At 36.0% G+C, this 61322-nt stretch overlaps 6 protein-coding genes across 8 annotated transcripts; 2 read left to right on the forward strand and 4 right to left on the reverse strand.

The window, feature by feature from the left end:
* Positions 1–9114: 9114 nt before the first annotated feature.
* Positions 9115–9990, forward strand: LOC113781693 (AT-hook motif nuclear-localized protein 24). Its single transcript, XM_027327663.1, has one exon. The coding sequence runs from the start codon at positions 9115–9117 to the stop codon at positions 9988–9990; it is 876 nt and encodes a 291-aa protein (XP_027183464.1).
* A 4216-nt stretch (positions 9991–14206) lies between these two features.
* Positions 14207–25011, reverse strand: LOC113781755 (kinesin-like protein KIN-UB). 2 transcript variants are annotated; one of them, XM_027327748.1, is made up of 18 exons: positions 24703–25011; positions 24092–24192; positions 23826–23948; positions 23195–23380; positions 22791–23012; positions 22510–22666; positions 21451–21600; positions 20020–20108; positions 19632–19835; positions 18902–19018; positions 18685–18816; positions 17377–17509; positions 17208–17300; positions 16441–16566; positions 16191–16316; positions 15523–15666; positions 14709–14837; positions 14207–14632 (listed from the first exon to the last, which is right to left on the reverse strand). In XM_027327748.1, the coding sequence occupies exons 1-18, from the start codon at positions 24935–24937 to the stop codon at positions 14469–14471; spliced, it is 2631 nt and encodes an 876-aa protein (XP_027183549.1). In that variant the 5' UTR covers positions 24938–25011; the 3' UTR covers positions 14207–14468. The 2 variants fall into 2 exon arrangements, with proteins under 2 accessions (XP_027183549.1, XP_027183550.1); XM_027327749.1 differs by lacking the exon at positions 22791–23012.
* Positions 25012–33053: 8042 nt separating this feature from the next.
* On the reverse strand, positions 33054–34109 carry LOC113779621 (zinc finger A20 and AN1 domain-containing stress-associated protein 1-like). The gene has a single exon (XM_027325271.1). The coding sequence runs from the start codon at positions 33975–33977 to the stop codon at positions 33477–33479; it is 501 nt and encodes a 166-aa protein (XP_027181072.1). The 5' UTR covers positions 33978–34109; the 3' UTR covers positions 33054–33476.
* Positions 34110–43215: 9106 nt separating this feature from the next.
* On the forward strand, positions 43216–43942 carry LOC113781105 (protein LITTLE ZIPPER 1-like). The gene is made up of 2 exons (XM_027326952.1): positions 43216–43427; positions 43520–43942. Exons 1-2 carry the CDS (start codon positions 43342–43344, stop codon positions 43749–43751), a joined length of 318 nt encoding a protein of 105 aa, XP_027182753.1. The 5' UTR covers positions 43216–43341; the 3' UTR covers positions 43752–43942.
* Positions 43943–47280: 3338 nt separating this feature from the next.
* LOC113779393 lies at positions 47281–51689 on the reverse strand. Of its 2 annotated transcripts, XM_027324962.1 has the most exons (5): positions 51178–51685; positions 51006–51084; positions 48421–48489; positions 47737–47909; positions 47281–47650 (listed from the first exon to the last, which is right to left on the reverse strand). In XM_027324962.1, exons 1-4 carry the CDS (start codon positions 51537–51539, stop codon positions 47802–47804), a joined length of 618 nt encoding a protein of 205 aa, XP_027180763.1. In that variant the 5' UTR covers positions 51540–51685; the 3' UTR covers positions 47281–47650; positions 47737–47801. The 2 variants fall into 2 exon arrangements, with proteins under 2 accessions (XP_027180763.1, XP_027180764.1); XM_027324963.1 differs by lacking the exon at positions 48421–48489 and having other exon boundaries at positions 51178–51689.
* Positions 51690–52124: 435 nt separating this feature from the next.
* Positions 52125–56106, reverse strand: LOC113779392 (probable sodium/metabolite cotransporter BASS5, chloroplastic). The gene is made up of 9 exons (XM_027324961.1): positions 55663–56106; positions 55494–55541; positions 55302–55405; positions 54956–55086; positions 54098–54291; positions 53777–54029; positions 53440–53693; positions 53272–53354; positions 52125–52780 (listed from the first exon to the last, which is right to left on the reverse strand). The coding sequence occupies exons 1-9, from the start codon at positions 55817–55819 to the stop codon at positions 52709–52711; spliced, it is 1296 nt and encodes a 431-aa protein (XP_027180762.1). The 5' UTR covers positions 55820–56106; the 3' UTR covers positions 52125–52708.
* Between the last annotated feature and the right edge of the window lie 5216 nt (positions 56107–61322).

Raw genomic sequence — 61322 nt, forward strand, 5'->3', positions numbered from 1 at the left:
ACAAGAGAACAACAGAACGGCCACGGACTTGAAGAAGCTAGCTGCCAATTAAATTGCCAGGACACCGCTGACCCGAATCGCCATTCAAACAATTAGTCCTCTCAAATGCGGAGGGTTTGGTCCCCTCTGGCTGCTAGAAAACAAGGCAGAATATGGTTGAATTTTGGCATCTGACTCTACTGATAATTAATTAGGGGATTAGTTAAATTATTTCTTGATTATGCGCCCCCAATGGCATATATCAACAATCACATGCATTCCTCATTTTTGTCGCTTGCTTAACCCTAAAGTAACTTAATTCTGTCGATGCTATTATCAACTAATTCTATCGTCCTAGAACACTGACGTCCCAAAATCCGGTATCCTCCCAAGTGAGAAAATAATGCTCGGATTATACAACCACGTTAATCTCATTTTATACAACTCAAATGAGCTTAATGCATGTATACCTAGTGTATCACTATATATCAGGTTAAACATGTTTGGTTACAAAGCAACTATGTAAAGCTGCAAATTGGGGAGCTGGATAAGGTGATGAAATGAAAATTAAGATCGCCCTTTGAGAAAGCAGAACAGTTAAAACCTCCCTGATTACATGCCATTGGCGCCTATCACACTATCACATGGGACTTAATTGGTTTAGTATTTCTTTTCGTTTTTAGCTTCCAATTGGTGCAGTCCTCTGTGGGGTGGCTGGAGAAGTAGAATAATAATAATTTAATGGAATGGTTAAGGCATCAATATCTTTAGTGGAAATGATTGATTAATTAATGTCTGGTGACTTAGTAGTGCTTAAAATATTTCCAGTCATTAGCACCAAGTTGTTTAAAGTTTCTGAACCTCATCTACTTGCTACATTGTTAACACTGTTCCACCATGGCAGGAGCCTGCCTGTGAGGTGAGCTAATCTTGAAGAACTCACTAGTTATTTTACTTCGCCTATGAGTCTCCATAAGCCCTAATGTTTTAATAGTCCTGAATCTTTAGCTATTAACTCTTTTTTAATACAGCTAAGCTACTTATTGATTCTCTTCCTTGAATTTTAGGCACATCTACTCCTATTTCATAAACACTCAAACGATTTTCTAAAGTTTCAAACGTAATTTAGACTTTTGTATGCGTTTATAATTCTCAAAATCAATTACTATTACCCTTTTTTCCGCTTTTGTAACAACTGATACACATCATTGGGCTCACAAAAGCCTAGAACAATATCAACTTCATGAAAAGACTAAATTCAATAAAATTTTCTCACCATCTCTCACTGAAAAAAGATGATCGCTTATCACTTATAGATCTTGTTATTGTTTATAAATAGTTACAAACATATTTTCTATCATCTTTTTATCTATCATGCATTACATCACAACAAAAAAAATGTAATAGTTATTTTCTACCTAAACACTCTATAACCTTCTTCATTTTAGATTACTTCTAAAATAAAGGGTGTGATGCTCTCTTGCGTTAGCTAACAGGCCAAGGTTTTTGACAAGTAATCATTAGGTACATGTATTTATGCGGCTGATCAATCAATCAATATTCAATAGTGTAGAGTTGGAGCTAATCATGGCTCTCATCTTTCTACCTTTTTCATTAACAAAATATACAAGTTGATCAATAAGTTCTATAGCATCAAGATGTCTATTTTAAGCTTTCTTCATGTCCAATCACAGCATCAGGATGGTCATAGATAATCGTAATAGAGCTCTGGTCATTAAAGATTTTAATACTTTGCGTGATAAACCAAATGAGGTAAGGACTAAGTACATTCCATAATCATGGGTATGTACCCTCCTTTCCTTTCTTGTTTCTACTTAAATTTCATTAACTCGAATTGTACCTCGAAGACTCTTGTCCTAGGTTTTTCTCTGCTAAAATATGTTTAGAGCGAGAGGGGAGCGGGGCAAGGAAGGTGGGAAAGGAGAAGGTGATGATAGAAATTGAACTTCCTTCTCCTACCTGAACTTTGTTGGTTGTTTGCCCTTTTCTCTTGTTTCTTCTTCCTCCCTAGCTAATACCTATTGGATTAGATTTGATCTCTTAATCTGTACATGATTTCATGCTTCTACACAAACTGATATGACTCTGGTTATCTGTATGAGATTATAAAATCTTCTTAGTGCTTAAAAAAGTAACCATAAAGAAAATTGAGTCGCGGTATCTTTGTCACCAAACGAATAGAAGGATGATCTATTTCACTGAACCCCTCAAGTAAAAGGCAGCCGCAATTGGACACCTCTCAGAGTTGACTCATTGGCGAGAGAAATTAGGTATTTGTGGCGCACTGCTTCGGTCCTAAATGAGTTGTGAATGGACATGGTGGGATGTAAAAGCACTAGCTAATTGGCAATATTACATGGTACTCCTAAAACAATCAATTTTTTTCTCCTCAAGTATGGATTCAAATCCATTTTACATGCAATAAATAACTCATTCTAGTATACAATTCTTTTTTTTTAGACACTTTTCCAATGTCCACGAGTGGCGAAATGTCCATTTGAACTAGAAACTCTTTTAAGATTTGTTCAGTCTTTATGCATGAGATTATCTCACAATGCTTAGGTAAACTGAGGCAAGAGGATGGAGATAGGGAGAGAGAGAGAGAGGGAGGGAGGGAGGGAGAGCCGACAATGAGCATCTTGGCTACATGGGTTTCCGCCCAAAAAAGTCATGCGAGAGAGAGAGAACGACAAGAGGATGGATCAGCCAGATTATCAGTTTCAGGACCAAGGAAGGAAAGAGAGAATCCCAACAACATTAAGAATTGGTACTACTCATGAAAAAGCAAGTAATAAAACAGTGTGTTGTGAACCAATCCAACATAGAACGAATCCCCCGCGGAGGGCGCTCGTGCTCGTGCTCTTGCTCTTGCTGCTGATGCCTTCTAATTGTGTCAGCGCCACCCACGCGTCTTTTCTCCCAAACCCCAACTCCCTCGCCCAGCCCACCAACACCAACACCCACACTCTCATATCTGAAATTATGCGGTCAAACCATGCACTTGCAGCCATTCACCTCTATACCCCTCCCTATAGCTCCTGATGCATCCAACTGCAATGCCTAATTAACAAGCATATTCCACCCTGTACCAACCCAAAACAAACAAAACTTTCCATGACTGCACCACTCCCCTATGATCATGGATGCATCTTCTCTTCTCATAGGGTAGATCAGAGCCACAGTTTTTAAACTCCTAGTTTCTTGCATCAAGTAATTGTAAGTACTGGGCGATGATGTGTATTGCCGCAGCAATAATTTTATTGCTAGCTACATCAATTTTAAACTAAAACGGCCATAATGTAGTTTATAGGGTAAATCTTTTCGTATAGTGTGTATATATTATCATGTTTGAATGCATGTTATATAGTATATAATATTTGAAATTAGAATTCAAATTAATGTAAAGTGGCAGGCATACAAGACTTGTTGGCGTATACGCCGCGAGTTAAAAAAAAAAAAAAGAGTTGGTATTCCTATTTTACAAGTAAAAATGAAGGATTAATTGCTGGTGGCGGGAGGTTTTGCCCTTATGTAAAATGTTGCCGTGCTGTTAAAAACATTGGTCTAGCAATAAACATCAACCATGAGCACTTCACTAGCTTTATATATCTAGGGAGTGTCTTTATATACCGTTTAGTTTAAACTCAAAACGGTAAGAAAAAGTAAATCGTTGAAAAGAAAAATACAATTCTTGGACTAGTTTAGATTTTAAACAATGAAGAAGAACAAGTTTTGCACTGTTCTAAACTGAGTTTACAAGACACATTTAGGATTCGACTTTTAAAAGAAGTTATAGTTTGTTGAACAAATCATCACAATTATATAGATTACTCGTTTAATGATGGTAGCTAGTGTAGTGATTCATTATCAAAGGTATTAATTAAATGCATGACTTATATCTCATATATATATATGATAGATAACTTTTAAGGATTAATAGTAAATATTACAAAACTAATACACCATCTTTGTTACTCGTCCCAATCGATCTTATCACCAATTTTACAGGTACTCAATATCTTCTCGAGTCAAAGTTTTGCTCCGAGTTATTACTTGCATGCAATGAGTGAAATTTTTAAATCATTTCACTAACTATGTGTTTCAAAAGGAGGATAGACTGCGCGCATAATCTTGATTTATACGAGATGTATATGCGAGACAATGATTATATGGTATATTAGCGATTAGATATAATTACTCTATCTATTAATTCCTGGGAAATAAATATAGGAAGAATTTCCCAGATATCAATGCAGCAGTATTTGCTGTGTAGATCCCGTTTGCTTTATCTTTCAGAGCAATGGTCCAATCTTCTCTACTGGATGACGAAAATATTAATAGTTCAAAATTGTGCCAATTTGTTCGCTAAAGTACCATATATGTATTGTTGGCCTTGTGTCTACTGAATTTCCCCCACTAAATCCCTCTGTGATTCCTAGATATATATAGATTTGTCTGACGGCGTAAAGAGCTCTAAATGCCATTTACTATTTTAATCTATACATTCAAATCTAGTCTTCCCCGTTGTATCTAGGTATATAGACCTTCAATTTTAACTTCACTTCTTGAAAACAAAAAAAATTAAAAGAACCCTTCTTAGCTAGTGTCATTAGGCATTGCCATTTTCATAGTTACACAAATAAATGTGAGTTTTAGTACAAAAATGTTTTTTTTTTTTTTTTCCAAATTGTTGATGATGAGTCAAATATCGTCCTGTTGCAGCAGAAAATTGCAATTATATATGTGAAATAATCTCTTCGTCTTATTCGTATCATACACCAAATAATAAAAAGATATCGGTCGTGCAGGTGGAAATTAAGTCAGATTGAAATCCGATCCATTACTGTCTTCCCCTTAAAATATTAAATCCAATAGAAATTTTCTACAAAGACTGGTGAAACATGAGGAACCAATAGGTAATGTGAACTGCACGCTATCTTCATTGCATAACAAATTCCCGTAACCAACCACCACTGTGATTTCTATCTGGTCAACACATATTCACGAACCAAATTGCTCACTTCCTGCCTTTTTCTTTTTCCAAATTTCACGAAGCTTGGCAAATTTTCATTTTAATCAAGGGATATATAATTCCAGAAACCTCCCTTGAGGAGGTCTCTACCAATTTCAAGAGGCTCCCTCTAGATTTCAGAAATTACACTCATCTCCCTTACTTTCACTATTTATTTATGCTTTAAAATAGGTCCAACAGGTAACTAATTCCTTCAAACATCCAAAACTACCTTTTCTACCAAAAGATAAAAAGGAAAGATTAAAAATGCTTTGTTGATTGCCTTTCTTCTAACACCAAAGCTAACAAACTCTTTCTGCCAAAAATAAAAGTTTTTTTTTTTTAAAAAAAAAAATCCAACTATGATGATTGACTTCTTCCAAGCAACACTACCACAAAAGCCAAGCAAACACCTCAGTCTAAATCATAATAAATTTCAATAATTCTAGCACTCAAAACAACGCAACCTAATTTATGTCCAATAGCTCTAGCCTCTACACTTCCTAACAAGTCAGTTAAATTTATCACTTGGTGCTAAACTAGATAAAAATCAACCTCAAATATTACCCAAAACTAACACTTCATCAACAACCAATTGCGCAGTTCTTTCCTTTTTCTCTCTTTGCAGCATCCTTTATTTTTTTTTTTGAACCACCCATTTCTAAAGCCCATCCATCTCTCAAATTCTCTCAAATTCTTGACTTTTGACATCAACAAGTTTAATTATCCATAATCAACCAAAATTGGATAAAACAAATAGACGCAGAAAAATCAAACCCATCACACTTAAAATTAAAAGGAAAAAAAAAAAGAGATGAGCCTAATCATGTTTGCAAAAAGGACATAAGAATAGACAAAAAAGAAGAAGGGAAGGGAGAGGGACAGATACGGGTAAGAGACGTTAGACAGAATTTGATCATGAATTGGAAAAGAAATATTAGGCAAAGAGAAATGGACGATGGGAATTTGCGCAAAGATGGAAGTGGAAAAAAAAGCAAGATAGAAAGGTGGAAACGTGAAAGAGGCGGAATAAGTCAATTTTGGTTTTCCTTGGAATTTCTAAAAATTTTCCAAAAAAAAAAAGTCATTAAGTATCCTATATAGGAGTAGTAGAGTACTTTTGCAACAATAAGGGAAGAATGTGTAATTTTGAAATATGAAGGGGAGCTTTGTGAAATTGTTAGAAGTCTTAAGCAAGGTTTGTGAAATTATACCTTTGAGCAAGGTTTGCGGTCCATGCATTGATGAAAAGATTGCTACAAGCGACTGAAAAGACTTGAAAATTCGCAAACTACTACCAAACCTAGTGCTTTTGGTCTGCAATTCATGCAAGTCAAAAAGACGCTTTTGATGTGAAAGTATAATGTTTAAATCTTAGTCCTTAATTAGCAGTCATTTCCTTGACAAAAATGCACACATAACACTCGATCACCAAGTAACCAACAATACGACTTATGGGTCGGAAGAGATTATGAAGAAAGAAAACAAGAACTAGAAGAAAAATGGGATATACTATACATTGAAGGTAGCAAGGGAAAAGGAACTGTGCATATGCATACAACAAGAGGTTTCATATGATTTGAAGGACCGAGACAAATTAAGGGCCGAGGACAAGGACTAAGAAGATGTCGTAGTTCAAGGAATAGACCCACGAATTGCGGGGGGATTTGCCACGTGTCGGTGTGAGTCGTCGCATGTGGACCCCCCTGGTTCTTGCACACACTGAGAGATAGAGATAGAGTTTGCAGAGGATAGTGGTGCATGTGGGCGTCCAATGGATTAAATATCTCTGAGCGGCTCTCAAGCAGTCACTGTCCCTCCCACCTCCAATTTTAGTGTTTTTGTTTTTTTTTTTTGGAAATCTGTAAGAATAAAAAAACTATTGAGATTAATTGTATTAAAAAAAAAAGATCTTTGTGACCACTTCCTTCTCTTGAAGTAGGAAAAGATGAAGTCATGTTTAATTAATTGTCCCGGCTACATGTATTGCTTGTAGCCCGTTGCAAATTTCCCATGATCACTCTCTATAAGGCGGCATTCAATTTTTCCTATTCAATTTGTTGAGCAATATCCATATGTTTATTAGAATATTGTTCTTTAAAAGAAAAAGAAAATTTCTGTCTACCTAATGGTTGCAGAAGGTTGCTAGATTACCAAAGGAGCCCTCGGTTTTGGAATCTGAATTTGAACTGAAATGAAATATGTATTAGGATCGAAATAGATATTGTAATGCAAGACCGTACTATGACATAATTGCTTAAGAATGTGTCTGTCTTACTTTGTTATCCATCTAAATTTTAGTAGTTTACTCTAAATAACAATAATGAAATTTTAGTACTTGGTTAAGGTTTTGGATTTGGATTTTATACAATATATTATACGAAATAGATTTTGGATTTGGATTTTGTATTCAAAAGCATGCTTAATTAAAAGTCATATATTTCTCATGAATTAATTAGTAAGAATTAGAAACTCAATCAGTCATGACTTCATTGAGTTTTTCAGTTTAAGAAGCTGTCGCAAAAAGTTGTGCATTTTACTTAGGAATACTAAGTCACTTTATAATCTTGATTATTCTATACATTTCATTTCTTTTTCATCTATATTAGCAATTCACGACCAATATGAATCCCTTTTTTTTCTACTATTTTACTGTTTAATATTCTAAATAATGCCCTAGAAACTTATTGGTTGCATGATAGTAGATTACGAATTCATAATGGAGAGGCTAATTAAACTTCAAGAAGATGGAGGCCGGGGAATGTGAGTTGCTAAAATATAGATATATAAAAGTTGTTTATATGTGTTTTCATTTTCAGCACTTGAATTCCCAACCAAAGAGCTCCTTTAAGTTCGTATGCAATTATTTGTGAGAATATATATATACATGTATGTGGAATCCTTTTTCACAATGCTCTATTATACCTGCTCATATCATATTTATTTTACGTTTGTTTTTGTCAATGTATAAAACAATATTGTTCCTTTTGTAACTCGCCTTGTCCCATTCGTGAAACATGTCAAACTTTTAAAACACAAAACTACCATAAATATAACCACCCATGCAAGAAGGTATCAAACTATAAATATTAATAGTTTATAATAAATGGAAACCTTAACCAATCATGAATCACTAACCAAGTACAACAAAGCAATCCTTGATTTAAGCAGACAAAAACCAGCGAAAGCCCTCTTGGATTGGGACTATTGGGACTAGTGACTGGCAAAGAGAAATGGACAAAGGGAAGAGTTGAATTTTGAGGAAACCTTTTTCTTTTGGAGACACAGTTTTTGATTGATTATGTGTTGTTGTTCCATTATATGCATTAGAGAAACACAAAAAGAAAAGAAGAGGAGGAATAGGTGTAGACGATGACAATTAAAAAAAAAAAAATAGAGAAAAGAAGGAGGGGGAAGAGGACCCATCCACCGCCCACGGGCACGCAATCTTACCACCAAAAAACCACACCCCATCAACAATCTATCCTCGACAAAATCTAACCCTAACCCAATCTCCTAGATTAGTAACTCAAGCACAAACCAAACAAGACCTGTTCTAACTCTCTAGCTCAGTCCTCTTATCTTTTACCACTCCAAAACCCTCCAAGAATATCATACTCCTCACCAAGAAAACCTGAAATAACCTTAGGGAAGCAAAAGCAAAAACAACAAGAGCACCATCGGCAAGTAAAGCTAAGCTACTCAGGATGAGGAGGATTGAGCCTTGAGCTAGCTGGGGGATATGTTGAATGAGTTCATTGAATTTTTCAGCTGGGAATTAAATTTTGGTGGGTAACACCCAGAAACTCTACTTCTTTTCTTCTCCTTCTTCTTCTTCCTTGGCCTTCTTCCTCTTGATGGCCATGAAACCTATTGAGTAGTGCTTTGATTTGTTAAAAAACAAGGCCAGCAAAGTGAGTTAAGGCAGAAAGCAAGAAAAGGAAAGAGAAAGCAAAAATCCTCTCATCCCCAAAAGTCTACTTCTTTCTTTCTTTTTAGCTTTCACCATCTTTTTGAATCATTTCAGCCTTTACTTGTACTTTCATCTGGCAACCTCATCACATACATCCTTCTAGGACAAAAGAGAAAAGACTTGGGAAAGTATGGATCCAGTCACGGCTTCAGCTCATGGTCATTCCCTCCCACCTCCTTTCAACACTAGAGATTTCAATCTTCAGCAATTCCACCACCAGACCCATAATTCAGAAGATGAGCACAGCGGCACCAGCGGCCTAAACATGGGCCAAAAGCGAGATCGTGAGGAAAAGAATGACATCAACGGTGGCGATGGGAAAGATGGAGGAAGCTCAGCTGGAGACGGAGGAGAAATCACAAGGCGGCCTCGCGGTAGACCAGCTGGATCCAAGAACAAACCTAAACCCCCCATCATTATCACCCGTGACAGCGCGAATGCGCTAAGAACCCACGTTATGGAAATCGCAGATGGATGCGATATCATGGAAAGCGTGGCGAATTTCGCCAGGAGACGCCAAAGAGGGGTATGCATCATGAGTGGAACTGGCACCGTAACGAACGTTACGCTTAGGCAACCGGCTTCACCGGGTGCTGTAGTGACATTGCACGGCCGGTTCGAGATCTTATCCCTTGCGGGGTCTTTCTTACCCCCACCTGCTCCTCCGGCCGCGACAACCCTGACTATATACTTAGCTGGTGGGCAAGGGCAAGTGGTGGGGGGAAGTGTTGTTGGAGCACTTATGGCATCAGGGCCTGTTGTCATCATGGCTGCTTCCTTCAGCAATGCTGCATATGAGAGACTTCCACTAGATGAAGATGAGAGTTCGCTGCAAATGCAAGGAGGATCACTGGGATCTCCAGGAGCGGTTGGAGGGCAGCAGCAGCAGCAGCAGCAGCAGCAATTGATGGCGGACCCTTCTTTGTTTAGCATGCCTCCTAATCTTCTCAACTCGGTTCAATTGCCTAATGAAGCTTATTGGGCTACTGGTCGCCCTCCATTCTAACTCATAACAGGTTATGAATTGATTTAAGGTGAATTATTCTCATGATTTAGTACCACTACTTTGTTTATTAATTATCTTGATCAGCTCTTTAGGTAGAAGAGTTTTCAGGTTGGTTCTTTTGAGCAATATTTCAGCTTTTGATTTTTCTTATGATCATGTGTTGAGTTTGCTTTCCATCGGTTAATTTAGTGAGCTAGCTAGTAGGTCTTTTGTGTTTTTTTTTGTTTGATGAGTAGAATGATGTGGCTTCTGCATTTGTATTTTGATTAAAGAACTTTGTAAATTATTTCTTTCTTGATTGAGGTCAATTCGAATAGGCAACAAGTAATTCAAGTAATTAATCTGGCTATAAAAAAAGAGGAAAGGAAGATGATGATCTTCAAGAACAAGAACAGTTATCCATGAATTAACATTTGCTATTGTTTTCCACTATCTTTCCAAGCCAGATTACACTTCCTCCGTTCCATTTCATTAGTCATAATCCCATGATCATCTTATTTAGTATGCCGCATTGAACATTGTTTCCTTTTTTCCCCGAACCCAACAGGAACAAATTATGCGATAATCATGATATTTAGAGTTGAAATTATTGTGTTTTTCAAGGGATGATACTCTATGACATTAAGAAGAGTGCTTTTGCTTGGACAAAATCATTTGACTGTTTGAATGGTTAGGTGGCATGTCATGATGCTATATTTACGAGAAGATAGAAAACGGAAGTATGGGCTTTAGAAAATTGCAGTTTCCAACATTTTTCCCATTCTGATGAATGTTAGAGTTTATTGGGTTGAACAATGTAGAGAGCCTTTATTAAGAGAGTCATATATATCTGGACATGTGCACAGTTTCAAACGAGCTCCTTTTCGAGGCAATGCAGCGGTTACAATGAAGAAAGAAGGGAAGAGGCAACCAACCTGGACAAGATGTCTCTTGAGCGTTATAGTTTTAGAGGCTCGGACTTCAGTTTAGTTTAGTGTAGTTTAGATTTCTTTGTTCTCTTTAAGAGTGTAAAATTTAAGGGGTTTGGGAAGGAAGGGATAGAATGCAAAAACCAAGACTAGAACACAGCTAAGATTCTTTGAATTGAAGCAAGGGTGAGAAACCCTTTCTAGTTTGCTCACAATGGTTGCTTGTTTTTTATGCAACAACCCATGTAAGGGGAGTAAGATTCATAAGCTTATCCATTCTCTAGAAACACTCGCTTCACTCGGCCATGCAGCTTTTGCTTTTATCTTGGGATGATGATCATCTTTCTTCTCTTTCTTCTCCTTTAGTTTCATGGATTCATTTTACAACTAGATAACCTCTGATCGAAAAAAACTATTTTATTCCATCAATGTTGGATCTGTCTTTATCTTTCTCTCTCTTTTGAATGCCATTTCTTTGTTTTTTTTTTCTTGACCTGGTTCAACTATAACGAGGGATTTTCTTTGAACCTATATTGATTTTTTTTGGGGGGTTATTCTTTGGGCCCAAAATTTCATCTTTGAAATGCTTTGTCAGTGCTTCAAGTTCAACACATTAATATTTTTAACGGCCAATGATTGGATGCAGTCTAAATTCGTACCCTTCCAATTTGCTACTTTTTCAGTTTAAGGTTTATGTGGCTGGAGAATCCGTATCGGGTATGTGTTTTTTGGGGTCTTCCACACATATTATCAGATTTTTAGATCGATAAGGAGAGGTATGATATCCACAGACACCTAAAATTGTATGTACGGTGGCCCCTGGCGTTTCTTTCTATAGTGCCAGAGATCATATCACGCTGCTGGCACATTTTTCTTTTTCTGGGATCAGCATATGTTAATACACTAGTGTATGGTGGCGAGTAGTACATTAGACACTATCCATATGGGTCTTCTCCACTCAACTTTCTTTCTCTTTCTTTTATTCTTTCGGGCTGTTGGTAAGCCAATGATCGTGATCAATATATTTTTATCTACTTCAATGCTTTATTTTCTGTGTCTTTTTTCTTTCACACAAATACAAGCAGAAAAAGAAAAGAAGCAAAGCGTAGGCAGAGAGAGTGAGTGCATGGTTCTATAGTTACGATCACCTCACCACTAGTCAGTCTCTGTGTAGCTTGGCTAGCTAGCCATTATTTCCGGCCAGAAATTTTGGGCATTTTCCTGGGAACATTAAATATAGATATGGCCACAGTTGAGCTGTCGCTATTTAGTGAGGCAACTAGTCTGTAGATATTGCAAGCAATTTCGGTAGGTCTTCTATAATGTTTTGGACGTATACAATTGTATGTATGAAGTTTACATCATCCGACACAGCAGTAAATGTTGATCAACAAAACTGTTGTTGCTTGCGTGGAGCACCCAAATCTATCTATCTATCTTCAGTTTCATGATTTTCATTTTACTCTCTCCAAAAACAAACAATTTCAACAGTTCTTTAAAAGTCCAGATTCGATGAGGAACAATATATATTGTCATCTTGAACCTAAGATTTCCCAAATGTGATTCGGTTTGGGGGGTCCGTCCTTTGCACAGACAACTACGGCACACCCGTGTGTGTGTGTGTGTGTGTAAGGGATAAAAATAATAGGCAAGAGTCTGACAAAATTTTCATGCTTTAACTCTAGAGACAATAGTTCATCTATCCATTTTTATCTCTCCAAATGGCTACAGTCTACCGGTACTATAATTGTATATAAATCTATCAACATTGAGCCACTAGGCCTTTGGCCAGGTGGTCACCACTAGTCTTGGTGGGGTGGGAGGTGAATCCTTGACCTCCCACTAATTGCCACTTCATGTGGCAGTCTTAATTGACTTTCTTTGATGGAATCTCTACTCACATGGAGTCCCCCTCCCCTTCCCTCTAGATTAGGGTAGAGTAGGTTATACGAATTCTACCATTGCGACAAGTATCCCACCTCTTTAATTTTTCTATTTTTTTTAATGAACTTGGAGAATTTAGCTGTACGCCAACAAGTAGACCATTTGTACTTATTTCCGGTTTAATTTTTTTGCAGAAAATTATTCGACTAATCTTAGTGTTTGGATTGTAGTTTTCTACAAAAAAGTTTTTACGTTTTTCAGGATCGTATTTTTTAATCGTCTTTTATCTCACATACAACAAATCGTTATGGTATATTTTTTCCATACAACCTCCAGAAAATAACAATTCAAACAGAAACTAGTTGAAGTTTAAAAAAAAAAAAAAAGATTCTAATGCAATAGCTGTAGACAGCCTAGCGGCCGACTGGCAAACGGTCGAAAGCATCCCAATTTGGTCAGTTCTGAACTATTAATAGTGGTTAGCCCAAGATTCGCGGAAACGATATGACGAATTTCCAGGATAAACCATCTTCTTGAGCCGTGTACGGACTTGGATATTCAAAAGCTGATTTTTTTTTGTTTTGTTTCGTTTGGTAAAAAGGGCAGCAGCGGAGAGGCACCAATTATTACAAACTTGAGGTATGCCTCTGCGATTTCTGCTAATCTCTGCTTGGGAACTCAGTTAAATATATGGGACTGAAAAAATATTCCTAAACATGTCCAGGCCACGTGCTCATTTTAACAACTGCATGAATCCTAGAATACGAGGTTAATAGCTTGTTACCGGTACATTGTACATCTAGACTCCTGTCGTTAATTTTGTGAACACAGTAAATACTCAGCTTCATTCCATATACATAGGCCTGTCAACGGGTCGGGTCTAGACCCGGATCCGGACCGGATCCGTGAAATTATTGCGGGTATGGGTAGGGATTTAATTCCGTTTCCCGGATCCGGATCCGGATCCGTTTTGTCAAACAAAAACGGGTCGGATACGGAATATAGTATTCCGACCCGTATTAGACCCGGATCCGGATATAAATGAATTAATAATTTAAAAAATATATATTTATCAATATAATTTGATTAGGGTGATGTATTTTAATAAATTTAATTTGATTTCTTTTCTTATTTGGTTTTTTCTTTGCATTAGTTAGAAATTAGTTTACAAATATATTTTTTTCTCATTTTTATTAAAAATTATAAATTTTGGTAAATTTGTTCGGGTAGACCCGGATCCGGATCCGGGACCCGCCGGATCCGGATCCGGAACATAGAATAAAAGACCCGTCGGATAAACGGGTCGGATCCGGATCCGGCATAGTAATTCGGGTCCGGGTCCGGAATAATGAATTCCGGCCCGGACCCGACCCGTTGACAGCCCTACATATACACACCAAACTATACAAAAAGCAGAAAGTTCATGTGAGAAGACCATCTTAACTAGGCAACTTCTATCTAACTTTAAGCAAATTTACATGATAAGCCAATGACCTGCAAATACCGGTCGTCGGATCAGACACAATAAATGCCACAAATCAGCCTTCCCGCAGTCCAAATAATGATAAAGACTTTCAGACAGTTGCTACCTCCAGGGGGGATCCTGCCCATTTTTCTTATGGGCAGCCACCTTGTGTTTATAATTGTCTCTGCAACCCAAGAGCTGGTATGTTATAACCAATTTCTTTAACCATAATCTATCCGTAGACGCCTCAGTTCCGCTTGGAAAGCTGGGCTGTGAGTAAGTGTTTTGTATGCAAGGTTCCTTATGTCATCTCGTGAACAATCCCGTGAGATTCGAACAAGCTCCCACAGCGCTCTTGCAGTAATCATATCCTTTGCATTTACTTCTGTTATACCAATTCAAACATTTTAGAGCAGCCCAAACAGTAGGAATCAAGGTTGGAGATGTGAGTGTGAACTTACCATGCTGTGCTAAGTGGCAAAGTGCTAGCTCAATATGTCGCCTGATTGGTGAGGCTTCATTATTGGCATTCTGTACAATCCATGGAAGGGCACCATCTTCAATTAGGAGAGACCTTCCCATCTTTGTTCCTGAAAGAATATGAAAATGACAAATAAGACGGAGAGCTTGAAGTACCTCGAGCCAAAATGATCTATTTATCCAGATGTTGATAGTCTTATTGCAAATTGAAGAAATTCAGCGCAAAGAGATTATTTTCGGTCAGCAACTACCAGCTTTTCCACTGCATTATGATTGCAAATTGTTGAAATCTAGGTAATTAGATTTGCCTTGCACAGCTCACTTAAAAAACCACAAAGTTTTTCAATTCCTTTTCCTTTTGAGATGTTTCAGAAAAATATTTCCAGTCCACAAGTTAATTCATGACATTTCTTTGAAATCTGTATGGGTCAGTAAAAGAACAAAAGGAACACTTTCATAGTTAACCAATAGAGATTCAAAATAAGTGTTCTGCAAAGAAACAAAATTTCTCATTTCTTTTGGACAAATTAGATGCCATAGGCTCACTTTCCAAAGTGACATTCCCGCTCAGGGACCTACACACTAGGGACAAGGATGTGAATCATGCATTCTACATAGAGCAAATAAGGCATGTAAACCAAATTGCTTTCGTTCAAACAATATGGTCGTAACTTGATACTAAGACTTAAATTCCAGGCAGAAAACAACTCTAAAAACCAAATAACCAACATGATATATCTGTGTGTGTGTTTGTGAGAGAGAGGGGGGAGGGGGGAGAGATTGCATACAAGTCACCTTGAGTGAATGCTCTAGACTCGCATTTTGCAAAATTCGCAATCCCACGGGCAACTTGAGCTAGAACATCAGGATGCCTGCATCTCACCATTCCTAGCAATGCTTTAATGCCGCCTTCGCCTCTTAGCTTCATTTGTAACTTATCTGTGAAATTAGAGTATTGTAAATTTAATAACAGTGAGGTGGAATCACACATTCAGAAAACCAAATGCTTAGCATGTTTATAAACATCCGTATACTCATTGGGAAGATAAGCTTCTCAATTACACAATGGGTACAAAAGTTATGGTCGACCCAGAGCATGCCTATTAGAAACCCAGCATAGATTAAGGATGTGGCACAATCTCTTCAACAAAAACACAAATAACAAGACCACACATGCAGAAGATACAGATAAATCAGAGATTAAAAGTTTCAGGATTAAGGTCATTCTCTCTCTCAACCCAATGCAGCCAGTGCATTGTTTGAGTCATATAAGGATGTCAATGCTTCATTGGATATTTGATAAAATTAAGGACTATAAAGAACCAGCACAGATTTATAATATCTGTGATAATCCTTTTTTCCAACAATTTCATTGCCTGAGCGTTTTGAAGCAACGGCCTGATAATAATGCAACAAATAACAAATAAGTTCGAAACTGCTACTATTTCAAGAACAGAGACTACCATTGCCACAAAGATTTGCAATGGCTCCAGCAACCATGCGAAGGGTCTGCGGATCGTTGGCATTAGCAGCTGTAGTTGACAACAGTTCTAAGCCCCCTTGAGATACAATAAGCTCCTGGTTGGTTTCTGCTTATGAGAATTCAATTGTTATCTGGTGATTTCTTGTTGGGGTAAATGATAGCATAAAAATCTGTACAATAACCTTTTCAAGTTGTTATATAGTCTAGTTGGCAAGGTAACAAAGGATTACCACTCATTGCAAGGTTAGCAATTGCACCAGCTGCAACCCGTTGAATGGTTTCATCATCAGAGCTTCTAAGAAGCATCAAAAGGGATGTAAGACCACCTGCTTCAACAATTCTTTCCTGATTTGACTCTGTAAATTTGACAAGATGTATAAATCTCTTGCAATCAATATAAGTAAATCAAAACTGCTTTTAATGACTATGGTACTTCTGAAGTAATAGGTTTATCTTTACAATATAAACAAGAATTACTCGTGTTATTGCCACAGCTATGGAGTGCTCTAAATTCCTTTATCAGCTATAGAGTGCTCCAAGTTCTTTGATCAACTCATGTTAAAAATACAGCCGTAGCAATGCAATGGTCATGGAATGTATCAATTAAAAAAAAAAAAAAAATTCCTGCACTTGGATGCTATTCACTGGATGCCTGGGAGTGAATTTGTTGGAATCTTGCTTGAATTTTGTTTGAAATGGGTGAAATTAGTGGATCTGAAGGAGATTAACATGCACGAGAAGGAATTGGATGGAAGAGTCCCAATTAACAGGTTTCCCAAGTTAACAAAACCAGATTAAGGTAGTATTATTAGCTGATAAACATGGCAACAACTACTACAATCCGTACAACATAATCAAACATCTCCAAATAATAGCAGTTACAACTTAAAAGGAAGAAAACCAATAAAAAGAAGTTGATTGCCTATTTAGGATTGCAATAAATACATTACTTTCATGAAAAGAAGATAGTCAAAGAACATGAAAAAGGATTATTTACCTTCAGCTGCAAGATTAGCGACAACTTTTACTGCATGAATTCGCACATCAGCATCATCTGCTTCAAGTAATGACAATATCTTCTGCAATCCCACTGTAATTGGATTGTGTTTATCAGCAGAGGAGACAGAAATAGAGAGAAAAGTTGCAGAATGGACACTATTAACCACCTTGTTCAAAGAGTTTTGCCATGGAGGCTCCATCACCAAAGTCTCTAGATGATTGATGATTAGATTGAGGTAATAGAGAATCTAAATCACCAGATAATTTTGCCATTTCTCCTTTGTCAAGATTTCGTCTAGTCTGCAGATACATAGAAACATGGATATGTAACAAGATCATCACCCAGTATTCTTGTAAAGACATACTGAGTAAGACTAACGCATGACAACAGAAACTTCACATTAAAAGAGGTGACAGATGCCAAAAACTTTCTTAACTTCCATAATTGAGTGATAAATGTAAAATTTCACCTAAACAAATGACTTAGCCAACTCCTAGCTAATCAGTAAATTTTGAATACAGTTCTCTCTGAAGTAATGCAATTGCAATCCACTTCTTCCATTAAGCATTTTGATGAGGAAAATTTTCCCATTGCCAAATGAACATTTTCTCAATCAATGGTGAAGCTCATCTAATCTCTTCTTACAATGACCATAAAGTGGAATTATTCATATCATACCCCAACAAATCCCCCTTCCCCACCCCCAAGGGCAGGAGACCAAAAAAATATGATGTATATACATGCATCTATCTATATATAAGTATGTGTGTACAAATACATTATAAATATATGAATGAACGTATGTGCCGTTACAGGAAACGCCCCCTAAGCAACCTTAAGTGCTTAAGGGGAGGTGTGTGTGTGTGTGTAAAGATCCTACAGAATCATGATCCTATGCTACATGATCAAAGTAGTACGGTTCTTATGCTTATAAAAAATACCACTAACCCATACTCATACACCAGCTAATAGACTGCCTCTAACACGACACTAATCCATCACTACAAATAATAACTAAGACAACTCCAGCCACTAACACATGACCTCTATATCTCTTCTAGTTTACTTTGACCAAATATACCTATATACACACCTCCGGCCATTGTTAATATTAACATGTTATTCCAATTCAATCCAAGATGTCCTCTGCTTATCTCCAATTTCCACTCACCCACTAACATATGTGATCTCCACTTTGATGCCAAGCCCACAAATTACTTGCACTTACTAGCCCTTCAACATCAGAACTCTTTCTTTTTCCGATGAATTTCCTATCCTATATCTTTTTTATTTTATTTCCTGAAAATATGCACACAAAGGTTGTGCCTCACCCACCAATATATATAATATGTATATATTCAATCTTAAATCGCCAAATACAATTATAGATGTAAAACCAAGGGCTGTAACCATATGAGAATGTAAAGGGCAGTTCTGACTATTAAAAGTGGACTAGAAATTAAGATTACTGTACCTCATCAGCTTCAAAACTTAATTGCAATAGCTGACTTTGTAATGCTGCAATTTCTTCTTCAAGTTTTGCTTTTTCCTGTGATTCATCTTCCAGCAACTTGCGAAGCTTTAAGATCTCAGAACTTTTTGCTGCCTGAAGAACAAAATTTATAAGCATCACCAGACAGAAACTTCATCTGGAATCTCAAAATTTTAGTATTTATTGGTATGAATCATACCTCCAACCTTTTCCACTGTGCTACTTCATTTCTTAGACTACTTATTTCTTCTTCTGCAGCTCTTCGTAGTAGAGTTTCATTTTGGAGCAACTTCTTAAACTCATTAATTTCTGTTGACTGTAGGACGGGGGACAATATGCAAAATTAATACCAAGTTATGTCTTGATGATTCAACTATAACTTGTGTAACAAAAAAGAGGGCATAAGTGACAAATATATTGTGTTCGGATGGAGTTTAGGATGCACAAGAAAGCAAATTTTGATCAAGTGACTATTCAAATTGGAGAGGACATGATCCCAACAACAGAATACATCTAGGTGAGATACCAGAAACTTTCCTATTAAAGAGTTTAGCTAGTCTAACTATCATACTGTAATACATCAACTATATTTTTGTGAAAGCAAGATGAAGCCCCCATACAAAATATTGTGGATCAAGACCACCCCTAATTTGCAAAATTTTACACTTTTACAAGGAACTAAAAATTTTGCATAACATCATGATTTATTGATGCATTAGAAGCTGGATTTTTAGCTAGCCCACCATACTCGAACATAAATCGGGCAAAACCCAAGCAATTAGCGATTTATTAGATGTGCATCTGCACGAAGTATCTCAAATCATTTGTCAAGCATTTGCATTCTTATGACATAATTTATGTTATACATCTACATTCTGTCTCCTTTTGGAATATCTGATACATTCTTCAACACACATACAGGTATTTACCTCCAGTGCACCAGCATAATTGCTCTCAACCTCAGCAATACGCTTTTGTGCTTCAGATGCTATTCTTTGAATTTCGTCCTGAAAAGTTTTTTGTTGTCTCTCATTTTCAGCAATTAGTTTGTCCAACTGAATGTCAAGCCTCCTGGACAAACTTTTGTAATCAAATTCTTCTTTAATTTTCAACATATTCTCCACCTTCATAGCCTGCAAACATACAGAAACCGTCAGTATTGTCAAGAACATCCAGGGTTTACTGATATACCTATTTGCAGTATGCAACATACGAATATTTGAATTTAAAGGGTTCCTAAAAGACTGCATTAAGGTCTAAGAATAGAAGTAGAAATAACTGTTACATTCTCAAAGGAGATGGCCACGATAAAATTACCCTTTGTCCAAACATTATAGTACTTGCTGTCTCTCCCCTATGCTGTGGGGATGGCCCGATTGTAACAATTAATGATGTTCTTGCTGTGCCTACAACAATCCAACATTGTCATTCAGCATATCTTCTAAACTTGAATTGAATTTAAAAGATTACCGCCGAGCTGGTCAATGATAGAACATTAGGAATACATGCATCAATTAATTGTTGAAGGGACACCCACTTTAAGGCAATTTTAGAAAAATCTACATGGGACTACACATCTTTCAGTAACAAATCAATGTCGCTGAAAGCATAGAGAACCATATGAAGATTCCGCTAGTAATTTGGGGTATTTAATTGTGAATGAAAAGCAGTTTGTTGTAGGTATGGTTGCTTGCAGTATACCAGCACCCAATTTAATGATATCATTGCAGTAAAGCCGAAATTCATCTAAGCTTCAAAATCAGACTCATTCTCATGGTCTAAGTGGCATCAACCCTTGGAGCCTCTTTTTTGTTGCAGGTGATCACATGCAATGTACCACATAAAAACCTTGTGGATTAGCATGCCTTATATCAATCGACAAATCCTTCCCATAACTTGGTGGAGAGAAAAGATTACACAATGCTGTTGACTAGGGTTTGTGATATTTGAGGTCCCATTGCTTCTCTTTTAATTGAATACATCTATAGACTGCTGAACCAAAGTTGGGGCATGGAGATAGTTGTGGGAGGCTTAGAGAGAAAACATAAGACAAACTACTTACCCAAAACACATATAACTCTTAATAGCTGCTTTTGTAAAGTTGCTAAACTAGTTCAATGATTTAAATTATATGTCAAAGATTTGCAAGAAGGATCCTTCGGATCTTGAAAGTAAGCTGCTTGGACAGATTCATTCAATTATCAACACAATACGTGTATCATATGCAAAATGAAACTTTGTAGGCCTTATTGCATGTCTAATAATTAGTCTCAAGAAGTTATCATAGTTTTACACTCCCTGATTGTTCAACCAAAATCCAGAATTCTCAATGAAAATTCCAACCACCAGGAGCCTAACCATTTGACACAGTAAACCTGACTGTTTACTCAAGCCACAGCTCAGACTTAGTTTTGAAAAAAATTACAATAACCTAAGGATTTATAATCACCTATACTGCAATTCTACACTATCCAAAGGCAGATATTATGTAGCCTCAAATTGTTTTCCTCTGTGGCCTTATGGCTAGATCCGGCCATTTTACCCATTAACCTTAACTGTAGTAAAAGCCAGAGTTAATTAAGAGATCTCGCTACCATACATTTTCTCTCTTACCAGTCATGCCTTCCCAAAGTCTAATTCTAATCTTGTACATGCTTCTTGTTGTCTAAGATTCCTTATATCAAAGATCTAAATTTCTTCTTTTAAAGAATACATGTTGAACGTAGAGAAATGTATATTATATTTTACCTCCAAATGAATCTCGAAGCAACCTTGTAAGTTTTGAATCCCGGACTGGAACATGAGGACTGTTCTCTGCGAGTGCATTAATACACTTCCCTAGAGCACTCAAAGAAAGGTTGATAGACTTCGCTTCCTCTAATGTATGACCCTCACTTCCTGCAAGACAGCACGCAGATAAAATTTAACTTGCCAGAAAGGTAGGCTAAAAAATGGTCAAACACTAAATACTCTGATTCTTTTTGCTGTCCTCAAGCTCCTCTCAAACTAAGCAAAAAGGAGTTTTAGAAACTATATAATTGAATAATATCCTAGAGAGGAAGCACACAAAGATCATTGATCAGAATTTCATTACTTGTCATGCAAGGGAGAGAAAAGTACAGCCATACACATGTAAGAAGTATAAGCCTAACTCAATTTATGAGTAAATGATAGAAAGAGGGGACAGGCTGGATGGTTTCCTATGATTAGAAGAGCAGAATTTCTGGAAGCAAAGCTACAGGAAAGCATGAAAAGAGAATACCTGCCATACAACCCTATGGCCGTTACGATGGGATTTGTGAAACATTTCAAACATACTATAGAAACACTTTTTGTTATATCCCAGTTTAAATGAAAAATTCATAATACAGCTACACACTTCCTTGCATATATTGTTCTTCGCAAACTGATATTCATTTATTATCTTATCTGGACTGGGTCATTTAGCATCTTATCTGGACTGGATTTTGTGGCAAACAAAGTTGTTTGGAGGAGGTAATACATAAACATGCCAACCTTTAGAGATTCAGTGTCCATGAAACTTTTCCTTAATGTATGCCATTTCTTTTCATTAAGACGCTTAAAAACGACACTTCAAAAAAAAGGACAAATGAAAAACACCAGAAAGAAACCTAAAGAATTTTGTTTTCCAGGGGAATAGACAATTTCAGCTTCAGAAGTTGTAAACAACAATACAGTTATATGAGCAGAATGAAAATCACAAGTGACAACTAATTTTTCTGCATTAAAGAAGATGAGTAAAGCAACAGCTTTTTTCACCTAAGCTCTCTGTCTGACGTACATTACCTGACTTATCAATGCGCTCAGAACCAGCAAGATCTACAATGACTAGCTTTCCTCTACGCACAATGGGAGGTTTTAAGATTTTAGCTGCATGAGAAGCATTCCCATTTTCAACTGAAAGAGCAGAATCCTTACCCTTGATAGACCTCTTTACATTTACCTGCAAGGATGCCAAAACTATTTTAGCATTTAGCAGCAGATATGAGATTCTTTGGAGCATTAACAAACCTATTTAGTGTTTTCTGCAAGATCATCAAAATATAGTGCAACAGTCTTGTGCATACCATCAGAATGGCATGACTACGTGAAGATTCAGTATTCAATTTTGTGTTAGCAGCAAATCGATGAGCCTCTCCTAAGCTTAATAGATCCACAAAAGTTTTCTGATCCTTAATCTCTACTAGAGTTGCCCCAGGCAGTGAAACATCTCCAGTTTTTGGATCGTCAATAATTGATATCCTATCATTAGTTGGCTGGAGAAGATCCTGAATAGTTTCCATATAAAGCTGCGCATTTTTTAAAGAAAATAAGCATCATACAGATCTAAAGTCAGAAACAGTTTTTGAAACCTTTACAGGACTGAAACAGGTGACATTTAAAGATGCATAACACAAAACAGTGGTGCCAGACCAGTATAATAAGTTTCTTTATCTGTTTTTAGTATCACAACTACAGAAGGTTAGATGACCTGCAAATAGGAGATAGAGACTGAATCAGTCTCCGGAGATATCTCTGCCAAAATATCCTCCAAAGCACGCACCATTATTCCACGAGCTGACTTATCTTCTTCTCCCAGCCGTGCAAGCGTGTAAGTTTTCCCAGTACCAGTCTGCCCATAAGCCATGACTGTGCCATTGTAACCGTCCAGAACACCCTGCATAAAGTAGTGCTCACAAGCTTATCAGAGCAGATTAAAATCATACAAAATAAGGAACAGATCTGGTTCAATCTTAGTTTCAGTGTCAGATTAAAGTGAAACCTATAGGCATATGGAACAGGATTATCAAATAGTGATAATACTGTATAAATGATGAAGTTAACTTTCAAAAACCCATAATGAGCTTTTAAAGTAAAACACAACTCATACAACGTAAACAAATGAATTTGAATTTCTAATTGAGTTCAATACACTGGTAGATGAACAAGGGTATGCAAAGTCATGAAAATGCATCTATGAAATCTGAACATGCAAGAAAAAACTCAAGTTTGACAAACAGAAGATTGATTTACAAAATAACCCACGAAAATCATGAAGACATGCAATGTAAAAGAAGTTGTGCTGTAAAGACTCCAGGCCATTGCGAAGCATCAGAAATTACCTCAACAACAGGCTTGGCCACGACCTCATAGACACGCTTTTGTGATGCAAATTCAGTGAGCACTTCATCAAACTCAAAAGTATCTGAATCCCAGTTGTTGCGCCTAAGCTTCAGTCTTTTGAGCTGACAGAGAAGCAAAACACGTTTCCAAAAAATGAATTCCTTAAGGTTCTTACTTACACTACCTCAACAGAGCAACAACAACCAGAACATGCTTAAAGAAAACATAACACTTTACGTTAAGTCAGTAAGTATTCAGTATCTACCTCTGGCTGCAATTCCACACAGTCGGGCATATCAGCATCAGCAACAGCCTCCTCCGCATTCCGAGGCCGTAATCTTACAGCAACTCGAACTCGCCCACGAACTGTATGCAAGAATTATGACAATAAAATCCTTCACTTACTCTCACTTCATTCTAAAAATTTCTCCCTTTCCCCAAGATTTATACAAACATAGTTTTCAAATTCTTAACAGAATGAAAAAGCACTCGCTAGTGATTCGCTAAACAAGATATGCGCAGCAAACTAATTAATCCAAGACCATTAGTAGATCAGTTCAACTGTAAGCCCAATTCAATAGTAATACCAAATATACCGTAGTTGCACCGCGTCAGATTATGCAGCAAGGCTAATCATTTCACAGGAAAAGTTCCTAAATTTTTCCGAGGAAGTGAACAGAGTACATGAATACGACGTCCATAACTGCGCTGAATTAATCAATACTAGTAACGCGCATTCAACATTTTCAGTTCAAACTACAACAATTAGGCTGCGATCAAACGTTAATTAAAACAAAATGAATTAAAAAAATTAAAAAAAAGAACGGAATAAGAAGCAAATTAAGAATAGAGCTGCCTACAGCTACAGAAACTGACCTCCCCGAGACTCGTCCTTAGCGGTGGCCGAACCGGCAATTGAGCCGGTGCTGCTTCGGCGCAAGCTCGACTTCGGCTTCAAAGAAGAAGTCGTGGAAGACTTGGGATTGATAGAATTGAGTGAGGAGAACAGTTGTTGTTGCTGTTGCCTATCCGTTATCACCTTCGTGCCATTACTAGTTATGCTGCTAGTGTATCCGACGCCGCCGTTTCGGTGAGAATTGCTGCTCGCCATTATTCTACTTCGCTTTCACACATTTGCTTCTGAGAATTTCAGCTTTTTTCTTTTCTCTTCTCTTCTCTGGCGCATTCAAGAAATGCAGTTATGGGAGAAAGGACTGGAGAAGAAAAGTTGTTTGAGAAGTAGTGAGGGAGTGAGGGGAGAGTCAAGGGTGGGGTCGTGGGCCGACTCTGGAGGAGAGGTGGTGGGTCAAGGACTATTCTTGCTTGTTTTGCACTTTAAATTTTTTGGGTAAAATCTACGGGAATGGCCCTCCAATTTCTTTCCGTTTTAAATTTAATGCATATAACGGTCTTGTATATTTGAACCTTTTTTTCCCATTAACTTGTGAATTTTAGCCCCGCCGGTAGCTTGGCTGAGACTGATCGTCTGCAGTGACAGTAAGGTCCCAGATTTAACCCTCACGTGCTATTATTATTGGGTATTTTTGGGGTAAAACTCTATCCAACCTAGGGAGATCAGCTTCCAGACCTGGAAAAAAAAAACTTGTGAATTTTAAATATAGATTGTGTCATGTAACTAATTAGTAATTAGAAGTTAGGCATGCGAGTAGGAGGAAATAAGAATTTTTTTTAACGAATACTCAGTGGGTACTTATTAATCTGCCTAATTTATATCAAACTTATTATATGGATGCATAGACTCATATATATTACAATCATACATTCAATCACGTTTTCAAATTAATACTACTCTTATCAAAAGATTGAATTCTGAAACCTCAGTTAATAAGTGTACAATTAGGCACACATTAATCAAACTCGAGAAAAATAGTTTGAGTATTTGATTGCGATGTATCCAAATGTTTGGGTACCACACTCATCCCCCACATAAGTTTCATACATAATTTAGCACGTTGTATTAGTTGTTGATCCATCCCAAATTTGGAAGGCATTTGACACCTCAAAAACGGTGGATGAACTACACACTTGAGATGCAAAGTTGCTCCTTACAAACTTCGAGGATTATGGTAACCCCTCGAGTGAAAGTATGTATATTGTTTAGAAATTCAAAAAAAAAGAAAAAGAAAAAAGAAGATGAAAGTGTGTATAGCGAAATGTTAGGAAATTTTATGGTTTTAGAGAACCATTCTCTCAATTTACATTCAATAAGTAGTTGAAACATCATCATTAATCTAATGATGCAGTGAATTACATTTTAGATGATTGAAATTATTATAATATTAAAGTTAAAATTCTTGTGCTATCATCTAACAATGAAATTTAACCTTAAAGTGTGATCCTCAAAAGAAAATACAACATCTCGAGTTTATGTAATAACACAAACGGTAAATACCAACTGGTTTTGGGTGCTTGTATTTCAGCCATTTTGACAAACCTAGATTGAGATGTAATGGTTCTTCAATTCAGCAGCCCTCAAAAGAATCTAAGTACAAGCATCCAAATTATTAAGGGTATCTCAATTCATAGAAATTGAATTTGAAATTTCACAAACCAAAAGAAAAAGGTACTGAAATCATTGCTTGAGTTTTGCAGCATGAATTTGAAATTGTCAAAACCAAAAAAAAAAAAAAGAAGATTATAATTAAAGAAAGTGAAACACTAGTGAGACGGGCTTTTGCAGAAAGTGAGTTAAAAGGTGAAAAAGAGGGCCTATACTCTAATAACAAAATAGAGAAATCAGCTCAATTTTTTTTTTAAAAGAAAAATGGAGATGTCGGAAGTTTAATTCAAGGCGCCAAACTGAGTATTTACCTCGCAAACCGTTTGAAATTAGCAGTCCTAGGATTATAAAACTGTACAATGTCATAATAATAATAAACTGTTTTCAAGTCAGCGGCACTGTAAAGCAAATTCGAGGGCCAGTCGAATAATTGATGGGGTTCCTCTTTTCCTAATTTCTGCTGCACCATCACCATTCGAAACTCATGATTCGCCAACAATGTTCATCTGTCTGTCTTATTGGTGCTTCTGCAAATTATTGATTTGAACCCCAGGAGACAACATAGGAAAGAACATCCTCACCAATTTTCATTTTATCCGGCTTTGAATTATGAACATGATTGATGAAGCAATGTTTCAGTCGAGGGAGGACCCCCAAGATGCCCCCCGTCTAAGAAAGTGTATGCCTTTAATGAATCTTGGTCCACATCAGGCATCCAAAATAGTACTCCCTAGTAAACGTTTTTCCTCCTTGATGAACTTCTTGATTATTATCACATTGGGTGCCTGACATAAAGTAAAACCAAATACACTGAATTTGGAGGCCATAAGTTGAGACCCTCCATATATACCTACTTTGTCCCTCCAATGTACCTTTTCTCAAAGTTGCAGGTTTTCTTCTTCGTCGTCTTTGATCCCCTTTAGTACAGTATATAGTTACTTTTCTCGGCCGTTTGGATGGACGTAAGGCTTTTTTAACATATCGACAAATGTTGTTGCTCCAGGAAATTTGCTCTTTAATGGAGTGAAAAAAGTTGTAGATGCCACTTTCAAGTAATTTTGCTTTGTTAAATATGCAAACTTCTGGACATTTCCCTATCATTTCACGTCTGAATTGCTCTACTTTTCTAGGGTTGAACCTAATGGTAGGATATGTTTGGCTGCATGTGGCGAATAGTACGTACTGTATCAGCCATAAGAAAGTTGCCAGTACAAGAGATTATTAGGTGATACTGCACAGGAGAAATTTGGGCATCACATGAAGTGAAGGCAAGAAAGCATAACAATGAGCGAAAGTGAAGTTCATTTACAGATTGTTAAAGCCGACATGTAACGAGAGTGACATAAAGTGCTAGCAGATAAATGCGATTTGAAGCAAAGTGATTATAAAACCTGCAGGTTGGTGGGATTAACCAAATTTGCGATGAACCCAATTCAAAGGCAGATGAAAGTGCAAGAAAGCTAGCATGTCCCTGCGATGGATTAGCATATGTAATGACATAGTTTGAGGGCCTGTCTTACCAACCCAACAATATTAAGCAAATTATACTTAATTTATGGTTTTACATTAAGTCTCATGCCAATAGGTTTATGTGTTGATCAGATTTTTGGAGATGTTTAAAGGACTTTTAACTGAACGACAGACAAGACTATTTTCTGTAGAGAAACTATATATTATACATGTTCAAAACTGAATAGATTTATGCGTTACATGCAACATTCGTTTATGTGAAAGAGATTTACGGAGGAATACAAACAAAAGGGTTCGTTAATTCTTTTTTTAAAAAAATTTTTGGAATAATTTTATAAACCTATTCATTTAACACCCTTAAACTTCTAAAAAACATTTAAAACTTCTAAGATAAAAAACATTTAAAATTTTATCTCCCTTGTCATCAAGATAAGACCCAATCTCAAAGTAACAAGGCACCATTTAAAACTTCTAATCCTAGTGCTCTAGGTATATTTTAAGAAAAAAATTTTCTCTCCATAAGTCTTACTTGCTCGTTCTCTTTTTGTCTTTTTTTTTTTCCATGTTCAAAAATGTTATGCCCTATTATTACTGAAAATGCCACGAAAAGTTCTACACCAATTTAGGGGCTTATATTTTTGAAGGTGTAGCTTTTTGACACTAAATAACCTACATTACTTTAGATTATTGATGATCTCATCAATTTTATTTCATTAATATCACTAAAAAAATGCATTTTTCATGACAAAAGTAAATTCTATTTGGGATTTTTCTTTCACCCTGAAAAAAAAAATTCTTTACTCTCCAAATTTTTTATTATGGCCTTGCAATTAGAGCTACAAATTTTTACATTGAAAGATGTTAGTGAATTGTATGGTCAAATCCACTCTCAAACTTGAAGAGTTTATACTTGCGCTTTCATATTCTTAATTTTGTACTTTCAAAATCTACTCCTCGATGCTTTAATGTTTCTCACCCCTACCCTATTTACATTCAATTCCAGCACCATATATAAGTAATTGTTGCAATTGTACATTAATTTTCTGGGTGGATGCTGCTACTATGTTTGTTGCACTACTCCTACAACCCCCTAATCTAGCATTTGGTAAGAAATTAACAAGAAATAAAAGAAACAAAAAGGGCAATTTGGAATGAGAGTATGATCTATCGACTTAAATATTTTAAGCTTACTTTTGGTCATAGGGGATATAACATTTTACAAGATATGGAACGAGGGCAGCTAGTGAAATTTCTAGAAATTTTGAGGTGCTAAGTGATATTGTTAAAAACTTCTATAGGTAGAAACTATTTTTTTTTTTTTGTTTTGACGATCAAATTAAAAGTCAGAAGTTTGAGGACAATTCTGTATTGAAGATTATTTAGACAAGGAATGTAGAATATGTCCAACCCAGTCTGTCAAATTGAATATTGGAAACGTTAAAAGTCATAAAGAAATGAAAATTGCTGCCATCACATTACAATTCTTTAAAAGCTACTAAAAGCTGAACATCACTTATAGATTCACAAAATCGAAATACCCTCAAAAAAGATCATTCACTCACTCGAAAGTTATGGTTGGATAAGCCCCAATTTTTTCACAATTCCCACCCTAAAACTGCAAGGTTGGAATCTAGTTTGTTTATGTGAAATCAACTAGGCCGTGAGTGCGCATTTGTGAATCATTCTTTCGTCTTTTTTGAGCTGAAAAGGTTGAAACCCTTGGTTCACAGTACCTACCGACGGGGACTTCACATCAGCTAAAGATATAATTGCTCTCAACTAGGCTATAGGCTGTTTAAAAGAACAAAAAAAAGGGGGGGGGGGGGGTTGTAGCTTGGAAAAGGAAGAAGATGAGGATCCACCAGCTGCAGGCTTCAAGCTTTAATGGAGCTTTGATTTATTTTGCATCTTCATCACTCAGAATTGACTGGGACACTTCAGTTGTAAAGTTTAAAAGTTCACAAGACTGTGGTCCTATAGTTGGAAGTTGAGTGCCTCATGCAACTCCAATTGCTACCAACGCAATCCCACATTCATGGCATCTTTTTTCTTTCTTCTCTATTTTGGTGCAACACATTCACAATACAATAGAACCTTTCTTTTTGGATTGACATCAAAGTTGCCATTATAACGAGACAGCTGCGCGCATTAGTGTCATCGACTCGAGACACATGCAGTTCTTTTGATTGCATAAATACTGCACACATCTTAAGTGAAATTTATTTTTTCATGAAAATTGTTCAAAGCATTTTTCACGTTTCATCAAATGAATTTTTTCATCCTTTATTTTTAAAATAATAATTTTACATCCGTTACAAAATTAAGTCGATAAAATTTAGTTCCAACCTAAGTTTTCAACTACTTCTTATCTTGAATCTATCACATGACCTGCACATGGTCATTTTTTAGGAACAAAACCATTTATAGTTAAACAAATGATCCAATCCATATGTATTTTTTGTCCCTTAAAAAAGTAGGATTTGATTTTGAACTATATTTACTTTTCTCCTAAAAAAGTGATGTCTAACCTAATTCATATTTATTTTTTTTCCATTATAAAGTGAGATTTGACCTTTTTTTGTATATAAAAAATGACTGCATGTGAGTCATGTGATGATATCATGCTAAAAAGTGGTCGCAAAATTAAGTTGAGATCAAATTTTGCTAATTTGAATTTGTAAGGGACATAAAATTAATATTTTACAAGTAAATGATGAAAAAATTCATTGCACGAGATGTGAGGCGTTTTGAACAAATTTTCCTGTTTTTTTTCGTTAGAATGTATACTTGGTCCAAGCCACTAAAGAAAACTTTTTAGGATTTTGAGATAATTGTAAGTTGTAACATCAATTTTTATGGTCAAAGTGGAATTCTAAAGGTGTTATTTTTATGATACTACCCGCACTCAAGAAAGAGGGTTCTATCCTATCTATTCTACAACTTGCCGAACGTGGAAATGATAGGCAGTAAAGTAAAGCTGTTTAGAAGTTGCAAAAGAATAGCATCTCAAGTTTATGCAATAATTTGCCCCAAAAAGCACAGTGAAATTTTCTCATTTTCGCCAGTTAATTGTTTGGTATCCTGAATATAGTTGAACAAAATGGTATCCTTTTGTTTTCTTACCTTGAACCTAGTTCCTCGATATGCTTGGCTTTCCTTCGACTTCAAGGAAGAAGGCTTGGGACGTGTTTCGACTGGAGTAATCAACAAAACAAGCGATCTCTTGCTTGCTTGCTTTTAAGGATTCTCAATTTGGACGCAATCTTGCCAGTAACAAAAAAAAAAAAAAGGCAGCTATTTTGTGGAATACCCAAGGATTATTTGATGCAAGATTAAAAACGAAGCTAGTAAAGCCTAATGTATTAGACAACCGAAACACGTTCCTAATCCTACCAAACAAAATAATACTAGAAAACCTTTGTACACTACAAATTTAAGAATATAGGATGCCTTCGCTGTAAAAGTTTCCCCTCCGCAGCAGGCAGACAGCAGATGATGTTAAAATGTAGAATTGCACTGTTTGCTAGGTCACTCTAATGTGATCAAAACTATTAACTCTGTTCTACTAATTTTAAAAATTGGACCTCATTGAAGAAGACGAAGAAAAGAAAACAAAAGAGAAAAAGCTAAATGGAAAATCCAAAAACCCTTTGCCCCGCATGTCCATTTTGTTAAATTAAAATTTTTCATCGTATACTATTCTTATTACATCTCTCGTGAATATCTTTAAAAGGATATGGAGGAAAGTTAAGGAGAAGTTCTCATGATTTAGGCCGTGAGGCCCATCGAATCTCCAATTTTTTTTTTTTTTTTTTTGGAGGCAAATGTGAGGTCCATGGTGTCACGCTGTCACTCCTATGCTAACATGTAACAGCAATTAAACATCGAATCTTCCGTCAAAATATACACCAAATATTTTCTCACAAGGCTAATGACAATTTGGATCAAAGCTGTGAAGTGGAGCATTGGTTACGCAATCGAAGTTACTGCAACTTCAGGATCCACTTCCCTTCCATCCCGCTTCTCGAATCCCACTCTACCCCTCTCCTCTTAGGAATCATTTTTTCTTTTTTTACCATAAAAATTCGAGATAAAGAATTCGTATCTTACCCGATCATTTATTACTGATAGTTTATACGTGTACCTTCGCTTCACAGAAAGAGAGAAAGTTAATCACAAATTGAATTTTAAAGGCAATAATAAATTCAACGACAGCACTCAGGAGAGAAAGAAAAGATGAATATTATAACAAGTTACGTTTGAAATACCATATTTCAGGGCAGCTTGATGTACGAGTAAAAAATATTATTGAAAATTTTATTCACTGAAAACGCAAAAATTTTTTAAAGAAAAATGGAAATACAAACAAGCAACATTTGTGTCATCGTTTAAAGAAAAGCAATAGTGTAGACTTGGAGAAAGGTGATGAATGAGCTAATCCATGCATAGGCATTTCAAGAAATCAAGTCAATCCATATGTAATCGTCCAATTGCTTTGTTGCTAAGATATTTACTTCCCCGACATCATTATCCAATCAAGAATAGCATTTCATCAATGCAAGGCCGCCAAACGGAGGAAATTTTTGTATGAAGCCGACGAGTAGTAGGCTGAATAAGATTGATTGAGATTGAATAGTCACAATGACTTCTCCAAGTTCCAACAGTGAGTGTACAATTTCATTAGATAATTGTTTGATTTGGGTAAAATATGGATTAGCAGGCGGGAGGATACAATGCAAATCACGAACCATATGCTACAACATTGAGAATTTGCGTTAAACCTTTTCCAGCAGCTTAGTGGTCGGATTAGTTCACAAAACCAGAATTTTACCCATCCACGAAAAGGGTCAGAAATTTTAATATTGTATCATCCCGGACAAAGACGCAAATTTGATCAAGAGAACACCCAAAAAATTAGCGGAGAATCAAATCCAAATACAAGAATCAGGAATTGATAACGCATTCTTGGCTAATACATGAGCAACCATATTGTTACTTTTAGGGCCCTGCACCTAAAACACACATTTAGGTTGTGTTTGGATTGCATTTTCCGTGATTTTTCATAGAAAAATTACTGTAGCGATTTGATGTATGTGAGGAAAAAAAGTAATAGAAAAATATGATAACGAAAAACGACGTAATTTTTCGACGAAACCGACAATCCAAACGAGGCTTTAGTTCCTCGTCCACCATGGCAATTGATACACTAGTAATTAGTTCGTCCTTGGAAAGGAAAAATATATACCACCATATTAATCGTTCAGTGACTTCTTTTTTTTGGCTTTTCCAAAACGACAAATGTAGTATATTCTAATTTATTCCCCATTAGGAGGGGTGAACCTAAAAAGGTCCGGATGACTGAACCACCACCAATAAAACAATGCGCCAGCAAAGAAAGCATCCACCAAACTTAACCAGCAACAACAATAACAGTAATAATAATAATAATGCATTTTTCTTTTCTACATTATTATCGAATCCAATTAAACCCGCCCCATCCAACGTGTCCTCAACCCTACACAGTATCACCAATAATTACTTCTTCCAACCACAACCCACCTAACCTAACCAAGCTAAGAAACCCATTTAGAAACACACGACGGCCCGACTCCGACCCTGATCGGTTCCGGATCCGGACTCAGGCCTAAACCCATCCAAACTAAAACCGCTGGATTTTATCACCCTTCACCACCGGGTTTGCCTTGGCTATGGCATCCCGGCCCTGGCCCTTGAAATCGAAGGTACAATCGTGCTTTTCTGGGTACCTGTGGAGCCCACAGAAGGTACTACCACATCTGCAGGTGAACCCCATCACCCCTACTTTTTTATTGCAACAAAAGCACCTATTACTCTTCACAACCGCCGCCGGCGCCGAAGCCGCTTCCTCCTGCCTCTCAACTTGCTCCGAGGCCGTACCGTAAGACTCTGGAGAACCCACATGAAAAGCATCATCGGCCTTTTTCTGAGACGTCACGAGCTTCTCCAAGGCAACCTTAGCAGCTGCCTTCTGTTGTTCTTCCATCTGGAAATCGTTGTAGCACTTTGAGCAGAGATTCATCATCGCCGGCGAGCCGAAAAATCCGCAGCCGTTCGCGCACAAGGTCGGCTCCGATGGCTGGTAGCTCGTGCCGTCGTTCATCTTGTTTCCTTCAGAACCCATCTTCAGATAGTCAAGGATTTTCTTCTTCGGATTTTTTGGACGAAATTTTTCAGAAAACAAGGAAGAAAGAGTGCTTTCAGGTTAAGGCTTCTTCTGTTTCGTGGGGAAGTTAAACTATGAATAAATAGAGGTTTGGTGGTCAAAAAGCCTATTTAATGACGGTGGATTTGGTGAATTGACGAGACTACCCTCAGACCGAGTCCACATTGGAGCCGGAGATAGGGGTATAATAACGAGGGGGTAGTCCTGGGAAAGAACTGCAAAATCCAACTTCGTTAACACGTTTAATTAGTGGAGGAAACAGCATAGAAATAGGAGAGGTTTCACTTGATAAGGACGATGGTTTTCTCCACTCGGTGCCTTTGAAAGACAAAATTAACCTTCTCCTTTCGTCTTTAGAGCTTTTTTTTGTTCCATTTAAGATTCGGTAGTTTATTCTCAAATTTGATTGAGAAAAGGTGATTTTAGAACGTTTTCCATTTTGATTTTGGATGACGATGAATTTTACTTTGTTTCTACACATTCATGACTAGCATTAGGAGTACTTTGAAGCTAGAGTTCATGTTTTTATCACAAAAAATTGTATTTTCATGTTTTATCAAAATATGTCTATTTTTGGATTATTGATCCATCATATTGTTTTTGCTCCCTTTAGAGAGGTTGTTTTTGCATCTAACTAATGTCAAACATTGAGTTTCTTAATGGTTGACTCTCAAAATTCTTTAAAAGTTCTAGGAATACATGTTCTTGTTTTGGAAGTTTTAAAAATTAAAATTATCCATGAAAGTTCTTTACTAGTTGTTTTTAACAATAAATTCTTTTTTCCAATTAAATGATATGAAAATAAAAGTCAAATTTCAATGAGAGCATTGTTGATTTGAAAAAACTGAGGGTGTGTTTGGATTGTTATTTTTCAAAGAAAAATTGCTATGTTTTTTGTAGACACATTTTTGAATCACCTTTTTATCTCACATATATCAAATCGTTACAGTAATTTTCCTACAAAAAGTTTAGAAAAATGCAATCCAAACAAAGCCTTAGCATCAGTTGATTTCAATCAACCTTTTTTTAAAGGACAATTGATTTTAATCAATGGAGAAGAGGTCTATTCTATCTTTGTTCATAGCCATGGTTATTTTTTATTTATCCTTCACATGTGTATCAATCTTTGCAGCTGTATCTGTAAAAAAAAAAAAAAAATTGCTTATGGGTTTTAATTGAGGATAACTTTTTTATACACTCTTAATGTATAATTTTTTACACTGATAAATTTAGATTATACTATATAACATGAATTTAAATTTAAATTTTAAATTATGTACTTGTGAAATACATTTAAATCTCCTAGTGTTAAAAAATCATTACATTATTAGTGTATTAAAAAAATTAATCCTTCAATTAGATGGGACTTTTGAAGTGGGAGTTTGGGGGATAAAACTGTCTTTACAAAGAGATACACGCGCACGCCGAATTCGACGAGAACCCGGTAAAAGCAGCGTTTCTGTTTCTGGTACAATCCAAAAGACAAAAGGCATGCTTCTGCCATATTCCGGAACTGTACGCACCCAAACCCAAATCCGACCGTTAAATTCTCTTTCCCATGATCTGAACCATCAACGGCTGGACATATTGCAACATTCGATTTCTGAAGTCAAAAATATACTACAAGGCATATTTTAACAGAAAAGAGTTTTTTTTTTCTTTTTAACTAACAAAACATAGAGAAATCTTTGAAGTCTAACCCAAATCATATTTGCTTGTTCAGTTTCAAAAATGCTGAGTAAAAAGTTTGCTTTGTTAATTTACCTTCGTTGGAATTTCTAATTAACCATTCTATTTGCAAATTATCTCTGATTTACTAATAATTGAACAGTTGGTTACACCTTGACACAAAAATAACGGGCACACATATGTAAACATACGTTGTAGTAGTATACTTTATCACACTTTAATTGGTCACAGAGATGAGTTTCAACAACTAATTAGATTTCTTTCTAAAAAAAAAACTAAATTGATTAATAATGCATTATGTGGTTTGGGGATAAGGGAATGTAAGCGAGAATTTTTGGATTCGAATCTTCTCACTTACACTAAAAAAAAAGTAAACTAATTAGATTAAAAAAAATACTGATCTTATTTTGAGAACTCATATTTTAATGCCATAGCAAATTTTTATCGACACACCAAAATTATTTTTCTCACGTAAAACAAAACATCATCACAAATTAACTTGAATGGAATATATATTCTCGTCATATACATATTTGCTGTGACATTATAGATTTCACGATTATGGCAGATCTTTTTTTGTCATTACATTAGAAAATCAAAAGAATTGGAACAAGAAGTTGTCTTTTAAATACACCAGCAAAAGCAGAATTCCTAGGACACGGACTCAATCCTAAGCTTTCAAGTTGGTGGCAAATGGCAGCCGCGGTTTCTTGATGCCGCAACTTGCATGGCTGCGGCACACAGTAAACTTTATGCGGCTGCCAAGTTGAACAAGTGGATGTGATTTGGCCTCCATCCTAAAAGCTTGTGATGAATATGGAATTTGTGAGCTTTTAGTGGTTTTTTTTTTTTTTTTTTTCGACACAGGTGTCCGGGTCAATCCTTACGGGACTCGACTAATCCCCTGCAGCCCGGGCCGGCGCCCCAACAGGGGTGAGCTTTTAGTGGTTTACGATTACTTATGTGGAGACAATTTCAGATCCTGCAAGTGGTTGGAGAAAGATCTGTGTATCAAAAAAAGTAAATTTAGGAACCAATTCAGATTGATTCTCTAGTATCTCGTGCTGTTTGATTGATTTCAGCTGAAGAAATAGAACGCAGGCCAAGCATGCTATTATCTAGAGCTTTGGAAACATTACAAGAAACTATTGTAATTCTTTTGTCTGGTCTGAGGTTCACCCCTCAATTCCTATATAAGTCCAGTTTGGCTTTTCCTTCTCTGGTAATATAAGAGTGAGTAGGGTAAATTGTGGTTGTTAGACAACCAAAAAAAAAAAAAAACTGTTCAGAAATCTCGACTGTCCGTTGGAGATTAGGATTTTGGCACATTCTCAATTCATTATGATTTTCGTAAAATTTAATTTTAGAAAATCTCATAATCAGAAGTCAAAAAAGCAAATTCTTTGAAACCTTCTATTTAGTTTTCTTTTTGGCATTGGAAAAACTAAAAACTACTATTTTTAAAACAGTACTTGAAAATACTATGCAATAAATTACCCACAATTAGAAGCTAAAAGAAAGTTTGACCATTAAAAATTAAGAGGATGCTTAAAAATACCAACTGAGAATCTGCCTCTCTATTAAAAAAAAAAAAAGTATGCAGTCCAATGGGGCTTTTGGGCTAAGGTTCATATAGGGTTCTTGACTTCGTTCTCATTTTTTCATGTTTCAAACAATTTCTTTTGGCAGACCATTTCAAGTAATGATGTAGAATTTCAGCGTGATACATAGGCTACCGTTGCCGTGGGCTTGAATTGCCGTGCTACATAAGACCAGCTTACAAGGTGGGCTAAGGTTTCTTGTGGCCCCAAAACGTGGTCATCTAAGACTGGATTAAAAGGTTTAGTAAGTGCCTTGCAATTCGCCAACGGTGTATTGGATGAACAGTATTGCATTTTGATATCACAGCCAGGATTTCTTTCCCAGAAATTGCAACATTCTCTCTTACGGAGTGTTGAAGCTCGGTCTAATGGCAAATACCAAAGGAAAAAAAAACATTTTTTTTTCTTTTTTCAGTGACTTCTCAGTTGCATTGTGTCTTCTTGAATTTCTGTACAATGCTTCAAACACTCAACAACACAAAAGCCCAAACCCATGATCCAAACACAAGTAAGTAACTTTAGAATTCATCTAAGTTGATCTAAAAATTTGAGAATTAATCAATAGCCGAGTAAAAGAAAAATAATGGATCCATCAAAAATTGGCAAGGTGCATTAGTAGTACTCAACATTTCAGCAACTATTGAGAAGAAGAAGAGACAGCGACCAATAGCTACTGTAATGATTAGTACTCCATTTCCAAGTGAATAAAATAGTTTTCTTTTTTTTTGTGTGTGTGTGTGTGTGGTGAGGGGAGGGGAATTAGACCACGTCATAATTTCAAGTAATAATGTAAATTTTGAATATATGTAGATATAGCTCCATAGATGACTTCCAATATCAAAAAAAAAAAATTGTTTTTTTGACGTTTTGGTCACAATTATGATCGTAATGAGTGGTTGTGATGATGTTGATCAAGAAGGACGGTGCTCAATCGATTGCACCAAGCTGTAGATGTTAGATGAATACGGTGGTGAATGGTGATAGTTACATAAATGGGGTTGGATTGATATGGACTCGGCCGGACCCCATGAATTCATAAATGCAATGTTTTATCATGATTGATGCATGTGAATTCTACGTCATGTACAATCCAAATTGGCTACAAAGACAAAGAGCCATTTTGCACTAGTACACTTAAAAAACTGGAAGCATGGATGGCAACTAGGGTTTGGGGGGTGGGGGGTGGGGTGTATTTTCATTTCCTTGTTGACTACACCAAGCTTACTCGACCCTCATATATGAAATAGTAGTTGCAGTAGTAAAAGAAGGAATAAGTGAGGTTTTGAGTGGTTCTGCTACTCTTCAAATATGGCATTATTAGCCTTTACATATATGCGTACACTACTACACTGATGATCAATGTAATGTAGATAGGCATATGTGTGTATGAATCACGAACATCATTTGCCTAAAGAAAGTAGTTGCTGCTACTTGAGCCTTTGTACTACAACTTCTCTTGCGGCTTGTCATATATCCAGTTTTATTTATCAAGAAGGTAATTAAGTACTAGTAAAAGTTTGTGGATAAGTTTTACTAGTTGATGCACATTATATAAATTGAAACGAAACCTTTCTTAATTTGCACCTGACTTTCCACCTTTGGGTTCTCAGATTCACTCTTTTTTTTTTTTTTTTTTTTTTCAAGTACGTGTATTTGTTATATGTTAGCTCGAACTAGAAGGTTAATATCATTAGTTTAACAGGACAAAGTTGTACAATTTTGATGTCGCCTGCAGCTTGGCCCAAAACAACAGCATCCTTGTGATGGCACTGGTTTGCTGTCAACTAGCCGGCCAAAACTTCTATCCAGAGAACTATAGTACACTATCAGTAAGCAATTATAGCGTGTCAAGTGGCCGGTTGTAAGTTGCAATGAAGTGCGATCAATTAAAGGAGTTGAGTTGTGGAATTCACATGACTAGAATTTCCTTGCAGGTGTATTCCTTCTGGTAATAATGAGTATATGCAACTTCATCAATTTTTTTTTGGCAGTGGTTTTGTAATCTAGTGCACTCATGCATACTTTGGTGATCATAAGGGGCCATCGAGCACAAAATAGACCAGTAGAGAAGGGATATGTATATTATAGGCCCTCAACACAAATTTTGACTCTTTGATATTTGTGTTCAAACAAAATATAATGAGGATGGTTAGAAAGTCGAAGGAGAATGCTATGGAAAAGGAAAGGGTGGAATGTGAAGGCCAGCCACCTTCGCATTCTAATGGTCCATACAAAGTCTCAAAGCCAGCAAATTGAGATTCAATGGTCCACAAAAACACCTAAAAGCTCAAAAGGGCTGAGAGAAGAAAGGTTCAAGTCTCGCATTAAATTTGACGTTTTCAAGTCTCGCTAATTTGTACTCACTTAATCTTGGATTAGCAATGTATATAGCATCAAACTCCTCCCTTAATTAATTCCCACCATGTAAACTAGCTGAGAATAGTGCCATGCAAGATATTGCTAATTTAATTTGGGTAGTGGTTTACATGTACATCTTATAACCACTCGCACCAGAACGGCAGCGGCAAGCACTCGCTCTAATTCTCATCACATCAAGAATTCTTCTCTTACTTGGTGGAAGGCATTTACAGAAGTTTTGTGATTGATTAAGTGTGTCGGTTCATTTCACCTCCTGAATATATACGACGTCGTGTCTGCAAAAGATTCAGTTTCACATGGTGCCTCCCATCTTCTTAAGTTCTTAAACTAGCTACAAGACTTAAAAACACAATCTATTAAGAATTGAAGTTTAGAACTTTAGTTGTGCTTGTTTGAATTTGTTAAAAATCTTTTTTTGTCTGATTTACTATTATTTCCGTAATCAATTTTCCTTTTTTTGTTTGGTTTCGTGCAAATATTCTCATCCTAGTACGTAGACAAACCGTTGGCTACTTAAACCTTTCTAATTCAGGAGGGAGTTAGGTTGAATGAAAAGATAGAAGAGGTTATAAGTAGTAGGACATTTTGGTTTAAAAGCTCCCACTAACCTCAAAAAAAAAAAAAAAAACTTTTGAATTGAAGATGATTATTTTATTTGCAAGTCAGTTCACTCGTTGGTCCATATTTTCAAAATATTCGTTAAAGAACACATTCATTTCCATGCATTTATCTTTCTTTAAAGTTGTCAACTTTATCTCGTTATTCATGAGAGAAAAAAAAAAGACAAAATAAAAAGGTGTGCTAGACAAATTAAAGTGACCAATGCAACACTTCGCTGTTCGAGGAGGACTTGGTATTGAGGGAGAATCCGAAGACTCCACAATTATAATTTTCAATTTTGGTTCAATGAAAACAAATTAACAAATGTGATTTTCGCTTTCAACTGCTACTACTATGGTAGCATAACTTATTGAATTCGGGTCTTCTCCATGCAAAACGGATATGATTTATCATTTATCTTGAAACTGAAAGCTAGACACTTGTTCTGCATTAAAGAAAGTCCGCAATTTTCAGCTTCCTTTGTTCTATTCCTCTGAAGTCAAAAAGGGGAATGATAATATGATGGAAAATATATGCATCCTTTAGAAGTTAGCTTCAGAGTCCACCTGGACATGGCAAGATGTTATGTATGTGTACACATGCACGCAATTGAACTTTTTTAACGAATCTTGAAAAGAAAAAGGCATACGAGATAGTAAAAAAATAAAAATTCAGAGATCAAGTGGTTAAAATTTATCAGAAATTATTGTGCAACAAATTAATTAATGTTCTAATTAAGAGCCAAACCATCTCAAAAGTTTTTCAAAAGTACCCTCCAGCAGCTGAGATAATATTACTATTCAAAGGAGGGATTCAAACCGGTGCATATTGGTATTGCTTTCTTTCTTGGTTTTGACCAATATTGAGTCCACAAGAATTGCTTTTGTCGTGTGACAAGAAGATTTTCTTACATCAATGCCAAATACTACTGTAATAATTTCAGATTTCTTCACCTTGACAGATTAGTGCAATTGAATGCGCACCCTACATTCCCACTCACAATTTCACATCTCACTAGGCTACAATCAACATTCTCTTTTGATTTTGAGCTAGTATTTAAATCCCTTAATAAAAAGTTTCACCTGAGCTAAAAGAACCCCCCAAGTTATGGAACAACTACTGAAATCAACACAGTACTGGAATCATTTAATGCAGTGAAAGCAAAAGGCAGTACTTGCATGTTCCATATGGCTAAAAGAATCCATACAGTTCATCAACCGTAGATCCAGGAGAGTAAGTTATAGTAGTAGGGAACACTACAATTGTACAATTTACAACTACTAGAATGATTTCAAGAATACATCCAAAATACAAGTACTCGATTGCATCAAGAGAAGAGAGCAGAGATGGGGAGTGTCAAGGATACAACACATCACAAGTGCATAGATCAAATTAACCAATACGCCTACCATTCTTCCACCCCCCCGCCGGTGCCAGAAGTTGACAAAGCCAGCACCATCACTCTGATATACCTAATTATGATATCTCTAGCTAGTCATAAATCAATATATCTCATGAACTGAGAAATAACTGAAACTACTGAAGGAGGTTAACTGCATTTACTTTCACTTCTAATAACATTAGACTCTCTGACGCCATTTTCTTTATTCATTTTGTCTTGTACGGGGTAGGGTTGGGAAAAACGAAGGTTGGTTACGATAGTGCCTTATTCCTACACTGCATTTCCCATTTATCATGAAATTTCAGTGAGCAATTACAGTTTGTAGAGTAAAAACTAGAAACCATGGTTGCAGTACATCTTTCCAAGTACAGACACGCATGCAACGGACTGTCAAATCATTACAGTTAAGTCCCGTAGGTAAAATGTTACTACTATTTTCTATTGGGTCACAATTTTTTTTCTTTACGACAGTAAGTAGTATTTGGAGTGTAAGCCATGCTGTTAGTTGTGGTGTACATGGTATATTATTTTCTACTTACTACAGCCCAATAGCATCTGGCATAGTACTTGGATGAACTTGAAAAACATTGCACAATTATTAAATTTCATAGATTGCACAACAAGATTGAGTTGATAATCACATTTCACAATATTAAACTCTTAGGCTCTCATTTCAGAAAGATACTTTTAGAGTTGAGAATATTAAACTCTTGAGGGTTAATTTGCTAGTTTTCCATCTTACGTGCACAGTTCTTGTAAGTAAAGGGATTTTTGTTTTTTGTTTTTGGCTTTACATCGCTAGGGGACTTTACTATTTGTTCTAAAATCATTTTGTATATGTGGCTTAGGTCTACCTTTTTTGGGTGAGAAAATGATCAACTGGTAATTCATTTCATTTCAAACCAAATTAATTACTTTTGTCTGTCCTCATATATTAGTACATTAACTGCTCAACTTTCCCTAAAGGTTGACACTTTCCCTGGTGCATTTACATGGGGATATTAAAAAAAAAAACAGTTTCTTCTTTGTGGTGTCGGTCTTTGCAAATTTATGAAATCATCATCAGCTGAACAGTCGCATTTACACCCATGACAGTTGACAAATACTCTAGGAGGAGTATAGTGCATGTCAATACTGATCAGTATTTTTAGGTAAAATTCTGTCACGCGCTGAAAGAGAAGTTTGAGTAGGATTTGATAATCCGATGCTTACAAAAGTTTCCCACGATCATTAGCTTCCAAATCTGCCAAACAAATGTAGTGTTAAGCAGAGAAAATTGCAGAATACAGAGACCTTTCCTTCTTCTTAGGCTTTTTCTTCATGGATATAGATGGGGTTGCTGCTCTTTGCAATCATGAGTCCTCTTGTCATCATTACCCTACTTGAAACTAATCCACCCCCTCCTCCCCTTTCCCTCTCTGTTTCTCTCAAGTCTCGCTACATCCAACTATCCAAGGCAGGGAACCACATGGGCACATACAACACATTGAAAATAACAATTCCACCTATGACCTGTATATAAAGACTTGATCTCTAAACATCTCTCTCCAAGTTTCCACTGCTCAATTCCATTTCAAAGCACCCCTTCTTCTTTTCATCCTCTCTAAAACTTTTCTTTGTAAAACCAACAAAAAGACCATATAATACTAACATGTGTATATCATCTCATAACATCTACACTTTTATGCATAACAAGCAATCAAGGCGATGTAAGATTCAACTTCCCAGGCTCACAAGGTACTCCACCTTCTATCTGAATAACTTGTACCAGCAAGAAAAGTGATATGCATATGCCGACATTTTATTTTTGATGTTTATATTTCATATAGGAGGAGGATCAGATGTCAAGAAGAAGTTGGAAAAGACATGGTACTGAAGAACTTGAAGCTGTATATTGAGAACATCACCATCTTGGAGGAGAATGAGAAATTAAGAAAGAAGGCCAGTCTTCTTCATCAAGAAAATCTTGAGTTGATGTCTGAAATTCAGAAGAAATTCGCTCCTTCTGATCGTGTCTCGACAACCCTTGATCTGTTGCTTCACAACAAAGAAAACCAGTGAAAATTGACTGCTCCTTTCTTCTTTGCTGTAATATTTCTTCTACTCGTATCAGCTTTTTGAACTCTACTAAACTAGAATAAGGTAGGCAAGAGCATGTTGACTGAGGAACGGGAATGGGAATCCGAGTGGAATATTGTAAGTTGTTAGCAAGTCAATTAAATTGATATTGTCCAGACTACATCCTCATTTTATCCTACTGGTGCATTTCTTCTTTGATACCTCAAGAACATCAATAATATTTAGCATTTTCATGGGAACAAAAATTATGCCACTACTGTTATGATAAATGAACGATATGTTACTTGATGGAGAAATCAGACATTACATAACAATATTAAAAAAAGCATGGAACTCTTCTCCATAAGTGATAAATTTATTTGGCAAGAAAAACCTGTTACGGACGGAACTAAGACTTGTCAACGTTGCAGTGAAGTTCATTTCACTGTGCCTGGTCATTGCATGGCTAATTGGATACTGCATAGGGCTCCCAAAAAAAGTGTTCAAATGCAATAAACTTTGGCCTTGCATAGAAGTGAGGGATTTGCATTGGCTTGGAAAAGAAATTCAAGTTAAAAGGACTGGTAAAATTTTGTTCTCGTCTTATTGATCCGTAGTACTTCAGCTATTTTGTGCGATAGAGAGGAAAAGAAAGAATCTACAAAGATTTTTCTCTACGACTAAGTACAATCATGAATAAAAGTTCAAAAAAGGCTGCCAATGAACTGAAGACCATCAAAATCTAACTCCTGATCAGTATATCCGAAGTTCATCCTCACAGCTGTCATAAACCAGGTAGCCATTAATTGGTAAGACTAATTTAGCCCCTTGACGCCCAAAACTGAAACATAGAAAGAGAGAACAAAATTTAAGAAGGTTAGGACCTATGTCTGCAAACTGACTTCAGTGCCTTCTATCTCTTAAAAATTTGGGTCACAAAGTCAAATTCTGACCCAGGTATTTTTGCCTATAAGATAAGATCAAGAAAAATGAATTACAACACAGAACGATTTCTGCGCGTAACAAAATTTTAGCTATTCAAACTATCTGTGAAAATGTGACAGCATTTCTATTCGATCCCTACTGTCGGATGGTTATAGTAACTGTACAAGGGGAGCAAAAATTTCCATCAAGAAAGGGGAAGAAAAAGAAAAAGATCCCAGAAAGAACCGGTTGTAATTTCTTGCAGGGCATGGTGGTTTTAGTGTATTGGACCCCAGAAATTAATCAAGACTTATCATTACTTATTTACTTTTCCTTTTCCCCGAGCCACACGTGCTTAGGGTTATTTGAAGGTTCCTCACACGTGGGGCATGCAGCAAAACCTATAAAAAGGACTTTGTTGAAAATCCAGCTGAAGCTGTTGGCTCGAGGGTACTCTTTTCTTTTCACTGTGCAGTTAAATTCCACATTATTACCTTCCAGAAATTCCACACAATTATGTTTAATTATTTCAAGTTGTGTATACACAAAGTAAATGTGCTTATTTAATATAGTGAAATCATTTCCCGACAATCTCTCAACTAGAATAAGAGACCTGCAGAATCCCAATTTTCTTACCAATACAGCAAAGCAGAATCATTCAATCATATACCATTCTACCGTGAGATGATGCTCAAGGAAAATATCAATGACCAATTATGAGTCCTAAATAAAATCCCAAAACAACAACTTGGATCACGATGAATATTCCCAACTTTCTTTTGTCAGCTTGAAAATTTTTAAAATGGAAAAGCTTTGATGTCAAACTAAAAATTTTTATCTACTAAAATCCGTGAAAGATTTAAAATTCTCTAGTCTTCTACGAAATTTTTTTTTGCATTTTCTGTGAGCATATTTTCCAATCACCTTTTTACCTCGCATCTATCAAATCGCTATAATACATTTTTGTACAAAAACTTCCGAAAGTAGCAATCCAAACCGGACCTAATTTTTCGTGATTCTCACATTATGTATCACCTTGAGCTATATTGGGGAGTTTGGGGCTTTTTTTTTTATGTATTTCTGGAAAGTCTTACTGTACACTTGTATTTGAAATACTACACACAAATTTCCTACTATAATTTGCACTCCACCATTAATCATGATACGTCAAATTAATTACTACAGTCTAAGAGTTATCACATACTATATAGTACTACTAGTATATTTTACTCTTACCCCAGCGAAGCAAGCATCAACATCGACATGAACATAAAAGTCAACTATGAAAGCCTGAGTGTTCACTTAACAATGTTCAAAAAGTCAAATTAGCATTCCTAGTTAATGTGTATTTCGAGAACTACGTAATTAGGCTGGCCTCTTAAAGGTATGCAGAAGGTCAATAGCATGGCCTCTGGATCATTATACCATTTGAATTCACTCAATTGTCTTGGGCCTAAAAGGGGTTGTAGCATCCCAATGCTTTGACCTACAGTTTCCCAATGACTTCAATGGTGGAAAGGTAAAGAAAGGAAAGGGAAAGAAAGGGAAGGAAGCTCATCAGTCATTACAACGAGTAAAGAATTACGGTGTAGAAAAAAGTAACAAAACAACCCCTTCGATCCTCGTTTCCATTCACATTAGCAACATTTGACTAAATTCGGATGAACTAGTACTCAAAACAATTAGCACTCAGAAATGTCTAAATATGCAGCTCTAGGCTGCACAAAAAAACGAGTAGCTTGAGCTCCGCTCTGCTCAATCAATCAGGCTAATAAGTTCGTGAGCGTATGAATTTATGGTTTTCTGAATGCGATAGTCTGATGTTGGTTGGAGACCTCATTTACATGGAAGTGGAACGGAATGTTTCTTCCTACTGGTAGATGCTTGAACACATTCAACTTTGGCTTCAACCAGAAAGTTTCTTTGGGTAAGGGTCAAGCTTGAGCCCAGAGGCAGGCGTTCAATACATTAGCAAAACTAAGCAGAAAGTATGACAAATATTCCTTATGTGAATATTTTTTTTTAACAAAAAAAACCAACATACCTTGTTTGTTTGTTTTTCATTTCCACAAGTATTAAGAACCAATCTTGTACTATATAATACACATATTCAGTTTGATCCCATAAATTCATGACGCTCTTGATATTCCATCTTCATAAATCACAGTTCTAGAGGGTTACTGAATTTTGGTTTAGTTAATCGGAAAAGAAAAAGAAGTATAATTTGGTTTAGTTGCATCTATCTTCTTTTTTTTTTTTTTCACAACGATAACTGTTTGTATAATCTATTCTAGCCTAATCTATTCTAGTCTAATATAAGGAAAAGGGGAGTGAAAAATCACAAATAGTATCTGACGCGCGCTGTTACATGAAGCTGCTACTGTTGCTTTGGCACAGGGATACTCTTTTTCTCGTATATTGCAGCGCATATTGGAGGAAAAGCATCAGTGTAGTTGGAGCACAGCCTAACCAACAAGTAATAGTGTGTCTTATCTAAACACGACTAACGAATTCCAGGTTCATCTACTTCAATCATACATGTCAGGAACATTTGTCAGGATAGTCATCATAGTTCGCAAACTTTTGGTGCTAAGCACAATAGACCCTGTTGAAACACGAAACTGTAAAGACGGATTAAAAGGCATCATACCAAATAAAAAGGCTTTTCAGCAATAAAGAAGCTAAAGCATGACAAGAACTGGATACAAAGTCAATAAACGTTGTTATGCCATATGATGTTTGGCTGAGTTGATCAAAGTGTACAATATTGGAGCAGAGAGCCCAAGTCAAATAACTCGATTGACAAACTTCATCCATATGATGGCCAAATACTTTCCAGCCATCTGGCAAGTGGTAGCAAGTGAAGGCAAACTTCCATGAACTGCTTCCACGAGGGCAAGGAGATAACGTAATTCATAAAATTGATGAGCTTCCACAATTTCGTTTTTGGAAAAAATTTCCTCTTTCCATTCATATCCCTGCATAAAACGGAGAGGCACCATTTGCTAGTTGCATGCAATGGAACCTCAGCTGAAATTTACGCAAGAAAGAAGGATGCACTTACCGACAGCAGACTCTTGTCAAAGAAAGGGAAATTAGATTCCTTATCGCTTGCCACATATGTAGAGTTCATAGATTCTTTGAGCTTTCCTCTGAAGACTTGAATATTCGGAATGCAGCAATGAAGATTGTCACATTACCGATCACAGTTAATGCTGCTTGTAGAGCCACTAATACCTGACAATCCGCAAATAAGAATTGCACATTTCGCATCAGATCCTAAATTACTCCACGCAGCGTGTACCAAAACTGAAAGACCTATACGGTAAATTATGCTACTCCGGCAGAAAAGTTAGAATATAGGAGCATATTAGGATGTAAACAATACATAAATTTCTGTTGATAAACAAGTTTACTGAACTCGTCACTCTGGTCGTTAAAATGTTATTATGTTGATTTATACAGTCTCAATGGTTAAACAACAAACACTGTTGAGTCATTAGGGTTTTCTAAAGCAATGATTCAATAACGGATACAGATGTGTTTAAGAATTTCACAAGGTAATCTTATTTTAAAAAAATAGAACCAATGGAACAACTAAGCGGAGGAAGAGAAGCACAGGAAAATTCCATTGAAGTAGCACATAATGCTCAAGTATCATGATGAATGTCAATCACTATCATGGGAATGTGAATCTTGATAGCAAGATTAAAGTAAATCTCCGAAAGAAAAACCATTATCAATTTACCTCTAAAGATTCTGCATTATAAAAGAAGTGCCATGTGCATGCACAAAACGCTCCACCTAGTAAGGGCACCTATAAAAGGTTGCATGTCAAATTTCATTATAAGGAAAACAAACTTCAAAGTTTTCAATTATCTATTACAATATCAGAAAAGTAATTACTGTTCTTTTGGAAGGCTAAACCCACTTGACCTATATAAGCATGTACTATGGACATCTATGAACAAGTATCAAGACCTGATCTGGGCAAAATAAGACTTGAAAGTGTCCATTCTGACAATGCCATTCAAATTATAAACTCACGGGCCAGCAGAGGAAACTAAAAGCAAATAGAATCTGCTACAGTATCATCATTTCACTTTCAAACAAAGTGATAGTAAGTAACAGAGAAAATTGAGTTGACAATTTCACAGTTGCAGAACAAAATTCTAGGATGCATCACTTGGCATTATGTAAGTCATCAAACCCTAATGGCACTAGAGATTCAAATCCATTATCTTTTCATGTATGCCAAAAAAGCTCACTAGCTAATATTCCATTTATCATTATGCAATACAGAGATTCAGACAGTTCTATGCTTTTCACCACTTCCCATTGTTGGCAACAGCACATTCCTTCAGCGCCATCAACACACTACACAAAGGACGAAATGGCATAACTTTATGTCAAAATAGAAATCCTGTTACCACTTCCAAGCAGCAATATAGCCTTCTCCATCTCTCTGAAGATCACTCTCTAGAGTTGCAGGAGTTGCAAAAACTAGCCCTAATTTCTGCAGCTACTCCAAATAGAGAATAGTTCACTAACTAACCATATTGTGGATGACTTTTTTATTTTTGTTTTATGAGAAAAATAACATATTTATCAGAGTATTTCCCATTTATACAAAAGGTACAACGAAAAATTGAAGTTCAGACAGATTTCATTAAAAAGCCTATGCAAGGAGAACTTATCTGCCTACTCCAACATACCTGTGTGCTTCACAATCGAGGATGATGTTTGTAACTTACCTGACATGGTGGAGCACAATCCTGATATAAGCCATAAGTCATTGTGGCCTGGTAGTAGGGAAGCAAATGCTCTTCATTGTGTTCATTTTCATATCCTTTTCAACTGTGACTATTGATTTTTGTACTATTCCCACATATGTTGATTCTGATGACTTGATTGCTGACACTATTCAATAAAAGCCAACATGTGCCAAATTGAATATCTTCAGCTATGGCCAGAACTGTTATTCTCACCTATTAAAAAACAAGCACTTCTTGTCCTTTGATTTCTTATCTGTTGTTCTCTCTTAATATTTTGCATTGTCTGCTAGAATGATTTCTCATAATATAAAGTAGAGCTGACGATCTCCTGTCACTCTAATGATTCCCAACTAAATTAACCTAATGCCTTCTGCAGAAAACTTACATGCACACGCTCACCCTCTCCTTTTACAATAGATTGTCAAGAGATTGAGGAAAAGTATAGTAATACAGAAAACATTTTCATTGCAGGCCGAAGATGAAACTCAAAGCCCGCTTTCTAAAGTTACTGATCTCTAGTATAGAGTAACAATTTCCAAAGGAAGATCATTAGGACATGACAGGCCAGCTTGCAGAGGAGGCATCAATTAACTCGATTCCCAATTCAGTGTTGGCTGCTTCTGTTACGAAGCCATATCATAAATTAATGTCAGAGAACCCTGGACCCTTCTCAAAATGGTCAGGCTTGTAACATCATTCAGACTTGGTTTTAAATTTATTGGAAAGAATGTTCCCATTATTGGGAAGATTTACACAAAAACCACAATAAGCACCACATACATTTTTTCTCTAATCAATCCCCAAAAAAAGATGTCTTCCGGAAGCAAATCTTTATGCTCGCTTTTGTGCCTGCTGGTATCCTTATTTTCTTTTCTTTCATCCTGTAATTTTCATCCTGTTACTTCTAATCATCCCCAGCCCTTTCTTCTTCAATGAAGAGGCAGAAATCAGAATAAAGTTCCATGATCCTATTTCTTTTGATTCTAAACAAAACTTTAATTTAGTGCATTAGACTAATCCACTTCAGGATATTAGTTACTTATCCAGAAAGCTTATGTAACAGAACTTAACCATGGGGACAACTACACTCCTGAAAGCGTACAAGTAACAAAATTTAGGCAGACATAACAGAAAGCAGTATGGCATCAGAACAATAAACACAACATAAGCAAAAAGCACATAAACTAGATTTTTTTTTTCCAGCTAAAAAGAAAATGTAACTTAGCAACCAACTCCAATCCGCTAAAGAAAAACAAATAATGAAAGGTCCTTAGTTTCATTTTGTCGTTTGTGTTGGAAAATTGGTGTCAATAATTACTCATTTACTAGGATCAGTTTGGTGGATATTTGGTGTATAACCCGCGGATGCCGTCAATATTAGGCCTCATATCTGTGTTTGGTTGTGACTGTGAGAGTGGTGAGTGAATTGCAAAAGAAAAGAGGATTCTAAGTAAGCAGGGATGGAGAAATTGGAGAAATTGATTTTTTTTTTATTTTTTTTGAGAAATCGGCTTATATACAATAGCAAAATTGGTGTAACAGCACAAAAATTTCTCACCATGCCCCAAGAAAGCCCCTTCCAAGATTCATTCCCAGATTTTTCCCCATATTGCCAAACCAAAGCCATAGCAGTGATCCTTCAACACAAAAATATACATAAAACGCATCAGAATTGCCACACAGGAGCACGCACACTCCCTGAATGAGAGATAAATTGTAATTAATGGTACCATTCAACCACGCTGGAGACGTGAACAGCCCAGGTAGGCAAGGAGAGAGCATTTGAAGGTTCAGCGAACGGCAAAGAAGAACCCACTAAAGATGGTGTCTCAGCTGCAAATGCAATGGATGATCCCACTCCCACAAGGGTGGTTAAACTTAAGGCCAATCCAGCACTTCTCACAAGAGTGGCTATGCATTTCTTGCTCAGAGTGATGTTGTCATTGAAGGGCCTCGAAATTTTGGTAGTTTCTCTGGCAAAAAGGTCGGATTTTGCAGATGTTTGATTTGGTTTATATAAGGACAGTTTTAAAGGAGAGAGCGAAGTAATAGTTGCCATTGGTGTGGCCTGTGGATAGCCAGGGAGCTGCATCTGATGATTCTGAATTTGCTACAAAATGTAATAAGAAGCCAAGCAAATCCAATCTGCCTTCTGGGGTTCATCACTTACCTGGGATAACTGACATGCTTGATTTGGACTTTCCATATTTTCATTTTCTTTCTTCAAGCGAAATAATAGCACTAATAGACAAAAGCATTTAACTTGCTTTTTCGCAATTGATGCTACTCCACTGTTCCGTGATTTTAAGCAAGTATCCAATAATTGGAATGCCCAAATTATAACTCTTTCAAGGAGTTCTTTTTTTCTTCTTCTTCTTCTTTTTTAAATATATACTCGTTGTTTCATTGCTCGATTGCTCATTTTATACGTAGAAATGTTTACGCTTTGCCTCCTCCATGGAAAATGATAGATGAATGAATGCATAAAGGGGCATAATAATAGTGTATGAGAAATAGAAGATAATGCGCCCATAAAATGTCACCAGTGGCTTTTGGTAAAAAATATGTATTGACAAATTTTCTCTTCGTCAGACTTCTATATGAAGTCTGTACCATTTTGTAACTTCAAGAATCAGCAGCTTAGAGGACAAGGACGGTGCTCGAATATGATGCAATGTGAAAATGAACTTTTAAGCAGACCTTATCCTCGACTAATAGCAGGAACTGTAACAAACAATAAATCGTTCGAGGCAGATGACATTCCAGGGTACAGTGTGTAAAGGAACTGATTCAAGAACCTAAAAAGGCTGCCACAAGCACAAGTCGTTAAAAATATTCCTCGTGCTTGTCATTTCATTCAGCAACAGTTCAAATTGGTTAACACATGTTCTCTGCACTTTTACAAGCCAATATGTCACCAAGAACCGAACTTGGAGATGGAGCATGACAAAACACTCGATTAAGAAATCTTCTCTGCTAGAAGTCACGTTTTACGTGGTATTTTCTAGAGGTGGCGCCAAGATTTCCAATTCTTCTGCATTTGAAGAGGACAAAGAGCATGCAATCAGCCATGCATTCAGGATCCTTTAGCGTTGTCAACCTGGTAGAATACTTTGACAACCAAAGGCAGGGAATGATAGGAAAATCACATTCCGCATCAGTGCCCCCTGCATTCCCCTTTTCTTTTGCACCAAAGGACAGCGGATGTGCAGAAGCCAAGGATGTATTATTACATAAGAAGAAATCAAGTAGTAACATTTATCAGGCAATAGCTTCGCTCTTCTTAGACCAGAGCATTACAAGTGAGAAACCCATTAAAGACATTATTACGACCTGCATATACAGATAAGATGCTCATGTTAAGTAATCCGATACATAGAAAAGTAAAAAAGAAGTCCATCAAGCAAAAGAATTAGTATCATTATCTAACTCATTGTATCTTACACCATACATTGACCGTATAATCTTTTTTTTTTCTTTTCTCCTGTTGCAGAATTGGTCGTATTCACACTATCAAGTGAACACAAAGTAATTGACTCATGAAAGATGCACAGAGCTAAAAAGACAAATCAAAATAACATAGAGTTAAAAAGACATCATGCACAGCAGTGAAATGTCAATTTTATCCAAATTCATGGTTGCAATTAAGATTTGTCCAACTCAACAACATTACTAGGCAAGATAGTGAAACTTGACAACCAACCAGAGCTAAATGATAATGCTAGGAATATCATTATCCATGTAAAGAAGCTCAAATTCTCCAGATTAGAAAATAACGATCTCTAATTGCTCAAGAATAAGTTTGTGTAATCCAAATGACTTACAGATATAGCTGGAGGAACACCAACAAGAGGGTCTTGAAAGAACCTATTTGCAAGTGCAAGAGCCAGAAGACTACTTTGCATGCCTACAAAAGAGGATAAGGAGTAACTCAACATGGACAACAAAATTTTAAAAATGCAAAAGTGCACAAGATTAAAACAATCCAAAACCTGTTTCATAGGATAGGGTTCTTTGCAAAGCTTTTACATCAGGTGTGTTGTGGAATAAAAGGCCAGTGAGGGTATAACCAGAAACAAATGCCACCAAATGGAATGCAATCACAAGAAAAAGCACTGACAATCCTGATGGCGACAAAACAGAACTTATGTTGATCGCCAATGGAGCTCCAACACAGAGGGCAGTCACGAATACTGATAGAGGAGGCAAAAATGGACGAATAGCATTTGAAATCCGGGGAAAGATTCTGCACATGCAAATCAATTCAGGTAATAAAAGAACTGGCATCCTTAGTGAGAAAAGGTAAAGTATCTTGACTTGTCTCACTACCTATTCAGAAGCAATCCAGCAGCAATGGGAGCAACTACAATCTGCAGAATGTTGGAAACCATTCCTTTTACATCAACTGGCAACCTTTTTCCAATGAGTAACAATGACAACAATGGGGTGACAAAGACTGCAGTAGCAGTAGATAATGATGTCATCACAATGCTTAGAGGAGCCATTGCTGGATCTGTCAGGAAAGTTGCATAATTCGAAAGCTGTGCCCCACTAACGCAAGAAGTCAGCATAATCCCCGCAGCTGACAGATACATATACTTTAGTTAGTTTGTCAAACCAACTTTCTAGGAATGAAGAATAGAAACTTACCTAAAGGAGTAGGAAGACCAAATATAGTCATAGAAATTGTGCCAAAGAGATACCCCAAAAGGGGCTTTACAACAAATTGGCCGACGTACCCAGCAAAAATGGCTGCTGGTCTGTTGAATGCTTCGATAAAATCTTTTTCACTAGAATTTAGACCAACTGCAAACATCAGAAAACCTAGTGCTGGGGCATAGTACCTAAATCATCAAAAAACAGATATTAGGTATACGATAGATACTATGTATGTCTCTTTTCTCTTCAGCAGAAATGAGAACACTGATGACCATCACATTACATTCCTAACGCAGAAACTTTTGTAATAGCTAGTTGCCAAAGCAATCAACATGAAACAGGTCAAGTTTTCCTTTTAGATAGAAGTAAAATATCATCAATTTTGTTGGAGGAACAACCAATACTATTTGGTCAGATCAGAGATGCACTGGGGGAAGGCAGATGCCAAATTTCTTAGATAACTCGCTGTATGGTGGACATTCAATATGCTCAAACAAAGCGGTAAGGCTACTCAGTTACGACAACATCCAGAGTTCTTAAGTTAGCATATTTTGCACTTGGATGCAATGGATTTAGAAATGACATACATACTTTTATAAGATTATGGTCTTCATTTTGCAGGAGATCTTGAACTTGAATTTTATGGAAAGTTTAAACTTCCTTGGAATTTTCTTTGTTTTTAATTAACTTCCTTGGAAATTTATTGGGAAGATCCAAATCTTCCCCTAGTAAAAGATTCATTTCCCGACTTCAAAATACAGCTATAATCAACAAGCATTCTTGTGAGGAAACATTTAGCTACAATGCATCAGATGGCCAACTAAATCATATGAAGAATAGTACACCAACCTGTTTGTGAACCATGTAAAAGAAGGTGGATAAACAAGAGCCAGAACAGTACTAGCAATGACCACATGAGGCAGAACGGAGTTGGCCCCCTGTAATATTGTCAAGAAGGACGCCTTCTTTGGCTTAAGAATCTGAAATTCAAACAGGAAATTTAATGCTACTTGTATGCCTGGACTAATTAATATTCTGAAAGGGCGAGATTTCATTATTGAGCAAAAATACATTCAGTCCCAATCATAGTACAATTCATGCATTTGTAACTTCAAACAAGAGCAAAAGTAATGCCATATTCCTTCAACTTTAACTAAAAAATATAAAGAAAGGAGAAAGAACACTTCAAAAGTACCTCAGCCGCTTCTTTTGAGTAATTAGAAGATTCATCAGGCTCCAGTGAACCCGATAACTTCTCACCAGCACTTCTGAGCGGCGCTAACCATCTCGAATTCCCACCTATTATTGCCGACCTTAAAATCATAAATATTGTACACAGAAAACTCAAAAAGCATAGTAAAAAAAGAGTCTTTAGCACAAAACTCACATGCTGAGACGGGATGAAAATTAAGTGAAAACCCCCGAAGTCTCCCTCCTGAAAACGAGTATACAAATGATTCCACTTTTCAACATGCGAAAAAGATGAGATTTTGACATATCTCTACCCAATCTTATTACTACATATTTAGCAAAAGAAACAAGAAACAGAGGCAGACCTGACAAATGGCGGGGAAATTTGTGAGTTTCTGGAAAAATACGTAGTGGAATTTTGTGTTTTCCGAGGAAAGACGGGGAAGGGGATGATTGAAGGAGGATCCGAGACTGCTGGAAGTGCTGATGCTGCTGAGGAAGGAGTTGACCACTTGAACTCATCTTTTTCCCACTACAATGTTCCTCCTATGTTTCTGGAGCTCCCTCTCCAGTCTCCAGCACAGCAGTACAGTATTTTGAGCTTGGAAATGCCAAATGGAATCGAATGAATTGGCAAGGAATGGATCGAATTTCGTAGGGATTAAGGAGACATGGTGGAAGGTTCGTCAATCTGCAGTCCTACTGGGAGAGTGCACAGAGATTCTCCCCTGCGCAGATTGAATCAAGTCAACGCATTGCATTCTTGGTGAGGCCCAATCTCTTTCAGAACCAGCCCGAACAGTGACCCGTTGAGGTTCAGTTGATGGTGCCCAATCTTTTTCAGAACTAGCCCCGCGAGCGACCCATTTAGGTGTCGACACCCGGGTCAATTGTCCTTCTTCTCCATTTTTTCTTCTTTTGGTTAATGAATGTAAAATAGTGTATTGTCATGCATTTGTGAAATTTGTATTTATGATACATTTGTATGAATGAGAAAAGAGTGCCACAAACATTAGTGTCACCTCACATGAAAGTACAATGCCATCTTTCTAAGTTTGATTATCCAAATCTTTTTTTTTTTAAAAAGGACCTTTCCCAAAAAAAAAAAGAGAGAAAAAAAAGTTACAAATTTTTGCAAGTCACACGAAATGAGAGAATTATTATAAAAGAAAATTGGTAAAACAAGTTCAATTTTGCTATTATGTCTGATTGAGTCTTGAAACAAACCTAACAAATAATTGCTACTTCATAAACCGAGTGAAACTTGAAAAAAAAATAAAAAAAGAACAAGGGTTGAATACTAATTAATTTAAAATGTATGACAATAATATTACACTTTCGCCACAGTTATTGTGAATGAATATATGCTTAATCTATATTGGAAAATATATGTGTACTAATTAATTATATTTGAAAAATAGATCATTCCATTGTATTGCACATACATTAACAATTCTCATTGCAAGGGAAACGCCGTTTTTGTCAGAATCAAAATTTTAATGTTATAGCAATAAAATGACTCCTCTACTCAATCCTTCAAGCCTTGGACTAAAAATTGTCTGTGAATGGAAATGGCCAACCAACAAAATCAGTTTCAACGAAGGAAATTGGGCTATGTAACACTGGTTACTCAAACTCAGGAGTGGTGAAATGAACTTTGCATCAACAAATGATTAATGCAGTTCAGCAGCAAAGTCAGTCGGGCAAATGGTGTGGATGTCTCAACAAGTCCACAAAACCAAGCACAAGAAGTCCCCATTCACAAGTAGTTTCTCAAACTCGAATCGATGGAGTGGAAAAGGTATTTGCATGAATGAAATCTCACATTTTAGAGATGTTTTTGAAGAGATTAAATGGGAAAAGTTGCACGGCAAAGTTAGTTATATCCCACTTTGAGAACTGGATGATAATAGTGAAGAAGATAGTGACAGAGATCAAGGCATTATTATTGATGAAAAGCAGGAAGACCAAGAAATGAAACAGTATTAACAAACCAACAAAATAATGCAAAAACGAAATAGTAAGATTTTAAGTAGAAAGGCTCAAACACTTGTTTATCCATCATACGTATTTCATACGTATTTCTTTTTTTTTTATGTAATATCCATCATCTGTTTAGGAGGTTATTTTGCCACAAAAAAAAAAGAAGATTTCCTGCCCCCGATTTCAAACAAATACAACTTCTATGACCCCGAATTTGAAAGAATGAAAAGTAGTAGAAAGCAAGAAAAAGAAGAAAGACACACACGTCAAGCCTGACCGGATGCAACAAAAATTAAGGGAAATAATGCAAATGAAAATACTGCTGTTACGATAATTTAAAAAGTGAGTATCCTAAAGAAAGAATAGAATCAATGAGAAAGTAACAAAAGAAGGGGAAAAAAAGCAATGAATGAAAAACAAAACATTAAGGTTCTAACTCGTCGTTTGCTCCCTGATCTTTGCGCAATGATTTTGACTTTGTCTGTTGGTACAGGACTATTCCACCTCAGATTATTTGTTCTACCTCGTTGACATATTATTATAAGCAAGCATACCCCGACTGCATAGCTACTAACATACTTGTTTTCATGAATGATTTCAACACCTTTTTTTTTTTGGGTGTGTGTGTTAATAGTCAACTACTCCGATTCTGATTTGTAGTGGAGGAGGAATGAACAGGGTCAAAGAGAACTAAAAAGAGCATGATTAACGCCTCTACATCAAATAAATGCACTACTATGGAAAGGACTCGGCGTGGCTAGAATTCCATGCGTTTCGGTCCGGTTGTTGTATTTTTTATATTGTTTGATGTATCATTGTATTGCATTGTTGTATTTATAGTAAAAGTGATGTACAAAAATCAAATATTTGATATATATTCAGTACAACATTTTCATGTATTTATATGCCAAAAATTCGAACACATAGAACAACCGGACAAAATCGCACAAAACATAACTGCATTGAGTTCTTGTCAAATTACTGCATACTCTTCGATTTTTTGGTGTAAGTGTAGAGGTTTGAAATTTGAACTTCTAACTTCTATCTAGGCTTGCACCTTATCTTTAATTGGCGTTCAACTTACCTAAGGAGAGTTGAATGATTTCAATGCCAATTGGAAGTCAAAATTTTAGTCCATGTTTGATAACCCAATTCAACTCTTAAATTTAATAGTTTCAGATCTTAATATATTCAAACCGTTTGATAACCAAAAATTAAAGATCTGAATTAATTGAGTGGAACTGAATTTACTAGGCAAAACTCGCTTCCAAAATTAAGTAATAAGTTATTCACTTATCACTATATGTGATATGCACTCAAGTGTATTAGATTTAATATTTAACAATTCAATAATTTAATGAATTCACACTTCAGATTTAAGATTTCAAATTTCAGTTTTATCAAATGCACACTTAGTCTAATGATCCTCTAACTTCATTGTTCTAATGATCCTCTAACTTCGCTGTCTAAATTTTTACTCGTGTGAGTGATAAACATCACATCCAAATTTCTACTGCAAGTTTTATATATTTCGTACTGCGTCCTACATGTGTATGGTTTAATCTTGTCCATACATAATTGGTTGGTTATGTTCATCATGATATGGATTGTAGTATAGCACATTGTCTAGAAAATTGAGGATTGAGAGTGTAAAAATTGAAATGCGTGATAGTATAATTTTAAGCTTTGTCATGGAATTAAACCTCTGCAATGGGGCCGATATTACACCATTAAATGCAATTGAAACGAATTAATCTAGAAAAACTTAGGTCCTACTTGGATTGCTATTTATAGAAATTTTTATAAAAAAATTGTATTGTTATAATTTGATGTATGTGAAGTAAAACGATGATTGAGAAATATGCTTAGGAAAACGTAAAAAATTTTCATAGAAAATTACAATCCAAAAACTATTCTCTCACCACATGAGATTTTGAGTGCGATCACCAAAAAATTGAAACGAGTTTGTAGTGCTTATGGTTTAGATAACTTTCAAGTAATCTTACGCAATTGATTATGTATGTTTTATTATGAAAATTAAAAGGGTATTATATTTCTATTATAAATTTTTTGAATAAAAATAACAATTTCATTATATGTGCACTAGAAAATACATCAATATCTCTATTATAAAGTTGGACAATTGTAGTGAATTATAATAACTTTAAACCGTAAGGAGCAATTGAAGTGCTAGTGTAGAGTGATGTTTTGTTTTGTTGGCAAGGCTTCACGTAGACACACACTAACATACACGCACCAAACAAACTTTAATTTCAAGTGTCAAAGCCAAAAAAAAAAAAAAAAAAAAAAGGGTAAATAAATACTTCCACGAAATTCCAAGCGTGGCGGTGAAGTCACGACGGCAATATCTGGGGCCACTCTAGCCTCAGCTTTTCGTTGAAAAATGTGTCCCACCACAATTCTATTTCTAACTTCTAAGCCCCCTCTTTTCCGCCAGGAGTTCTCTAAGCTGGCTCCCCAGGGTGCCGTCACAATCATTCGACGGTGCCGTTTTTTCATCTTTGATTCTGTAATCTTTCCGTTGAATTTGGAAATTCGTTCTCTCTTTCGTGCCGTTGCCACTGAATAAACGAAAAAATATAGGGATAATTTCAGAAACCTACCCTGGGGTTTCTGACTATTTCACTTAGTTCCCTTAAAGTTTTAAAACATTATACTTATCTCTCTTAATTTGACACTTTGGTAACCAAATCTTAAAATAAGGTCAAAAATTTAATGAATATCCTAAAATACCCTTATCTTATAAATTTTAATTTATTTTTCTAAACAATTATAAAGTAATTTGACACAATTATTTTAAAAAAAAGGAGTCTCTAGTTTTTCATGTTAATATTTGTTATTTAATAATCAATTATAACAATAAATCATTTGCTATGATAGGTTATTTTTATGGTGTTTTATTGAAAATATAGACTCTTTATAAGATAGAGAAGAAAGTTATCTTGTGTTTTTTAAGTTTATGGACTATTTTTTAAAATAAAAGTTTATGAACTAGTTTAGTGATGGAACTACCACAGTTTGTAATGATTTTGAGTAATTTGTTTTTAATTATTGTTGATTTATTCTTGATTTTGATATAAAAAAAAAGAGTTACAAAAAAATTGGATGATATTAAAAGTCATGCAAAAATTCCTAATTTAATGTTTGATCTGGATAGATATTAGTGACAACATTAATAGTTTTTCTACACTTCTAATGAAATATAAGAGAAATTAATAAGAAGGAAAAAGAAAAAAATTATAAAATCCATCTTTTGTATAAACATGGCAATAAGTAAATTTTATTAAAAATATTAAGGTTAGTATTGTCGTTTTAAATCGGTAAGGGAGGTAGGTGTAATTTTTGAAACCTTAAAGGAGCTACATGAAATTATTAAAACCTTAGGGGAGGTTTCTGAAATTATCCCAAAAATATATTAGCTATCGCCACTACTCAAAATACAGAAGGCGAAATTTGCATGGCCGATTTGACAAATTTTCCCAATCAATAACGGTGTTCAGATTCAGGCACGTTAGAATATGAACTATTCAATCAATCCAACTCAATCTATCTGAGTCACGTAACGAAAACAATTCCATAAAGGGTCTGTCTGACATTAGACGCCCGTTAAGATTTACTTCAATTATTAAATTTTTGAAAAGGTATGACTAATTAGGAAGAAAGTATAAATACAAAAGAGAATAATAATTATTATTGTGTATATATTCATGATAGATCGAATAGAATTTAAATGTGTTAATGAGTGTCGGTTGGACACGAATTAAAAAAAACTCTTGCATTAATTAATTAATTTCAAAAGCCAAGTTTATTGTCCTTGAGCACTTTATTTGAACCATTTCCTTCGTAGTAGAAGTTCTATTACTTATTCGAGCATGTTATTCAGATTTTCATTTATTTGAATGTGCAATGAATCAAGTATTATTCAAATTTTCATATAAAAAAAAGTATTATTCAAATTTATTTTCTTCAACTTATAATTTACCTGTTTTTCAACACTAGTTTTCGTTTGATAATATGCACT

Source organism: Coffea eugenioides, chromosome 8 (genome assembly GCF_003713205.1).
Source record: "Coffea eugenioides isolate CCC68of chromosome 8, Ceug_1.0, whole genome shotgun sequence".
Lineage (NCBI taxonomy): Eukaryota > Viridiplantae > Streptophyta > Magnoliopsida > Gentianales > Rubiaceae > Coffea > Coffea eugenioides.

Excerpts from the sequence above, each read along its gene's own strand:
- LOC113781693 (XM_027327663.1), top strand. The coding sequence starts at position 9,115 with ATGGATCCAGTCACGGCTTCAGCTCATGGTCATTCCCTCCCACCTCCT.
- LOC113781755 (XM_027327748.1), bottom strand. The coding sequence starts at position 24,937 with ATGGCGAGCAGCAATTCTCACCGAAACGGCGGCGTCGGATACACTAGC. Across the intron at positions 17,301-17,376 it reads GGCAAAACTCTTTGAACAAG|TGGGATTGCAGAAGATATTG; the intron begins GTGGTTAATAGT and ends ATCCAATTACAG. Across the intron at positions 16,317-16,440 it reads TGCTAACCTTGCAATGAGTG|AAACCAACCAGGAGCTTATT; the intron begins GTAATCCTTTGT and ends TCTCATAAGCAG.
- LOC113779621 (XM_027325271.1), bottom strand. The coding sequence starts at position 33,977 with ATGGGTTCTGAAGGAAACAAGATGAACGACGGCACGAGCTACCAGCCA.
- LOC113781105 (XM_027326952.1), top strand. The coding sequence starts at position 43,342 with ATGTGTATATCATCTCATAACATCTACACTTTTATGCATAACAAGCAA. Across the intron at positions 43,428-43,519 it reads CAACTTCCCAGGCTCACAAG|GAGGAGGATCAGATGTCAAG; the intron begins GTACTCCACCTT and ends TATTTCATATAG.
- LOC113779393 (XM_027324962.1), bottom strand. The coding sequence starts at position 51,539 with ATGCAGCTCCCTGGCTATCCACAGGCCACACCAATGGCAACTATTACT. Across the intron at positions 51,085-51,177 it reads GTCTCCAGCGTGGTTGAATG|GATCACTGCTATGGCTTTGG; the intron begins GTACCATTAATT and ends TTTGTGTTGAAG. Across the intron at positions 47,910-48,420 it reads ATAATGCAGAATCTTTAGAG|GTATTAGTGGCTCTACAAGC; the intron begins GTAAATTGATAA and ends GCGGATTGTCAG.
- LOC113779392 (XM_027324961.1), bottom strand. The coding sequence starts at position 55,819 with ATGAGTTCAAGTGGTCAACTCCTTCCTCAGCAGCATCAGCACTTCCAG. Across the intron at positions 54,292-54,955 it reads TTTACATGGTTCACAAACAG|GTACTATGCCCCAGCACTAG; the intron begins GTTGGTGTACTA and ends TTGATGATTTAG. Across the intron at positions 54,030-54,097 it reads TGGTCTTCCTACTCCTTTAG|CTGCGGGGATTATGCTGACT; the intron begins GTAAGTTTCTAT and ends TGTATCTGTCAG.